We start from the raw sequence: 70,718 nt of genomic DNA, 5'->3' as shown, positions 1-70,718 counted from the left end.
GCCGCTATAAACGATGGTGTGCGGATATCTCTTCAAGATCCTACTTTCAATTCTCCTGAGTGTGTGTTCAGAAGTGGAATCACAGGGCCCATGGCAATTCTATTTTTAATGTTGTGGGAACCGCCAGACTGCGCTCCACAGCAGTCACACCATTTTGCATCGCATTCAGTACTGCACAAGGTACCAATGCCCCACGTCCTTCCCAGTACTCTTTTTTGGCCGTAGTCATCCAAATTAGTGTCTGGTGGCATCTCTCAGTGGTTCTTGATTTCCCTATTAGTGACTCTGAGCATCTTTCCATGTATTTGACTGTTGACTATCTTCTTTAGAGGAATAGCTGTTCAAATTCTTTACCCACTTAAATCAGATATGTGCTTTCTCTGTGCCACTGGAACCACTGTGTGCTACGGATATAAACCTCATGAGGTCCATGCTCTGCCAATATTCTCACCCCGTCTATGGGCTTTTTTACTTTTTGATGCATGGAAGCATTTGCCCCAGTCCAATTTGTCTTATTTTCTCTGCTTTAATGTCAGAGAAATAATCACTAACTCTAAATGTCATGAGGCTTTTGTCCTGCATTATCTTCTAAGCCAGTGGTTCTCAACCTTCCTCATGCTGCGACCCTTTAATATAATTCTTCATGTTGTAGTGACCCCCAACCATAAAATTATTTTCATTGCTACTTCATAACTGTAATTTTGCTACTGTTATGAATCATAATGTAAATATCTGTGTTTTCCAATGGTCTTATGGCAACCCCTGTGAGAGGGTCATTTGACCCCAAAGGGGTCACGACCCACAGGTTGAGAACTGTTGGCCTAAGAGTTTTGCGGTTTTATCCTGAATACTAATCTGCTTTAAGTTAGTTGTTGTATGTGATGGAGGCCAGGGTCCAGCCAGCTGTGCCGTTATACAGATGGGTCTGCAATTTCCTCAGTACCGTGAGTGGGAAAGGCTGCCCAGTCTCCCCTGAGTAGGTGCTCTTGTTAAAATGCTTTACTTACATGCAGCCTGCAGAGAAGCTAGCGCACACTCAGTGTCTGTGTATAAGCCCGCATACTGGAGGGTTTCCTTCTAGGTTTCATTCTGTTGCATGCATATTTAGCCTTATACCACTCAGTTCTTTTTTAAAAAGATTGTGTGTGTGTGTGTGTGTGTGTGTGTGTGTGTGTGTGTTTGTGTGTGTGTGTGTGTGTGTACCCATGTGTGGAAGCTGAAGGACAACTTTTTTTGGGGGGTGGGGGTCCGTTCTACCCTTCTACTTTGTTTTGAAGCATGGACTCTCTAGTCTCTGCTGCTGTGCAGCGCACTCCAGATTCTCCTGTCCCATGATCCCTGCCTCTGTCTCCCATCTTCCTCCTGGGATTAGAAACGCATGCACTGCATCCAGACTTTTTCATGAGTTCTGGGGATCAAGCGGGTTGTTGGGCTTGGATAACTAGCATGTTTACCATTCTTACTAGCCCTGCCACTCAGCTCTTATTCCAAGGCTTGGTGATAGGTTTGCAGGCCCTCCTCCTTTGCTCTGTGTGACTGAGAGGTACGTGCTGGTACTTGGTTTAAGGTCACCTCCTCAAGGCCAGCCAGTCCTTCTTACATCCATCTGCCTGACCCTGTGTGGAAGGTGCTTGCTCTTTAGGACTCATATGGTTAGATAGAGCCACCTGACATCCAGGTCCTTAGTCGTGTGTAGTACTGCTGTGTGATACAACACGATCACAGCCCTCTCCAGAGCGGTGGACAATATTGGGACATCATTATTCTGCCCCAAACACATAGTGTCCTCAGGATGTTTTCTGGGTGTTCAAACCTAGCCATTCACTCTCTGCCCTAAACTAGTGGAGTTTCTCGTGCTGTGAGAACTGTGTTCCTGGGAAATCTAACATTAAAGAAAAGTGCTTTATCTAAATGGGTGTATTGTCAATTTTCTCATAGCTGCGATAAAGTACCTGGCTCAGATACTGTAAGGGAAGGATCTATTTTGGCTTACAATTTGAGGAAATGCAGTTTCATGGCAGAGATGTGACAGAGGGAATTTGCTCATATATGACTGATAGGACTGTCATGTAGCTTGCTCCCATCTGGGCTGCTGAGCAGGAAAAGCAGAGACCTCAGGTCACAACAAGGCACCTATAACCCTCTAGTTCTGCCCATATGATTGCCTTAAATCCACCAGCTAGACTCATTATATAAAATATTCCACAGCCACCCAAACAGCGCCACCAGCTGGAAACAAAGTGTTCAAACACATGAGCTTGTGTGGGATATTTCACATTCAAATCTACTTACTGGGCATGTGGGTGCATGCCTGGAATCCCAGCGTTCGGGAGACTGAGGCAGGCAGATTGCAAGTTCAAAACCAGCCTAGACAGCACATTGAGTTCCAGGTCAGCCAGGGGTATATAACAGAACCCTGTCTCAAGCAAAACAGGACTAAACATATCTAAAATAAATTGTTCCCATAGATAAAAATGCAGGGAACTATGGGAATTGTTCCTATAGATAAAAAGGCAGAGAACTATGGGAATTTTCCCACAGATAAAAAGGCAGTGATTTTGATTGATAATAACAATGATAATTTTATAAAAAAACTCACTAAAAAAGCATTTTATAACTCTAAGTATATTTTTATTGATAACTAAATGACATGTACTAGTTAATAAAACATAGGCAAAATCAAACTTGAGTGGTATGCAGTAAGCTTTGCAAGCACAAGCCCACACCAATGAAGGAAATACAGAGACTTCAAGGGAATTATGGGACATTTTATTCCTGCCAGAGGTCCATGGCAGCAGAGCTTCTGGGCCCATTGACCCATCTCTGAAGCAGCCATTCCTTTTGGACTGTGCATACCAGGAATTAGTCTCTGATGTGGGATGCTAGTTATTAGTTAGTTGTCAGAACCAGTGGCAGCCTGAATGGTGTCTACACCCATACTTCCTCAACCAGACAGACACACTGCTGCACAGGTTCAAGGACTCCCGCGTGGGAGGAAGTATCCTCAGTTGGGTGTTTAGAGGCACTCTAAGCAAGGCTCTTGTTTCCTAGAGAGCAATTTCTTTTTTTTTTTTTTTTTTTTTTTTTTTTTTTTTTGTATTTCAAGACAGGATTTTTCTGTATAACAGTCCTGGCTGTCCTGGAGCTCACTATGTAGACCAGGCTGGCCTTGAACTCACAGAGATCCACCTGCCTCTGCTTCCTGAATGGCTGGGATTAAAGATGTGCACCACCATGCCCGGCTGTGCTAGAGAGCAATTTCAAGAGTAAAAGTTTGAGATTCAAGGGCTAGAGAGATGACTCAGTGGTTAAGAGGACCCCAGTTTGGTTCCTAGCTCTCATGTCAGGTGTCCCCAACCACCTGTAACTCTAACTCCAAAGGATGTAGTACCCTCTTTTTGCCTCAGTGGGTACCTGCACACACATGGCAGGCACATACACACTTAAAAGTGTATATATACATACATATATATATATATGTATGTATATATATATATATTTGAGGTTCAGGGTCACACTATCCTCAGCTCTCTTGTATCAGCAGGGAGCAGCCCAAAGGCTATATGTTCCTGGCTTTCTCATTTCCAAGCTCCCATCACAACTCTGCTTTATAAACTAACATTATTCTTTTTTTTTTTTTTTTAAGTTTTTCGAGACAGGGTTTCTGTGTGTAGTTTTGGTGCCTGTCCTGGATCTCACTCTGTAGACCAGGCTGGCCTCGAACTCACAGAGATCTGTCTGGCTCTGCCTCCTGAGTGCTGGGATTAAAGGTGTGCGCCACTGTCACCGGGAATAAACTAACATTATTCTTAAAAGAATACATATTTCTTTTCTAGCTACTTTTGTCCAAGAATAATACACCGAGATAATCACGGTAGTATTTTCTCCTAAATTATATTTGCAAAATACTAATCATGCAAGGGTATCGTGAAAAGAGGCTTGCCTGGATTTTTCTTGTGGTTGTGATAAAGCAACTGTTCTGAGCCTCGCTCAAGACTTTCAAACTGGTCGCCACAGTGACACCGTACCCACTGTCCTGTGCCATTAGTCCTGGATGGTGCAGAGCTCTGCAGCTGGGACAGGAGACCCAGGCTGTGAGTCCAGCTGGCACCTGGCCTTTGACTGCAGCTGGTTGCCACAACGCACACTGAGCCAGACTGCAGGACTGAAGGAGATCTGGAGATGAGAGTATGCACAAGGGGAGGCTTGATGTGACCTGAATGGAGGTGGATCTACCAGGCCTCTCAGAGCTGGCCTGACACAGGGCAGGCTCTGACCTCCATCCCTAATTTGGGCGGCACCATGGCCCTCCCTACCCATCATGAGGAGCTTTTTCTGTGTCCCACTGCTCTGCTCCTGACATCCCCCAGACCCATTCTGTGCTCATGGCATACACATGCTCTCTGGGAAGTGCCTGTCCATGTCTTTTGCTGTTTTTCTACTGAGTTGTCTGGCTTTTCCTTATTGACTGTAAGAGGTCATATATATATATGTGTGTGTGTGTGTGTGTGTGTGTGTGTGTGTGTGTGTGTGTGTGTGTTCAGAGGCTACAGGGCACAGGGCATCACATGAATCCTAAGCAAAGGTGAAACTGTGCAGAGTGATGCATGCCAGATGCTTGATTTTTGGTAATAAACTAGAAAATCTCTCTTGAATGGATAGATCCTCATCTAGATCCAGTAAAACTTCAGGAGAGGTAGGAAGAATTGATGTGACTCCAGATGGAGGTGTTCAGGAAGGAGGAAGTGTGGCTTGCCTCTATCCTTCCATTTGCCCATCCCTGTCTACCTGCCAGCCCAGCTGTCTACCTGCCAGCCAAGCTGTCTACCTGCCAACCCAGCTGTCCACCTCATCTTAGGTTCTCCCTTCACTTGCTCAGACTGGCTGCTATTTGTTCAGCACAGCTGGGACATGATAAGAAAGGCCCTGAGCATCCCAGCTTTCCCAGCCGTCTCCCTAAGTTAGGGCCATGATGTTCTAGTTCATGAGGCTGTGACCTTCAGTCTGGATGGTGGACTCTGGGGCTGGAGTTATTACCCAAGACTTTCTGAAGGTCCTGAGCTGAGGGGAAGCCTTGTTTGTTATTCTAAAACATTTCATATGTCTGAGTTTGTAGCAGGCTTTCTTTTGGGCCACCAACTAGCCCCCAAATCATGACACAGAAACTTATTATTAATTATAAATGCTCAACCTTAGCTTATGCTTGTCCCACTAGCTCTTATAACTTAAATTAACCTGTCTCTCTTCATCTACATTTTGCCTTGGGGCTTTTTACTGTTCTTTCACTCTGTATGTCCTACTCCATGGCTGCCTGGCTGGCTGGCCCCGGGTATCTCCCTCTCTTTCTCTTTTATTCTCTCTCTTTTCTTCCATCCCTCCCTCCCTCCCTCCCTCCCTCCCTCCCTCCCTCCCTCCCTCCCTCCCCCTCACATTCTCTCCTGCCTAGATTCTTCCTCCTACTTATTCTCTCTGCCTGCCAGCCCCATCTATCCCTCTCCTGCCTAGCTATTGGCTGTTCAGCTTTTTATTAGACCAATCAGGTGCCTTAGGCAGGCAAAGCAATACATCTTTACATCATTAAACAAATGCAGCATAAACAAATGCAACACACCTTTATATAGTTAAAGAAATATTCTGTAACATAAATAGATGTAACACATCTTTACATAGTTAAAGTAATATTCCACAACATGTGTTCATTTCATAAAATAATTGTAGCTGCCCATTTTTTCTTTTATTTATTTTGTCTGTGTGCATGCATCCATGTGCCATGGCACATATGTGGATGTCATAGGACAACTTGAGAGAGTCAGTTCTCTCCTTCTGCCAACTGAGTCTCCAGGATCAAACTTGTATCATTAGGCTTGGTGGTAATAATCTTTACCTGCTGAAAAAATGTTTTACATTTTTTATCTATCTATCTATCTATCTATCTATCTATCTATCTATCTATCTATCTATTTATCTATCTATCTGTTTGTTTATTGTGTAGTGTGTGTGTGTACACATGTAGGCCCACACATGTCATGATGTACATGTGGCAGTCAGAGGACAACTTACAGGAGTCAGTTCTCTCCTTCCACCATGTGGATCCAGGGGATTAAGCTCAAGTTGTCAGGCTCAGCAACGAGCGTCTATCTGCTGGATTTTTGGTTTTTGTTTTTTTAAAACATCAATTTTGCTGCTTTCTATGGCATAGTGGTTAAGACATTTGTCTTACATTTAATTTCTTTGTGTGCACGTGAAGGTCAGAAGACAGCTTGCAGAGTTGGGATTTTTCTTCTGCCAGATGAGTTCTGCCTCTCAGCTTGTGAGGTTCGGCAGCAAATAACCTTATGTGCCATCTTGCCAGCTCAGCTGCTGCTCATTCTTGTGTCTCAAATCAACTAACCAGGCCCACTAGACCTGCACAGCACAAGGCCTTGCAACACACCTTGAAGATAGCTAGTGGGAGCCAAGAGGTACTCGGTTTCTTCACACTGGGTGGTGGGCTCTGTTAACAGAACATCTGCCTTCCATCTTGGGTAGAGCACTGGAGAGTATTAAATTACACCTACTGTGTAAACGAAATAATGGTAAGTGCAAGCCCAAGACTCCATCCTTTGATTAAAAAGCTACCACAAGACCGTGTATCTAGGAAGATGAGGCCAACAGATGTCTTTTCCCTTCTTCTCTTTGGACTGTAAAATCAATACAAGAAAACACTGAGAAGGGACAGGGTGGCCAGCTGGGGCCTGGTGACCCCAGGAACTCATGGTAGGGAACTTCAGCTTTTCCTTTTATCTCAAATATTGCAGGGGGTGGGGGGAGTTGAAGAAGCCATCAATGGACAGACAGTACAGCCGAGGGGACAACTTGAGGCCTCTACCAAGGGACCAGGGAATGGCAGCCTACAGCAGATGCTTTACTGGGTATGCTGGTGGCAAGTAAGCTGTGCAAACACACCCGAGTTGTTAGAGAAACTCAAATTACAACTGTAATGCCCCATTACCCACTGAAATGGCTAAAAAAGAAAGATGACAATATCAGTTTTTCAGCTGAGGTTCCCTCTTCTCAGATGACTCCACTTTGTGTCAAGTTGACAAAAAAATAACCAGCACAAACTAAAAATTTAACCCGGCTCCTGTCAATCATAACCTCATAGTGGGCGTGGCTTGTCTGGCTGGGTTGTGAGTACCTCACAGAGACCCCAGACAGAAGCTAAAGCTTTTTCTTATTGGAAGGATTCTTTTCTTCTCTCCTCCCATTCCCACCACCTTGTTTCCTATCAACTTCATTTCTCCTGGGGGGGGGGGTCTATAAATGATCAATATAAGTGATTCTTTTGAAATGCGGTTGGAAGTGTGGCCACAACCCAAATCTTGGATAACTCCATCTTTCAGCCAGCACACTGACAGCTGCTATGCCTGTTTCCAAGGGCTGCTGTCAGCTCATCACGATGAGCGCTTTTTCACACGTTCCATCGCACCTGCAGCAAGCTGTCCCATTGATTGTCATAACTGAAGGACAACATGTCAAGAGAAGTCCACCTGCCTCCCGATGACTTTGACAGTACTCAAATAGAGTATTTTGTTTTTCTTGTCAAGTTGGTAATATGCTACTTCCTGTAAATTTGTGGAAGGACAACATAGCACAATAGATGTTCAAGAAGTTGAATGCAGGACAGACAGGACGAAGGATGTTCCTTCCAAGAATAGCAACTTGGTGCCCAGTCTTAAAGGCCAAAGAGGAAATGTCTTCAGCCACCCATAGGCCTGCCTGGTGGCAGCTTCAGCAGGTGCCTAGCCGTGTTCCTCTCTGTCCTAGGAGGCCGAAGGAAGTTAAACCATAGTGCTTTGAGTCCATGGCTTTGGAGAAAAGCCTCACTTTGGTGGCTGGCTTATATGTTGCCACTTCCCTGGGCCTTTGGATGCCCACGAGGGCCATCTGCTAGGCAGCTGTACACACAGAGGTCAGGCTGCCCAGCTGGGCTCCCCCAGTGCCAGAAGCCAATGCTGAATTCCTAAGAGAAAGAGAGGTCTTCCTAGTTACTCAGAGCTGTGAACTATTCTTATTCCAAACATGGGATAAAAGACAGGTAGGAGTATTTAGAGGCTTCAGCTGGAGCCTGGTGCTAGGTCTGGCCCTGGGGGAACTGTCCTCTTGGACACACAGCGGCTGACATGCTGCCCTGGAGCCACTCCTGTATCTGGCCAGCCTAGGGGGCTGCCGCAGAGTGACCACATGGCTCTGCTTCCACTTAGGGTCTCTGCCTCTAGCTGCTAGGAAACATATGTGGTCAGACTTGCCTGGATGTCCTTCCATGTACTGCCTGCTCCTCATGTGATAGTGTACCCCACATAGGACCCCCAGGCACTGAACTTTTAGTCCAAGGCTCTCTCTGGGATTGGCAATGGCTGCAGCCAGCAGATTTGGGGGAAACTCTGGACACTGAGATTCAGCACGTCTAATCAGACCTCAGCTTTGCTCTAAGTTGCTGTTTACCCTCCTATGACTTCCACCCAAAGCCTCCTCCCACAGCACCCAGCTTCCCATCAGCATTCAGAGCCAGTCAGCATTCTAGAGGCCCACTGTAGTTGGAAGTTTTCCTGTGTCCCGCATGGTCCCACAGCTGCTCAGACCCAATTAAACACACAGAGGCTTATATTAAAAACTGTATGGTCTATGGCAGGCCTCTTGCTAGCTAGCTCTTACATCTTAAATTAACCCATTTCTATTAATCTACATTTTGCCACATGTTCCATGGCTTTACTGATCTGTTGGCATGTTGCTTCTCCTTCAGTGGCGGCTGGTGTCTCTCCCTACCTTCTTCCTGTCTCTCTGTTTGGACTTCCCACCTGCCTCTAAGGTGCCTTGCCAAGGCCAAATGGCTTTATTTATCAACCAATCATAGTAGCACATATTCACAACGTACAGAAAGATATCCCCCATCAGCCCATCTCTTCCAGCAGTCCACCTTGCTAGCCTCTACTCCAGAAACTCCCTATTCCACCTGAGGAAAGTTCTTCTTCCTCTGGCTTCCAGGTTGAATCCTGATCTCTGGTCACCAGCATTTGCAACTAGACACCAATGGCCAATTAATTTGCCCCTCTGAGTGGCGGTTCTGTTTACAGGCATTTAGCTGCAGCAGAGGTGGCTCTATTTGACTACCATGGGCCTCACCTGGTCTGCATCCCTGGAAGAAACTCAGGTGTGGACTCTGCTGCCCTCGCCATGGCCCTCTATGAGTACCAGGGCCCCTGGATCACTGTGAGGATCCTGCTCAACAAGGAAGTGCTGGCCCCATGGCCTGTGGCTCCTATCTATCTCCTCCTACTTGTTCTTTCAGACTCCAAATTTGGTGGACATGTGTCACCTGCCTCCCTCAACATCACTTTATGTTTCCATGGAAATGAATTGTCAGAGTCATAATCTCTTCCCTATAAACAAGTTAACCAGAAAGAACCTGAGTCTTTTTTTAAAAAAAAAAAAATCTTATAACTTTTATTGATTCTTTGTGGATTTTGAATCATGCATTCTGACCCCACTTACCTCCCTGTCTCCTCGAATCTGTCATCTGCCCTTGCAGTCTCCCCCTGAAAAACAAAACAAAATTTAAAAGAAAAACCAAAACAAACAAAACAAAACAACAAAACAAAAAAAAGAGAGAAAGAGAGAGAGAAGAATCTCACTGTAGAAGCTGTATTGTGGCTGGTTGAGTCACACAGTTTATTTACCATTTGGCACATTCATCTTTCCTTACAAGTGTGCATTGCCATGAGTCATTGGTCTGGCTTAAGGCCTCTGACCAAGCCTGCTTTAAAGACTGCAAGACTATGTGTGACAACCCAGACAGGACAGGAATTATGGAGCAGACCAGGGAGGAACAGTGCTCCAAAGAGTGCTGGGTGTTGAAGGCTTACTCTGACCTCTCCATGTCCTTTAGGTCACACGGTGACATCAAAACACATATCATAGCTAAACATTAAATAAACCCAAGGGCAAGCAGGGACAGAGAGGGGAGGGCAGTCTTCCCCAGATAGGCCCCCAGTGAGCATGCTGAGGTTTACAGAGGTGATTAACCCACGCCAGGGTGCATCCATCAACCGTAAAGCTCTGCTGCCTGCAGTATCTCTTATCACAGAGAGACTGGCGGAGGTCAGCCCAACCCTTCTACCGTGGTCTTGGAAAGAAAATTTATTACTTCCTTGGAGACCCCAAAACAAAAGATGGTAGATGGAGCTATTAATTTAATGACTTCACCAAAAGAAAGCATGAAAAATTCAGTTCTGCTCAGCACTAACAGTGAAGCAGTACGTGCCTGGGAGCTGAGAAGGCCTGGGATGGAGCCCAGGCTTTCCCTCAGACTCGGAGGAGAATGTCTAGGACTCTTTATTTCACTAATCATCAAACACACTTTAACAAACATTTGAGATACTCAGCATATTCTTTTAAAGACTTGTTTTTATTATACGTGCGTGGGTATTTTGTCTGCATATATGTCTGTGTGCCACGCTTGTGTATGGCGCCTGCAGAAGCCAGATGAGGGCATTGGATCCCCTGAAACTGGAGTTGCAGATGAGTATGAGCTGTGATATCAGAGCTGGGGCTTGAACCTGGTTCCTCTTGAAAAGCTGCCAGCACTCTTAACCCCCAGTCACCTCCCTAGCGCCACAGTCAATATTTTTATGCTAATTCCAATACAGAGCAAGTTACAGATGCTTAGCCAGAGCCACTCCAAGTGACTGTCTCTTGGCTGTCCCTGCCCTGTGCCCTCCTGTGTTGAATATAGTTCAGGACTGCCTAGCTCCCTTCCTGTGACTCCCCTCTTCACCCTCTCTGCATCTGCGGCTGGGGCTGAGCTGACACGAAGCCAAGGACGTCCTTAGTCCCAGGTCTCTGCATCTCTGGGTTGCATCCCTTGGGAGCCCTTGCTCCATCGCAGCCTGCTGCTGACTTCTGCCTCCAGTGCTACTTCAGGCAGGCAGAGCTCCCCCAGTGGTGGCTCAAGATGGCCCTTCTCAGACCACATGGGCCTGCACAGACCACATGGGCCTGCACTGTCTCATCAGCATAGCAACTTGGGCTGTGAGCACCAGGCTTCTGGAAACGAGACACACACACACACACACACACACACACACACACACACACACACACACAGAGTATCTTCCTTGCTCCCTCTTGAAGTTGGTTACCTCTGTGTGTAGCTAATAACATGGCTTTATCGAGGCAAGACCTATAGATTCTTTTTCTTTTTCTGTTTTTGTTTTTGTTTGAGACAGGGTCTCATTAGGTAGTCTTGGCTGCCTAGGGTTTGATTTGTAAACCAGGATGGTCTTGAACTCACGTAGCTCCACCTGCCTCTGCCTCCTGAGTTCTGGTATTAAAGGCATATACCACTTTTTTTTTAAAAAGAGTTTTATCTTATAATAAGTAAAATAAGCTACTGAAGACACTGGGTAAATGTTGGTGCCTTGGCATGGTCATGGTGGGCCCTACAGGGGCCCTGAACCTTGCTGGCAGCTGCTGAGGCAATGGGAGGAGTCAGGGGGATAAATTAAAGCAGGAATCTTATGTAGATGGTTCTGGGCTGTGTCTGATACTCTTAACTGGAGGCTGGTACAGAATTGCTCCAATGGGATGTGGGCAGGATGGGCAGCAGGCTTTGCTGGGCAGGGTATGGCGATCCAGAAGCTGGAGAAAAGTCTATACCTTGATCACAGGTGACTGAAGCAATATCAGGGCCCATGGCTCCTTCCATCTGACCAACAGTTCTCAACCTGTGGGTGGCGATTTCTTTGAGAGTGAAACAGCCCTTTCACAGGGGACACATACCAGATACCTTGCATGTCAGAATTTACATTACAATTCGTAACAGTAGCGAAATTACAGTTATGCGGTAGCAAGGAAATAATTTTATGGTTGGGAGTCACCACAACATGAGGAACTGTATTAAAGGGTCAGTGCATTAGAAAGGTTGAGAACCACTGCTCTAGACCAAGGCCTGAGGAATCCTTGCCAGGTGGCGAGTCCACCATTCAAGATAGCTCCCTAACCCAAGACCATCTGGGTACTTGAATGCCGTCAGCCATTTTGCTCAGCTGCTTTTGTAAAATGCTGGTGTTTCTAGCCAACGGTATAAACAGAATAAATTTGAACCCATTTAAAGGACCAGCCTAGGTGGCTCCTAGACCCTAGGCATGGGTGTTGGACAGACAACTGGGAGGAGTTACAGCTAGTTGCGTAGCAACAGAGAGCTCACACTCAAGGCTTCCATTCCCGGAGGGAAGGGCAGCAGGCAACTGCCCAGGGCTAAGCTGGGTTCTAGTGCTCCAGGGAGCCCAACCAGGGTTTGTGGGTTCTTCCTTGGTGAGCTGGTACCCTACCTCCGTGTGAAAGGACAAATACCTCACTGAGACCTGTATGTTCTCTTTCCTTCCCCACCCCTCTCCTCCCCTCACGTCTCCTTCCCTCTCCCTCCTCTCCCCTCCTCTTGATTCCTCCTCCTCCCCGAACCCCTGCGTTTCCTGGATGAAGTTTGTGGATCCCTGGGATGACTCTGGGTTGTGGCCTCTGCTCCACCATCTATTCTTAGCTCATGGTTTGCACTTACTGTTGCCATCATGGGTCTCACACGCACATATGAAACTCTAGGTTTAGAGTTACACGCCAATCTCTTCTTAAAGGAGCAAAGGAATAGCATGTCCAACGCATGGAGTCCCTGTCCGAGGACACTGAGCAATGGCAGATGCCCCTGTGACCAGTGCTGGTCCTCAGCAAGCATGGTCAGGACCACATCCTCAGCTCTGGGATGAGAGTAGAGAGAGTAGATGTGCCCCCCACCCCATCACCAAGGCCCTGAGCTCTAGGCTTGAAGGCCCCTGGCTGAGGGGCTACTGTAGCAGCTGGCCACATACAATCTGCTCACTGGGGGTGTGCTTTTCCTCTAGGTGAGTGAGAAAATGTAGCGGAGTGGCACCTGCCAAGAGCTTGGCGTGGATACCCTGGCCCAGACGGAGCAGCTGCCCCTGGGTGTCTTTCTGGCCATCCAGCCTCACCATGTCAAAGAAGGGCGCGGGCAGCCGGGCCAAGGGGGACAAAGCAGAGGCACTCGCCGCATTGCAGGCTGCCAACGAGGAGCTGCGAGCCAAGCTCACGGATATCCAGATTGAGCTGCAGCAGGAGAAGAGCAAGGTGGGCGCTAGCCTCTGCCCCAGGTCCCCTGCCCTGAGCTCCTGCCCCAAGCTCCTGCCCCAGGTCCCCTGCCCTGAGCTCCTGCCCCAAGCTCCTGCCCCAGGTCCCCTGCCCTGAGCTCCTGCCCCAGGTCCCCTGCCCTGAGCTCCTGCCCCAGGTCCCCTGCCCTGAGCTCCTGCCCCAGGTCCCCTGCCCCGAGCTCCTACCCCAGGTCCCCTGCCCTGAGCTCCTATCCCAGGTCCCCTACCCCGAGCTCCTATCCCAGGTCCCCTGCCCCGAGCTCCTGCCCCAGGTCCCCTGCCCCGAGCTCCTGCCCCAGGTCTCCTGCCCCGAGCTCCTGCCCCAGGTCCCCTGCCCTGAGCTCCTGCCCCAGGTCCCCTGCCCCGAGCTCCTGCCCCAGGTCCCCTGCCCCGAGCTCCTGCCCCAGGTCTCCTGCCCCGAGCTCCTGCCCCAGGTCTCCTGCCCCGAGCTCCTGCCCCAGGTCTCCTGCCCCGAGCTCCTGCCCCAGGTCCCCTGCCCCGAGCTCCTGCCCCAGGTCTCCTGCCCTGAGCTCCTGCCCCAGGTCCCCTGCCCTGAGCTCCTGCCCCTTGGAACCAAATGGTCTTATATAAAGGAGGATGTGGCCAGGTCTCTACAGAAGTACCCACTCCTTTATCCTGGTGGATATCTTTGGGGAAGAGAATGGCAAGAGGAGAGAGCTGGGAGTCCAAAATCCAGTGGGAGTGCATGCAGGGACCCCTAACCAATGGGACATCCCTCCCACAGAGGGCGTATGCTGTGGGTCCCGAGGGCCTTGTCAAATGGCATAGTCCTGGGGCCAACACTGAGTTTCCCCTGAAGTATTTGTAGTGGACTTGAACTAAACAGAATAAGTTGGTATGAGTACACATAAACTCGGGATTCGACAACTGCTTTGTGAAGCCAGCCATGAACCAACACTGGCTGTGCAATGAAAAATAAACTACCCTCTGTGTGCATGCAGGAAAAGATGGGCCAGAAACCGAGAGCCTCTTACTATGGCTGAACCACACTTGTGACCACACTTGTAGCCCCAAGCATTTCGCTTGCCCTCCTCCAAAGCATTTTGCAGCTAGGAGAAATGTTAGGGACCCAGCAGTTGCAGCCTTCTGTTCTCCTGTGACAATAAGGGTCTTTTCATATAAAGAATTGGGGGCCATGGAGATCACCAAGCAGAGCATTTCTGTCACATCCTCAGCTACTCTGTCACCAACCCCACTGCAGCAGCAGCACGTGTGTTTTATGTGCAGCTTGTCAAAACACATCCATCTCATGACATCCTGAGGATACCTTCACCTGCTCATATCATTTCCGCTGCTTCCAAGTTCCAGCAGCCCTGTCACTCATCTGGAACCATGTGCGCAAGGCATCTAGCAGGACAGGTATTTGCAAGAGTGACAGCAGCAACAAGGTACCCCTGGGCCTGTGTGGACTCAGAGCCCACTGCAAGGACAGGAAGCTGCAGGAAGAGACCCTAGAAGCCAGACGTGCTTAGAGCTCCCAAGTGCTGTTTAGTGGGAAGACATGGGCACAGCACACCACAGGGTGTGCATCGCTGGCACCTCACCTGAGACCTCCTTCCCCAGGAGTCATCTGCGCTTTGTCCTTTCCCTTTCCAACCCAGTCAGTAAATGAAGACACACGTCAGAAGCAGCCTTCAAGTCTCCCACGAACTGTTGCTTCTCTCAACAACTAGAAATCAGACTGAAGGAAACTATCGGGCATGCCCGTGGCTCGCATGGCCCCACCCATTTACCACTCACCAGAGGAATATTTGCTCAATGAAGTCATTGTATGAGTTATTTTCCTTGTGGCTGTCACAAAATAGCTGACAAAATCAGCTTATTTTTGGCTCCCCGTTTGAAGGTACCGTCCATCACGGTGGCGAAGGCGGCATGGCAGGAATTCAGACAGCTGTCTCCACTGCATCCACAGTCAGGAAGCAGAGAGATCAATGCTGGTTCACAACTTGCCAGGACCCCAGCACACAAAATGGTGCCACCCAATTTTAGGATGGATCTTCTGACCCTAACTAATTCAATGTAGAAACTCCTTCCCAGACATGCACGAAGGTTGATCTCTTAGGTGAGTTTAGATCCTGCCAAGTTGACAATATTAATATCAGAGTCAGGGCCAGCTAGGAAGTAAAGGATAAAGTTGAACATCACAGTCACTAGCAATGTTAGTTCTCTGGAGTTGGTCCTCCATAGGCATTAAAACTAAGATCTTAATTCCCACTAGCTGTAGAACTGGTATCTCTGTCTAGTTTTCAAGAGATTCCAGATTCTTCTGAAGCTTCTGGTGGATAAGGAGCACCAACAGATGGCCAGAGAGACCCTTCCTAGGTAGGTAAGCTCTCCCTAGACCTCCAAACATGTCTGGAAGAGACCTATAGCCCCTTGAGGCACCTGGAATGCCATTGGGCTTGGTGGTCCCCATACTTCAGGGCAGCTAGCTAGACCTGTGCTGTAGGTGGGGACATAGGCAGGACACTCCAAGGAGTACCACTGCCCCAGCAGAGCCTGAACTGTCACAACCCCAAGGGAAGACCCAGATTCAGGCCCACGGAAAAAAAGGGCACAGATATAGATTCTATGAAGTCGCTTCCACTGGGTAATGTGATCTCAGTTTGGATCTAGCTACCCAAATGTCTCAGCTGTGACCCTGGCCTAATGCCCACTGCAGGCTCATTTCTCTGTCTGAGAATTCTTTGTGCACTGATGCTCCAAAGCAGCAATTTCTTACTCTGCAAGGTCCAGGGTCAGGTGTGGAAGGAAGCCAACAACTGCAGCCGCTAAAAGCTAAGTACCTCAGACTTCACCGACAGCTGACTTCTTGAAGAGCATTGAGTGTATTAAGGCTTGTCAGTGAAGAACAGGAGGGCACCAAATCCAACAGGACTTTCCCCAGGCTCACAGAGCAGAGGCTGGGTAGTTCAATGATGGCTGTCGGCTGTCTACTGTCTGCACACTGGGAAAGTTGAGAACCTGTAAGGGCTATGAAGCCAGGTCCCTCTCTCAGCGGTCCTAATGCTGGGCTGAAGGCCTGGAAGTTCCTCGGGTGTCACTGGCATTCAGTCTATGTAGGAAGGTTGAAGAAGCTGGACACCGAGCCCAGTAAAGAATGGCAGCAGCAGGGTAGACACACTCACTCAGAAGTGAAGGCAGGCGGGCAACACTGCTTTGCCTTAGACCTCTTTATATTCGGATTGTGTGGTGGTTTGAGTAAGAATCACCCCCATAGGCTCATAGATTTGAATGCTTGGTCACCGGGGGGGTGGCAGGACTGGACAGGAGGTGTGGATTAGGAGGTATGGCCTTGTTGGAGGAAGTGTGTCACTGAGGGTGGGCTTTGAGGTTTCAGAGCCCAAGCCAGGCTCAGTGGCTCTGCTCTTCCTGCTACTCATGGACATGGTTGTAGAACCCTCAGCTACTTCTCCAGCACCATGTCTGCCCATGTGCCGCCGTGTTCCCTGCCATGAAGACAATGAACTAAACCTCTGAAACTGTAATCAAGCCCCGGTCAAATGCTTTCTCTTTTGTGAGAGTTGCCATGATCATGGTGTCTCTTCACAGCAACAGAACACTGACTAAGACAGACTGCCTGTTGGGATGTGCCACTTTGTTTTTTTAAAGACATAATCTCATTATGTAGTCCTGGTTGGCCTGGAACTCATTATGTAGACCATGCTGGTAGTCTGGAACTCATGATGATTCACCTGCCTCTGCTTCTCAAGTTCTGGGGTGAGCCACCATACCAGGCCACCATTCATTTTTGGTTTTTTGAGACAGGGTTTCTCTGTGTAACAGCCCTGGCTGTCCTGGAACTCACTCTGTAAACCAGGCCGGCCTCAAAATTACAGAGATCCACCTGCCTCTGCCTCCCAAGTGCTGGGATTAAAGGTGTGTGCCACCACCACCTGGCTCAAATGGTAGTTTTTAAAAATGAACATCCTAACACACTACCATTCACAATTATACTAATTTGATACTTACATGCTGAGAGATAATCGCAGGGATATATTAAAAATCTTTTCCCCCATAATTAAGTCATTATGTGTCTATATTATGAGCAAAAAATACATACAATAAAAATTCTGTAACTCACAATATCTATGCCTTACATCTAAGCCCCAGTGTTTCAGGCAGTATTTTCTGGTTCTGAGAATGGCTGATATACTGTTTTGCTTAGGAAAAATCTCTTGTTCAGGAAAGATGCAATTTTCAGTTTTGAATATTTTCTATAACCTCAGATCCAAGGGGCTGAATGCACATTGACAGATAGTTCAAAACACCGGCAGGCTATTGGGGGAGGGGCTGGGGAGGCAGCATGAGAAGTTGGGAGGGTGGAGGGGAGGGCAGCTGGTACCCTGTGCCCTGGTTGGGCCCAGGCAGAGATGAGGATGAGGGTGAGCATGCATACAGGATGGTCCTCGGGTTTTGGCCTAAGGCACTAAGAGAAGTCTGGATCAGGAGTTTGTAAGGAGATCCAGAGCTGTGGTTTGGCAGGTGCCTGGGAGACCCGCCAAAACAGCCAAGTGGAGACCGTCAGCTGGGCAGCTGAGTGTCTGTCTGTCTGCCATTCCTTGGAGAACACGGGGCCTAGGTGAGTGTGGAAGTTACCAGGTGTTGGGCGATGTCAATTTGAGAGTATATAGGAAGAAGGGGACGCAGTGCCAAGTGCGGAGCCTTCAGGTGGTTGGCAGTGAAGGAAGACCAGCGCCAAGGAAGCCACATGGTGCTGGCCTGTGCTGGAACTCTCTTTGGGTCTTCATTTCTTTTTATTATTAAGAAATTTTCTATTCACTTTATATACCAACCACAGATTCCCCCTCTTCCCACCCCCAGCCTTCCCCCCAAGCCTACCCCCACATCCCCACATTTCTCAAGTCAAGGTCTCCCATGGGGAGTCAGCAGAGCCTGGCACACTCAGCTGAGTCAGGTCCAAGCCCCTGCCCCCTCTGGGTCTTGAGCCTTTCTTCTGCTTATTGTGCCCAGTCATGGCTGATTTTGTGTTTTTGTCTGCACAGTCCCAGGTGACTGTATTTCCACAGCACTTGATGCCAAAGTCTTGAACTTAAAAAGAACTCGCTAGTGTTTCCCTAGAGAAACATGTGCATATTATTCTGGGTAGTAGTGTTTCTGTGTTCATGGAGTGGGAAAAATATTCCCACAAGGAGCTTTGGAGGTAGCCGGGGCTCAAAGAATAGGATTCTCCTTATTGCACAGAGCCATGGCTCTTTCTGCGTGGAGCAGACAACCTGGTTTCCCTGACTCTGCCAGAGGCCAGCCTTGTTCTGTACATATATCAGACAAAACCATGCTCTCAGCTATCTGGGTATATAATCCCCTCTATTCCTTATCCCACATCTCTCTGCAGCCCTGTCTGGTTTTCCTATTTCCCTGTCCTCCTAATGAAACAGACAAAAGCCTTTGGGCCACTAGATCCGATACTGCAGTGTGGCTAGGTTTTCCCTTTAATTAAGTATTTTATGTGTATGGGTGTTTTGTCTGCATGAATGTCTGTGCATCACATGCATGACTGGTGCCCTTGGAATGGAGCTAGAGTTAAAGATGATTGTGAGCCACCATGTGGGTGCTGGGAATGAACTCCAGCCCTCTGGGAGAACAGCCAGTGTTCTTAACTGCTAAGCCATCTCTCCAGCCCCATGGCTAGGTTCTGAGACTGCGACCTTCACACCTTTTCGTAGATGTTAGCATGACCTACAGTAAGAAATGTGCTTGTAAGTAAATGTGCTTGCCTCGTGATTGCAACACTGCACACACCTAGTCTCAAAGCATTTGGCACCTAAATTCATGGCCCACTAATGGTCTTGACCCGATTTTAGCAAATCAAGCTTCTCGTTTCCAGAAGTCCCTAATCCAGCTCAGAGAACCATAAGCAGTGACCAGAAGTTCCAGGGAGGTTTCCCCAAGGAACACAAATAAAAGCAAGTGTCTATCTGCCACATTGTTTTAACCTGTCACTAGTTCTCAAGTTGCCCGGGTGGCTGGTTGGGTTAACACCCTTAGAAGCTGCTGAAGACTGTGGGGCAGGTCCCCTGCTCTGCAGGTGACTCCTCAGCAGGTACCAGGACATGGAAGATGCTGCTGGGTTTTCATTACAGTGAATCCTGAGAATATCTGTAGGAGGACATTCAGGGATGTGCACAGATGTGTCGGGTACTAATCTCAGTTCTGCTAACAAGAGTGAGACCATACACAGTCACCTCATTATCCAGGCTTGGGAAGTGGCTAAGGAGATCAGGGTGTGCATAGTACATAGTGTGCCGATTTGGGGCTTTGGGACCTCACAGGGAATGAATGTTTGATGATGGGGAAACCGTTGCTGTGTGGTTGAGGAGGCCTAGGAAGCACAGGCAGGATGTCCGAGCAGATTTCTCTTGAGCTTCTTTGTTCAGAACCTTTCCTTGTGCCGAAGGCGAGAGACGCTTTCCTATGCTTTCTACTAGACGTTCTCCCCCGCCTCTTTTTTTGAGTGTGTATGTGGTGTATATGCATGTATGCACATGTGGGTGTGGGTATGTATGTATGTATGCATGTGTGTTCACCTTATATGTAGGACCAAAGTTGACACAAGTATTGTTCTCAGTTGCTCTCTGTCTTAGATATTGAGGCAGGGTTTCTCATTTGACCCAGAGTTCACTGATGAGGTTAGGCTAGCTACCCAGCTTGCTCCTTGCTCCAGGGGTCCTCTGTAATCCAAGCAGTAGGATTATGAGTGGATTGCCATGCTTACCCCACATTCACGTGCAACCTCTGGTCCTCCGGCTTTTCTAGCAGTGCTGAACTTCCTGAGTCATTTCCCCAGCCTGTCTCCTAGAAAGCCGACATTTTGCCTTCCACATATCCAAAACCCTCCTAGAGTTGACTTTTGTGCCTCATGCAAATAGTGATTGAGTCTTCCCTATGAACGTGGAATAGCCCTGGCACCACATATTTACTTATTTTTTTAAAAATATTTGTTTTATTTTGGGAATGTTATAACATAATTACATAATTCTCCTTCCTTTTCTTCCATCCACATATTTATTTTTTAATAAACACAGAGCATGGAGGACACCCATATATGATCTCAGCACTTGGGATGGGGAGGCAGGAAGATGGCAAGTTCCAGGCCAGCCTACAACGCCTAGCAAGATCCTAATGATAAAGAAAGAAATGGCCTTCCACTCTGCACTACAGCACATGTTTATGACCAGCAGAAGACACTTGTGTGTGAGTCCATGCAGGGGCAGCACTGTGGATGGCATCCTTTGCCCTCCCGAGTTAATGCCCCAGGTCGTGTGACTTTGCAGTCCTACTTTGCTTTGACAGCACAGTAGTGACCTAGGCTTGAGCCTGGTCCTCTGTTTTTCTCTGTTTAACTTCTTGCCTCTGGCATTACTGCAAGGAAGATGCATCTAGATTAGCTGCCATTCCCAAGAGACGTGCGGTTTAGTCACCAGCTGCACCGGCCCCGTCATCGTGAGCCGGGGGTCTGTTTTCCCCGTGTCTGTCTGAGGCTAGCTCAGTTCCTAATTCTTCCAAGGCAGGACTTGATTCTGTAATGAGCATGTTCTTGTTCTGCTCTTTTTCTTAAAAGCTGCTTTAGGGAGTCTCGAGTCTTTGTATTTCCATACAAATCTTAGAATATGCTTGTTAATTTCTGCTTTCTTAGCACCCCTGTGGATCGAGTTGCACTGAATTTACAGGTCATTTGGGGGAAAGCTGACTTCTTTATAATACTGAGCATTTGGATTTATGAACAGAGCTGATTCTGTCTATTTAGCCCTTTTGAATTTCTAACAGGCTGTAGCACAGAGGTCCTGACTGTGTTTCTTAGCACGTGTTCACAGCTATTTGATCACCTAATATATGGTACATCCTAACATTTTCATTCCTAACGACACAGAAATCTAGTTGATTTGTTCACAGTTGAACTTCTTGTCTCTCTTCACATTCATTCAACCAATCTGTAAAAACACACATTTTGTCAGGATGTGGGAGAGCCACAAGCCAGTGAGGGGGCATGCCCCTGGTGAGAGGACATGCCCCTGGCAAGCTGCTGTGAAAAAACATTAACAGTGGTGCTCCAACCCAACAGATAGTTCTTAGACATACCACATGCCAATCTGTTCAAATTAGAACCATTAGCTAATCACAGAACACAGCTCTGAATCATCCTACAGCCTAGTTGGGGATGCTCTGGGACTATTCTGATGAGCAGAGGTCACCTAATCACACACACACACACACACACACACACACACACACACACACACACACACACACGGGTTACCAGAGAGACAGCTGAACTCCTCCCCAGCTAATGGCCAGATGAAGGCATCAGCAAAAGCAGCCACCTGTCGTTCCTATTGCTCATTTGGGTCTTCCCAGGGCAAAGCTTTGCGTGGCAGTTCTTTTTATTATCTTCCAACCATCTCTGGTGAGGTTAACACTGACAGACCATGGGCACAGACGTGGCAGATGGGTTCAGGTATATGTGTTCTGTTTGGTGTCTGTTCCTATAAAGGAATCAGTCATCAGAGAGCTGATTGATAAAGATGACCTTGGATTCCAGAGCACTCATAATTGAAGGCTTGCCGACTTTTATTTTCATAAAAATACTCAGAGAGCATGTCCTTTCCAGCAAAAATGTGGCCAATTAAGCATCACTTTTGAGCTAAAGGGTAGGCTCATACCCTGTCATCTGTCTGATTTAAAACCTCAAAACCTTCAAGCTGTCTGCAGGTCCCAGCAGTATTGTTAACTATTATTTGAGAGCTGTAAATACTCTTGTAGCATGAATACAGACGGCTGTTGCATCTATAGACAACTGGGCTAGAAGCCCCTGCAGGATGAGATGTGGATTCCTGGGGGTATGGCACCCAAGTGGGTCCCAGCACCCTGTCTGACACAGGACCCCTGCAGCTTGCACCGCACTTCTGGCTCAGATATCCTCTGTTCTGAACAGCATCTTGCCAAGCCTTCCTGTGTGCTGCCTGTCAAGTCCATGTAGAAGTTTGCTGCTTGAACTACGCACTGCTTAGGAGACGTTTTATTTTTAGATTTATTTTTATGTGTCTGAGTCTTTACCTGCATACACATATGTGCGCCATGTACATGTAGTTCCCACAGAGGTCAAAATAGGGTGTCAGATACCCTGCAGCTAAAGTCATAGATGGTTATGAGCTATCATGTGGGTACTGGGAATTGAACCTGGGTCCTCTGGAAGAGTAGCTAGTTCTTTTAACCACTGAACCATCTCTCTAGCCCCTTAAGGAGACCTTTCTAAAGCGAGCGAGCTTCAGGCTCCCCTTCCATCTAAAAGGGAGCCTGGTGTGAATTAGTCCACAGCACAAGGCAGAGGCAGTGTGCTGACAGCTGATGAAGCCAAAGGTCATGGGCCGTGCTTGTGTTCTGAGAAGTGCTTGGCTATTTCCTTACCTTTGGCGGGGAGGCATTTTCTCCCAAAGCTGTAAGTCTCAGGAAGTCAAACTGAACCACTGACCTGCAGTCCCTGAATTCTAATCTGGGAGGATCAATGGGCAAGAATTGGTAGGAAATGGCTAAACTGGACAGTAGGTGAGAGGAGAATTGTTCTAAGCAGATAGGAGTACACACTATGAAGCTACCATTTAATTTTTTTTCCATACAAGGCAGGTAATCAGATTAGAAAGTCCAGAAACTGACCTGAGTTGCATCTAGTGGCTGCTTTTGTAAACAGAGAGACAGGAGAGCCTAGGAGAGATGTAGTGTAGTGGCCATGTCTGGTGCATAATTTCACGGTCTCAACGAGGGTTTGGCTTCTGTAATTGGCTGAGGCTCAGTCCCTTGGCTACAAGAGACAACTCATGTTACATTGCAGTCCTGCTGGAACATTCAGCCAGGCCAAAGTTCACTATATACAGAGGTCCCTTTGGACCAAATTCTCTGTTTAAGGGTTCTGTGGTGATTGTGTGACCGTGTGTTTGTAGTGTCCCAGCCTTCAGCATCTCTAAGCAGAAGAAAACCCTATGGATGGAGCTGGAGACACGCTCAGTGGTTAAGAGTACTTACTGCTCTTGCATGGTTCCCAGCACCCATGTCACATGGCTCATAACGGCTTGTAACTCCAGCTCCAGGAATCTAGTGCCCTCTTTTGGCATTTGCAAGTACTCACACACAGGCACATATGTACATGCACACATACACAAATCCAAATAAAATATGTTTTAAAACATGGAAACATGAGAGATGGTGTTCAAGTTCAACAGTAAGAGAACGGGCTCGAAAACATGATGGAATGTTAAGAAGCTCTTTCAGCTTCTAAAATGAAGATGATTTTCAAGATTTTTGTTTTGGTTTGATTTTTTTTGTTGTTGTTTTGTTTGGGTTTTTTTGTTTTGTTTTGTTTTGTTTTCGAGACAGGGTTTCTCTGTGTAACCCTGGCTGTCCTGGAACTCACTCTGTAGACCAGGCTGGCCTCGAACTCACAGAGATCTGCCTGCCTCTGCCTCCCGAGTGCTGGGATTAAAGGCGTGAGCCACCACTGCCTGGCTCATGTGATTTTTCTACAGCTGGTTACAGTGAACATTTTGAACCTTTAGGGAAGAGGGAAAGGAAAGTACACAGTGAAGCATCACTGGTGCTTACGTTTGAGAAATGTAATTTAGGAACGTTTAGTATCAGATAGGGTGGGGCTGTGACCCTCATGACAAACCGTGTTCCTAGCCTTCCTACCACCCCGTCAGCTGCCACCCAGCCGCTGGGGCCTTGCAGACTTCGTGTCCCCGTGTCCTCCGTGGTTTACTCCCAGGAGAGAAGAGGTAAGGCACATGGTGGTTGTCTCCCTGGAGATGAGCTGATTTCCCAAGCAGTCGTGCTGGGATGCTGAGCTGACCTGAGGCGGGTGATGATGGGGTGAGAAAATGAGCAGCATCAGGCACATGGAGAAGGTGGTTACATGTATAAAGCACCAAGGGAACCTAGCAGGCCCCACTGCCACGGAAGGGACTCTACTGTGGGAGCCAAGCATCTTTCAAACGGGATTTTTTTTTAAAAAAGTAGATATGGTAGTAACTGCCTGTAGTACTGATACCCAGGAAGCTGAGGCAGGAGGCCAGCCTAGGCTACCTGGGTGAGATTCTACCTTGAAACTATATGTATGTGTGTATGTATATGCATAATGTATGTATGAATACAAATTATATATATATATATATATATATACACACATACATACACACATATATAAAATATAAAAAACAAAAGGGCTGTCTGGGCAATGGTAAATACTGAACATGAGCAAAGTCACTCTAATGTAAGGACAGTAGGGGTCCCTGAAGATGATGGGGACATAAAAACAGAATATAGAAACCTGACACTTAAGAAAAACGTGGCTGTGTCTTAAAAGGAGGCAAGGGGGGCTAGAGAGATGGCTCAGCGGTTAAGAGCACTGACTGCTCTTCCAGAGGTCCTGAGTTCAATTCCTAGCAACCACATGGTGGCTCACAACCATCTGTAATGAGATCTGGTGCCCTCTTCTGGCCTACAGTCACATATGCTGTATACATAATAAATAAATAATAAAATTTAAAAAAAAAAAAAAAAGGAGGCAAGGGGCTCCTGAGAAGTCTCAGAGAGTAGGAGCACTTGCCACCGAGACTGGCAACCTGAGTTTGGTCTCCAGAACCCACATGGTGGAAAGATAGAACCAGTTTCCACGAATTGCCATTGACCTTCACACTTGCAATGTAGCCTGTGCCTCCTGCCCACATGTAAAAGTAAGTAAATAAACGTAATTTTAAATTTTACTTAATTTTTTGTATGTGCATGTGTTTGTATGAATTTATATGTACCACATACAAACAAGAGCCAGTGGAGACCAGAAGAAGGTCCTGGATTCTCCTGGAATTGGAGTTATAGGCAGTTGTGAGCCTCAGTATGGGTCCTAGGACTCCAACATGGGTCTTCTGCAAGGGTAGTGAGTTTTCAAGGAAATTTCTTTTCTTTTTTTTTTCTTTCTTTTTTTTTTTTTGTTTTTTTGTTTGTTTGGTTTTGGTTTTTGTTTTTCGAGACAGGGTTTCTCTGTGCAGTTTTGGTGCCTGTCCTGGATCTCGCTCTGTAGACCAGGCCGGCCTCGAACTCACAGAGATCCGCCTGTTTCTGCCATCCGAATGCTGGGATTAAAGGCGTTCGCCACCACCACATGGCTAAAAGGAAACTTCTTTTTGAAAGAGCATACATGAAACCAAGACCCAGACCAGTAATCCCAGAGTGTGCTCTAGTAACATGAAAGAAACCACAGGTGCCAGTGTACACTGTACATGAAGCAGAGGAGACTCCACGGTGACTGGGGGACAGCAGAGAGCGGCTACAAATGGAGAGAAGGGTGAACAGCAAGCAGACGCTGAGGGGTCTGTGTCTGGTAAAGCCTGCATCCAGTCGCATTCACACAAGAATCCAGGTGACATCGTTCCTATGGCTGCTCCCAAGGACTCTTCAGACTCTGAAGTGGACAGGGACACCAACCGGGCTATGAACATGGAACCCAGAGCCCCTCTATGAGTTAGACCCCAGTGAAGGCATAGACGCCACCTGTGACTTGTGCTTAAGGCAGCCTGCCAGGCTTGACATGTCTAAATCCATTGGGAATTATGAACTATTTTGAGATTTATAGAGGACTTTGAGATTCCTCAGGGAGAATGTAAGTATGAAGAGAGAGTGTAGAATGGATGTGGAGCCGGCCATGCAGTTGGGGGTGGGGGGCGGTATAGAAAGGGCAAGAACACCAGCCATTCATGGTTATCACACCCAGGGGTGTCAGTATCAAAACTACCGAGACCTGAAACAATTGTCTATATAACGTGGGTTTGGGGAATGAGTGATTGCATCCCCTCCTGATTCCTTGAGAACAAAAGTGCTCAGTGTGGAAGAACAGAGATTCAGCTGTGGGTGAGGGGGGGGGGGGCTAGGCAGAATCTCTGTGGTCCTGACTTTGAACTGAATGTTGATGTGAACTCGAAAGATGTATGTGCATGTGATATTAATACGTACATATATACATCCATCAGTAACCTATCCAGGAGGAATGAGCAGTCCTAGGACCATGGCTGAGACCTTGAAATATCACTTTCTATGAAAATGAGAAGCAGTCAGAGCAACTAGAGATAAGCAAAGCAAACCTGGACTGCGCCACATCCCACAGTTTGGGAAATGACTTGGGTCTCAACAAGAGGATTCAAGAGCCTCCTGAAGAGGCATTCACTGGCCCCAAAGGGGACCAACACTCCAAGCCTCACTGAAGATGAGATTTGCAAAGAACTGAGGCCCATCAAGTATGCTTGAATCCATACGCTCCTCGGGAAACAGTTAGTACTCCGTGGTTGGCAGGGAGCCAGTTTATTATCTCACAACTGAGTAATTAGAGGGAAGAATCAATTATTTATCTTGCTTTTCCACCACAACCAAACAGCAGCTGAAGGAAGCCCCCCGCCCCTCCCTCCCATTGCATGGTTTGGAAATGCTGTCAGGCCAGAAGCAACAGGAGGAAATGAAAAGGCATGCATGAGAATCCAGGGGCAGGCCCTGCCCCTCTAGCCCTGGCAGGCATCGGTGGCTGCCCTATGTCTGAGAAGGCTGTAGTGTTTCTCACAGCAGCCAACACCCCGGTGCCAGTCTCTGCCAGCTGCAGGCTTTTGTGAGTGTCAAGTGGCTGTGATGATTAATCTTGATTTGTGGACCTGGCTAGATGGAGAGACATGTGCATCGGTAAAGCACACCTCTGGGCGTGTCTGTGAGGGTGTCCAGAGCCAGGTGTCATGAGGAACAGCAGCTAAGAAGACAAGAACCACTCTAAATGTGGATGGCATTTCCCAGCAGTCTTTGGGGTGGGGAGCAGAGAAATGAAAGCAGAAGGCAGAAGTTGGCCAGCATTGGCTTCTGTCCACCATGAGGCCATTGACTTTGCTTCCCCACCTGTCCCTCCCCAGCTATGATGCTCTTCCTTCACACACACAGGCCTAGAAGCAGGGGAGCCAAGTGACCATGGACTGAAACCCCCTGACACTGTGAGCCAAGGTCATCTGTCCTCCCCCAGCATGTCTGTCTTTACCCAGCTTCCCAGAATTCCAGGAGAGCTAGTTACCTTCCGTGTTGAGCCTTGAAGTTGGCTAGTGGCATTTCTCTAGGTGACTCCCAAGATTCTCCAGGGCCTAACTTCTGCCCAGCTTTCATGGCTGTCCTGGGATGGGGATCTCACTCTGTCACATGCTTTGTTGGAAGCTAGTGGCCCAGCCTGGGCACTGTGAGTGCTTTGGGAGGGGCAGGAGAGGAGAGGGCTTTTGGTGGTTGGCTGGATGTTAGCCAAGCCTTCCACACATGGAGCAAAGTCTCAGGCCCTGGACAGAAGTAACCTCCTTATCTCCAAGAGCTTCAAGGTGGGGTAGAGCTTCACCCCATCTTGGGCTGTTCGGCTCACACTGTTCTCCGTAATCTACTCTGTGACACAGGATGCATGCATCTTCTCTTTGCTCATTCCCACTGGGACGTTTTCACAAGGTCTGAATATGTGTCTGCTGAGAGAACAGAGCCAGGCTCTGGGCCATAGATACTGGTGTTGGTTCTGGCCCTCCAAGTCCCACTCAGGACTCACTGCACCCTCAGGGCCCAGCCCTCAGAAGAAACTAGCTATCCCTGCCCCACTCAGCCATTCATTCTTCCTTCCTTTAAACACATAGAACGTTATGGAATCATCCAAAGGATCCATGGAAGAAGAGAAGGACTTTCTTCAAATAATTCAGAAGCGCTGTGTGGTTGCCCATGCCTGTAATCTGTAGGCTGAAGCAGGAAGATTTCTGTGAGTTCAAGGCTAGCTTGGACCGCATAGTGTTAGCTCGGGGCCAACCTCAGCTACAATGTGAGACCCTGTCTCAAAAAACTGAAAGCAAACAAACCCTGGCTTTTTCTTTTCTCATCTCTGGGGTTCAGTTGAAACTGGCAAAGGAGGAGATGCACATTAAATGGGGGTACGGGTGCCTGCTTGCTCTTGCTTCCAGTAATGGTCTGTTCGGCAAAGCAGACATCCACACTGCTGGATGGCTGCCTACTGTCCAGTGTGCAGGAGGGACAGGCAGGGGCGTGCTGGGCCATAAGAGGACAATAGGGCCACCAGCCCTGGTGCCAGCTGTGTGAGTCAGTGTCACACGCCTGTCCTGTGGGGAAGCAGCCACAAACAGCCCCTGAAAAGTTGCCTCTGGTGGGGGAGGGAGGAAGGCCAGCCTCAGAAGCAAATAAATCAAGAACAGTTTGGACCTTAACTGTCCCCAAAGACCCCTGTGTTAAAGGTTTTGTCCAGAGATCATGGCACTGGTGTAAGTTGGAGGAGCCTTTTAAGTAGGCTAGGGCTGGGGAGTGAGCTCAGTAGGGAAATGTTTGCTGTGCAAGCATGGGGACCTTAGGTGTACTTGGAGCTGGAGTGGACAGCTTGGCTGCTGTTCGGGGGTGGTGGGTAAGGAAAGTGGGAACCTAGAAGATGGATGGCTCCAGCAAGATTCCCCCCAAAGAAGACAAGGAGAAGAACTAGAAGATGGGGTGGCATGCAAGGATTAAATAGACGCCAGCACAGGAAGGACTCACTCACTATGGACTCCCAGTTGGCTGCTGGGGAAAAGAGCTATGTGGGAAATATCAGTCATTTCAGAACTGATAGCGCCCACTACAGGACGAGAGAGTTGAAGGCCATCAATACCTGGGGAGGCCAGTTTGAACAAATTCAGCATAGAGTGACTGTTTTAGGGTCTGTTTCAGGATGCAGGTGGCTCCCCAGGTGTGTCTTTGAGATTCATAGTGGCACTGTTTTCCAGGAGTGGGTATGAGGACTCCGCACACCTACTATGAGCAGGAAATTGATCAGAACAGTAGCAGCCTAAGAGGGGGATGTTTTTCCAACAGAAGCAGGCTGCTCCTTCCCCTAGCAGTGGGATGCAAGGGGCTGTGACACCCATAGCCTACTGGGTCACTATTGGCTGATCCCCTAGAGGGCCTTAGAAAGCCAGGATAGCCTTTGGGCACAAAGCAGGCTTCAGGTCCTTCTGGGTGCAGGTGATGGGGTGTAGCCCTCAGTGTCACCAAGTAAATTGGCCCTTGGAGACCTGAGAGTCAGGACCAGAGAGAAAAAGAGTGTTTGGGGACCTGTGTATGTGAGTGCATGGAGCCTTGGGAAGCAACAGGAAAGGAAAAGTGTTGGTTGGGCTGTGGGTCCCCTCCAAATGAGTGGCCAGAGAGGCATAGGCTGCAGAGCTAGGGCAGATCCTGATGTGGGAGCAGCCAAGAGGGGCCTGTAGGTCTCATGGAGGGACACAAAGTCAAATGCTGCCAGGAGGACAGACCACTGTGGACTCCACACTGTGGAGCTTTGTGGCTTCATCTGCTCATCAGGGAGAACTGGAGCCCTGCATGGGTGAAGGCAAAAGGTGAGCTCCGTGGATCACAGGGGAGCTCTTGGGTTCTCCAGCCATGGGACAGACAAAGCACATGAGAATTTTAGCCACTATCCATTATATATCCGTTATATAGTACTTGCTATAGTCAGGTGACCACCCAATCAGAGCCCCAAAACATCTGGATGAATAGGAAGCACATGATCACATTGTTTCCAAAACCTAGACATGAGGTGTCATCTAGAAAGACAGCCTGGCTGCTAAGAGGCTTCCCCATTTGCCACAGAAGGTAAGCACAGCAGGTTCATTGTTTGTGTGAAGAAATAGGATCTGCAGAGAGTTAATAGAAACTGGCTTGAAGGCTCTGCCCAGGCACAGACCTGCCAGTGCCCCTCCACTGCTTCTGTGAGGCAGTGTCTATTGAGAAGCTCTCCTCCTTCTCCTGCTCAGCTTCCTCCTAGAAGGACCTGGAGCAGATTTCCATGGACAGAGAGTGTCCATGACCACCTTTCCTGCGACGGTGCAGGGCCATGTATGCTGCCGGCCACCCGGCACATCCATTCCCTCCACCGAGCAGGGTGACTCTTGTTTTAATTGCCAGCTACAAGCACATTTGGAAGCCAGGTAACTCCTAAGTTTGCAGGAAAGCGACCTTTTAACTATGCAGGCCTGCCTCGGCCGTTGCAGGTGCTCAGGGCTGGGGGCTCCAACAACCTCCGTCTCACCTGTTTTCCAGGTCAGCAAAGTGGAGCGGGAGAAGAGCCAGGAGCTGAAGCAGGTGCGTGAACACGAGCAGCGCAAACACGCGGTCCTGGTCACCGAGCTCAAGACCAAGCTGCACGAGGAGAAGATGAAGGAGCTGCAGGCGGTGCGGGAGGCGCTGTTGCGGCAGCACGAAGCGGAGCTGCTGAGAGTCATCAAGATTAAGGACAATGAGAACCAGCGGCTGCAGGCGCTGCTCAACACCCTGCGGGATGGCGCGCCCGACAAGGTGAAGACCGTGCTCCTGTGCGAGGCTAAGGAGGAGGCCAAGAAGGGGTTTGAGGTGGAGAAGGTCAAGATGCAGCAAGAGATCTCAGAGCTCAAGGGGGCCAAAAAGCAGGTGGAGGAGGCCCTGACGATGGTCATCCAGGCCGACAAGATCAAGGCCGCCGAGATCAGGAGCGTCTACCACCTGCACCAAGAAGAAATCGTCCGCATCAAGAAGGAGTGTGAGCGTGAGATCCGCAGGCTGGTACGTGGCTGGTGGGCAGGTGGGAAGGTGGGCAGCAGGGCACAGCTCTGATCCCTCCCCAGCCCATTTTCTCTACTCACTTACCTCACACCCTCCCTGTTAGTTCTGAGGACTTCAGAGGTGCAGGAGTGCAGAGCCAGGTACCCACATGTAGTCAGGACCCCATCTGCCCCTCCATCATGGACAGAAGTGCTCCCTGATCGCCACTCAGAATAGGAAATTTTCAAATCAGAATTCCTGTCCTCCCCTGAGGGACCGTGGAGGAGTCCCAGGTTAAGCTAGAAGCCAGGTGAGGCTCACACAGATGGCAGGAGGATTCTGAGTTGCTGGACAGATCAAGAGGGGAGAGACAAGGTCTCTGTGCTGGTGAGGTGCCTGGAGCAGCTTTGAGATTCCTGTGCCATGTGTACCTCTAGGAAGACATTGTCCTAGGCCTGACACTGTGAGATGCTCAGGTATACTCAATGTCTGGAAGTGTCTGTGTATTCTAGGAAGCCCACAGACCGGGCATCCTGTGGCAAGGACTGGTCCAGCCAGTGTTCTCAGGCCCGGTACCAACAAGCAGAAGAGAACATCCAGGAGTTGTGAGGAATGGGTTAGGTGTGACTCCTCTATTGGAAAGTGTACTTCTCAGGGATCTGGGGAAAATGGAGTTCTACCTTAGAGGCACACACACTTAACCTCATCTTGTACTGGTTACTTTTCTATTGATGTGATAAGACACCATGACCAAGAGAACTTCTAAAAGAAAGGGTTTATTTGAGCTTAAGTTGCAGGGGGATAATAATCCATGGTGGCAGAGTGGAGGTAGCCGGTGATAGGCCTGCAGCAGCAGCTGGAAGCTTGCATTTCAAGCCACAAGCAGGAAACAGAAAGAATGTACTGGAGATGGTGGGAGGCTTTCGAAATTTCAAGCCTGCCTCCAGTGACACACCTCCTCCAACCAGGCCACACCTCCTAATCCTTCCCAAACAGCCACTAACTGGGGATCAACCATTCAAATGCCAGAGACTTATGCAGGGCATCTCATTCAAATCACCGTAAGTGTCCAGGTATCCTAGGTATTGAGGCACTCTGTAGTGGGATGTAGCCATCTTTCTAGTTAGGATACCCAGGGAGTCATCCTTCCTCCACTTTCCCGGCTTTCTGGTGTTCAGAGACATGCTTTAGGCCACACCACTTCATGGAATTTCAGGAGAAAGTAGCAATTTTCTGGACACCACCAGAAAGAAGAATTTGGGCATTTGTGTAGGAGACATGACTTTATCATGATGAACACAGAGTGTCTGCCCTAATCCTAACCTGGAAGCCCTGCCCCTTTCCAGAATGTTCCCTGCTCTAATACCCCTACCCCCTCTCTATCTGTCCAGAACCATATGCTGTCATTGCTTTTAGTAACCCCAAGATGTGGCCTGAGATCTCACATAATGTGATGTCACATAGTGTGACTCTGCCCTAGCCTGTCTATCTGGGGAAGTGAGGAAGCTGCCCTCAGGCCTCTGGGAAAGCTCACTCTGCCTGCTCCATCGGTCCTTTCCTTTGTCCTGCTTGGAGACCGTGTCCCAGTGTCCGCAGCAGAGGAAGGCAACCTTACTTCTCCACAAAGCTTGTAGGAAAATAACTGTGTTCCATAGTCCCCCTCCCACTCTGGTTTGGGTCCCTAGAGGCCCCCAGCTGGTGGCCCTAGACTTTACCCCAGACGGTCACAGTATGTTTGAGCTGTTTCTCCACTTCGGTCTATGCTGCCTTCTCCCTCCTGCATGCCACGCCTCCCTCCCAAAGTGCTGCCCCAGTGTTGCTTCTAGCCCTGCTTCACCATAGCGTACATCTCAGCAGACAGATGGTGCATCCTCTGAGAAGCCCCCAGGAGGATGAAAAAGGGTGATGAGAAGAGTCCAGGGTAGGATGAGTCATCACTGGGTCTGGCCACCACCGGGGCTCCAGATCCAGAGGGAAGGGCAGCGCTCAGCACAGGAGAACATCAGGGGCAAGACTCAGTCAGCTACTGTCAACTCCCAACCCAACAGGGAGCAGGGAGCACGTGTCCAGACCACTCACCTCCCACTGACCCATAGACCAGACCCGAGCATGGAGGAACAGGAGGCACCATTGCAGGGGCCAGCTCCCCCATCCAGGGTAGGGGTTGAGTCAAAGGCCTCACACGTGCTAGGCAAACAAACACTTACTGAGCCACATCCCCAGCCCTCCACCTTTTGGGTTACAGAGCCTGACAGGAAGGTCGAGAGAAGATCCAGGGGGCAGAGAGAGCTTCCGGGGTGCAGCTCTATGTTGGGTGAGGGAAGGCTATACAGTTCCATTCCTGCTGCTGAGGGTTACACACCTGTGGTTCACACGGTGACTCAGGGTCCATCCCATTGTATCATACAGCTCACACATCTGTATGTACTCCTTTGAGTTATTTCTTCATTTGCTTAGTCTCCTAAGTGTCTGTCACTAACGCAGGCCACTTTTCCAGTAGAATGGTGAACCTCTCAATGCTGTCAAAACAGAATTTCAACCATTCGCCTTTGAGGTAAAGTCGTTAAGCACCGCCTCTCCTCCTGTCTCTATACCCAGCTAAACAGAGCACAACCCAACAATTCTGGACCTTTCTTCATTGCTCGAATACCCCGTCCTTTCTTCTGCCCTGTTCCCCACCAGCCCTGCCTTCTCCTTGAGCTTAGGACATCTCTGAAATGGCACTGAGCTGCATGGATAACACGGGCACCTGCTCATCTACAGCAGGCAGGGGGATGCTCTCTCCAACTACCCTCCAGCTGGGGAAAAGACACTGTCAGGGTTCAAATCCCTTCTTGCCTCTCATCTTCCCTCCATATCTGCTCAGCAGAAGTTGGGCCTTTGAGTTCACACTGAATTTATTATTTTTCTCCCAACCTTGGCTTTCTGTTCTATTTTCTAGGAAACATCCTCAACTTCCTTGTTTATTTCAATTATTCTAAGTGTCAAAGATACTTGCTCTCTGAAGTAAATCCTTTGGCTCCCTCTCCCCCAGTCACCGATGTACCAGCAGCTCTCATTTACTGAGAACGGTCTAGTCTCGAAGGTTCAGCTCCTTCATTGTCTGTGCTGACGCAGAGCCCCTCTCCACCTGTCTTTCCCATTGAACAATTCTCTTAGCCTCCCCTTTACACCCCAACTGGGGAAACACATGGTATGCATGTGCGTGTGCGTGTGCGTGTGCGTGTGTGTGTGTGTGTGTGTGTGTGTGTGTGTGTGTGTGTGTAATGTGTAAGGGGTCTGATACCAAGGGCTCTAAAGTGAACTTTCAAAAATTACACAAGTGGGTGAGAGTGGTTTCTTCTTTTTTCTTTCCAAAGAATTCCTGCCACTTTAGTTGGGGAAAGAAAAACTAAAGACCTCAGGCAGGAAAGGAAAAATTAAACCTTTAATTGTAGGGGAAGTGACTTTGTATGTAGAATATCCTAACACATACAGAAAAATAGGACAGAAGATCTAGCTCAGTGGTGGACTCCTTGCTTCACATGCTCCAGGTCCTGGGTTCGGTTTTATTCTCAGAACTGAATAGGAAACAAGATCCTGTGCAACCAAGAGACGGCTCTCAGATGTGCACCATACACAGGAAATGGCAGCAGTGTTCTCCATGATTATCATTCTCTCCGCCGGGCCATGAAATATCCAAGTTGAAGACACACACATGGTGTACCTCTCTACAATACTACACAGTCCCCAGGGGTCCTGGCATTCTAATGAAAGGACAGTCGGGAAATACTTTCACCTGTTTCAAAGTCTCTCCGGGTTTTTCCCTATAGAATCCATATTTAATCTAGAGAATATCCTTTACCTGTCAGTTTAAAGCTTGGAGATATGCACATCCTATTGACAAGGTCAGTACTTCCCTCTTGAGACCATGCCTAGCAGTCTAAGAGCGCTGTTTCTCGTCCAATACAGTCCAACACTGAAGGGCCTTGGTTTCTTTCTATCTGCTGCATTACTCACCATCCCCACCAGGTGTCACTGTTGGAGACTCTTCATATTTTCATGCTGGGCTAGGAGTTTTCTTCTGACCCTTGACCTCAGATGTCCACACATAAGCCATTGGAGGTGCAGCTGGCCTCTCCCCTACTCCTGAATCCATCTTCAGCCACTGCTTCCAGACACCAGCCATGGATAAATTGTACAATTTGATGACGTAATGAAAAACACAAAGAACAGGCTTGATCCTGTGCCCAGGAGGCAGGAGATGCTAGAACAAGCCAGTGTCGCCCTGGGTCAAAGGCCCATGTCACTGTTCCCTATGGGTCCAGAAACTAGGCCCAAGGCTCTGGGTGCAGGGCCACCTCTTCATGTGACACTGGCCAATGGGGGCTCCTTACTGATGATCTCAGGACTGCCTGCATCACCTCACTCGGCCCCTAGTTTATAAGAGGACACCCTGTTTTCTGAATCCTAATTGTGAATTTGGGCTGACTCTCTAGACTCCACAGTTCGGATGCACCTGATGTGGGTGTCAGGCTTATAAACTAGATGCTGGGTACTTTGAATGTCTCCCTAGAAGGGCGGGGCCCAGGTGCTGTAGCCTGGGGAGAGAGGGGAAGAGCTCAGTATGGACAAAGAGCCTGAGGTATTTCTGAGGACACCAGAGACAGAAGCTGTCTGGAGCAGAAGCTGAAGCAGGGCAAAGGGGGTGGGGACATCGCCCATAGGCGGGCTAACCCCATGGGCTGAGGACAGGGCCGAGAGTGGCTCTGGATCAGAGACATTTAAGAACCCTTGAGTCCCAGTTCAATGCCAGTCTGTCTGGGTACACAGATGTTGGCCGGGCCTTTGACCTAGAGATGGAGCCATGGTCTCCCTCAGCCCAGCAGGCCAGAGAAATCTTGTTCCTAAGTCCCTAGGGAGCAGACCAGCTCAGCTCACTCACATAGGGAGATATCATGAGCCCCACAAGGCAAGATAAGCTTGGGATTCTAGGGGCCTTCCCCATGGAGAAACCTTGGCTGCAGTTACATTTGCAAACATTTAACTGTCTATGTTCTTGCACTGCCTGGCCGAGACGCTGCCATTTCTTCACTGGGCACACTGCTAGCATGGAGCCTTAGGCCAGTGTGGTGTGATAAAGGCCAAGAACCCCAGGTCAGGAGGGATGATGGGGCTGAAGGAAGAAGCAGTGGGCCTTGGGAGCTCTTCCCAGACTGATGTCATCCCTTCACATGCCATCTAAGCTAGAGTATTTGAACAGGGGCCGTGGCCCTGAAGAGGGATGGCCCATTAATCAGTGGACAGGGCTACAGCTGGGGCTGCTGTGGGGATCACAAGCCTGGGAATCCTGCTGAAGTCTAGGCCCTGGAGACAGAACACAGTGGATCCATCCCCAGGTGTTCTGGGCTGGGGAAGGGAACTGAGAAGGTCCTGGGTTCATCTTAGAGCCACCAAAGCAGATGCTATAATTTGAAGTTCGGCCTCTGCCCGGCCAGTGGCATTGTCTGACTACAATTCAAATCTGTTTGAGGGAGTGCTTATAGTAGGTACCCAGCTGATCATTACACTCTGACCTGCAGTCAGGCTAAGCCACCCCTGCTATCAGAGCCAGCAGAGTGCTGAGCCCAGGGCCCTAAATGATGGGCTAGGATGTGGCCTAGTAGAACTCAGGAGCCTCAGAGAAAGACTGGTTGGAGAGAAGGAAGCATGGCCAAGATGTCGTCACCTATAGACACTCGAGACACATCTGGCCAAGGCAGGGCAAGACTTGGGACAGCCAGGGCTTTGAGACTCCTATCTGAGTCCAACAGTCTTCTCACTTTTGCCCAGAAAGTCACAGCACGGGGAGGGAAGAGTCAGAACTGTCTGTCCACCTCTGCCCTGCATGGGAGTTCAAGACAGACAGACCCTCTCTGGTAATAGGTCCTGTATGGCCCCCTTGGTTTCACCTATGCAAACCCTACTCCGTGCTCCTGGGTAAGCCAGGCCCTGGGGGCTTTCTTGGCCAAACTTCCAGTAAGTGGAAGGGATGGGGAAATCTCATGCTCGAAGGTTCTGGAACATTCTGCACAGGCTCACTGTGATCTCAGATGGGGATGACTATCCACCTCATAGTTCTGCCTGCCTCAGAGTCTCCAGCCCATGATACTCCAAGGGCAGGACTGTGCTGAACACTGGAGCATTTGTGCAGGGTTGCCATTGAGTCCGGGAGGGTTCTGCTGTGCAAGCACACAGCAGTTGCCCACAGAGTGTATTTTATAAAATACAACCTCGGACTATTATTCAAAACTCTATAAAATAGAGGAATTACAGACAAAAAGCAATTTCCTCTCCCTCATAAAAGTCTGTGGCTTACAGTATTAGCCCCTCCTGCCCAGCTATTAGAGCAGTTAGCTAATGTGATGTGCTAATATACAGCACTAATGAAAACCCTATAAAGAAAGCTATAAAAGTGAGGCCAATCCCCAAAGCGCCAAGCGCCTGGTGGAGGGTTGGGCCTGGCCTTGAGTTTCCATGATTTTGTTTCACCGAGGACATGTGTCTCAGGGAGGTGGTCAGAAAGGCATGGAGGCCCTCTTCTCAGATGGAGCAGACAGAGTCACTAGTTCTTTTGAAAACAATGCCACCAGATGCGACAGTAGCTTTCCCTAGTCCCTGAGCACTCTCCAGCAATGCTTCAGGTTTTGCCAAAAGTCCACAAAATCAATTTAAGCCGCCCCAGCCCATCTGCCAATCTCACAGCTGATTTGTCTAACTTCTGGGGAACATGTCCCAGTGGCCACTGCTGTGCAAGATGAGGCAAGATCCCGGGGGGCGAGGTCTTGGCCACAGATGTCCACCGAAGATGCTTATTTGGAATATGCTTAGGCAAATCAAGAGCCTTTGAAAATGTCAGTGCACAGACAGACTGTACCCAGACATAGCTGGAGTTGAACGCTGGACACCCACACTTGCTTTTCCACCCATCTTGCTTAGACTGCGGGATAACTGCTATGCAGGAAAGGCACAAGTGCAGAGGACAGTGCAGGGGCTGCAGCTTGCAGCTGGGTGTAGCCATCATTGAATTAAGAGACCTAGTACCTGCAAACGCTTCCCAGAGATGTCCTTCCCACATACTGTTCTTGCTTCTCCCAACTTTGTGGAAACCACACCAGTATGTTCCCTGGCAACCCGGCAGTGTGTTATCCATTCTTCTCTAAAGGAGTTCATGCTGTTTCAGGTTTGGGCTGTTGCAAATATCCCGTTCATGTCCTTGGGTGGCCTCATGTACTGGCTGCTCCTGCTATCTGTGTGGCCAAGGGAAGTGCTGGGCCATAGGACGAGCCAGTGCCAACCTCAGAGCACTCAGTTGACCAGAGCAGGTGAACCCACTTCCTCCCTGCCCTGGGGGGGGCAGGGCCCCCTTCATTCCACATTGAGACCACAGCCAGCACTGCAGCTCTGTCACAGTAGAGAGAACAACCTCCCCACCCTTGTGCCATTGACACACTGTCTTTTGTAAAGCACCTGTTCACACACATTGGCTCTTTTAATCTGGAGAATGTTTTTCCTGCTTGATTTCCATAACTTCTCTCTATATTCTGGCTAGCACAGCAGTCTTCTCAATGTGGCTGCCCCAGACTCCCCAGCAGCATCTCTGGATGAACGTGGCTCCTGATATCATGGAGGTGCAATCTGTCCATTCTTGTAATGTGCAGTTTGTGTCCTGCTTAAAAAACCCTTCATGCAAACATGCCTGTGCTGTCACCAGACAGGATACTGTTTCACTCTGTGGTCCATGTGATATCTGCTCTTGTAAATGGTATGAAGTGGTTTCTTGCTTGCTCTGTGAACGTCTGCCATTGTGGAACTAATTCTGGGAAGTCTGCTTCCTCCCGTTAACGGTAGTCTCATTCTAGCTCATATCACGTCACGTGTCCTTGCACTGTGGGTTGTTTTTGACCCTATGGAAATCTGTCTGCTTTTCTACCCTGTGTCTTCACAGTATCTTTTTTTTTTTTTTTTGGTTTTTCGAGACAGGGTTTCTCTGTGTAGCTTTGCGCCTTTCCTGGGACTCACTTGGTAGTCCAGGCTGGCCTCGAACTCACAGAGATCCGCCTGGCTCTGCCTCCCGAGTGCTGGGATTAAAGGCGTGCGCCACCACCGCCCGGCAGCAGTCTTCACAGTATCTTAATCCTGTCACCGTGAAGCAAGTCTTGGCATCTCACCAAGTGTAAATTCTCCAGCTTTGCTCTTTATCTCCTATGATATCATCTTCATGTCCCTGTACCATTTAGAGCAATCAGTGCATCAGCTTCCACAGAAAAGCATTTCTCCTTGCCTTTAGGAAGAGGTGGAGTCTGCTGTCCTGCTTTTTCTCTGATTTCTCTCAGCCTCATTTCATGTAGCTCTCTCTAGGTCTGGCCTTCTTTTGCTGGGTTTCTTTGTGTTTAATATTTGTTATTATTTGACTTGGCGTTGGTTTTTTACATTTAAAAATCTCTTTTCTAATTTTTGCTGCTGATGCATAGAAATATCATTGGCAGTTTAACTGATTTTGAACCGGGCAGTCTTCACTTGGTAATTCTGATAGCCTGTGTGTAGATTAGCTTTGGATTTGCGATGCAGAGCCAGGCCTAATGGCACAGGCCTATCATTCCAGCTACTCTGGAAACTGAGAGAGGAAGGTTGTGACTTTAAGTCCTGCCTGGACAAGTTAGTGAGAGCCTGACTCAAAATGAAGAGTGAGAGAGGGTCAAGGTTATATCTAGGTGGCAGGACATTTACCTGTATGTGCAAGGCCCTGGGTTTAACCCTCACTACCAAAGAAACCCCATGATTTTTATGCATGTATTCATATTACCATGGATAAAGACAGCTTGATCCTTTCCACTCTCATACCTCTGATGTCTATTCCTGTCTTAGTGCACTGGTTCAGATCACAAGTACAATTTTGCAGATTATTTCTGACTCCATCCTCTCCCTAATCTCAGGGTAAAGGCACCAGCCTGCATCAGCTATCAGCTATCAGCCTGAATGCTATCAGCTGCAGGGGGGTTAGTTAAGCCCTTGATGAGAGTAGGAAACTCCCCGAGACTTACCATGAGTGGCTGTGGAACCTCATCAAGTGCTTGCTCTGCATAAACTCAGATGACGGTATGGGCTTTTTGCTTCTCTCATTGAGGGGAGAAATTGCATTCATTGCTTTGTAAATGCAAACTCAACATGACATTCTTAAATCTTACTTGGCCATGATACATTGTTTTGTTTTTCATCACTGCATTGAGGATTTCCTCCCACTTTATTATAGGATTCTTGCCAAGTTGTGCAATCTAAATTTGGCTGGCATTATAAAACAATTTTTAGAAACATCTCCTTTTTTCTATTCTCCTTATGAGCTTTTGAAGGGGTGGGCAGAATCTGGCTCTGTAGCCCAGGCTGGCCTTGAACTGTAAGAGTGCATAGCCTCCTAAGTGCTGGAATTACAGGGGTGCACCACCATCCATCTCTGCTTTGAGTTTCTTTTAGTAGTAGTAGTAGTAGTAGTAGTAGTAGTAGTATATTTCTTCTTCCAGTGTTTGGACAAATTCACTAGTGAAGATCAATGGGACTAGAATTTTCTTTGTGGAATATTTTCAAATTATGAATACAATTTATTTAATAAATAGAAACCTTTTCATATTTTCTACTTCTTGTGTCAAGTTGAGTAAAAATGTATTTCTAAAGGCATGTGTTCAATTTATATAAACCTTTAAATGTACTGCTATAAAAATTGCTCTTAATGTTCTCTGATTGTACTTTTAATGTCTGAGGAGTCTGTCATGACATGAGTTTTCCTCCCCCCCCCATGCCTTCTTTCCCCTCCCTTCCTCCCTCCCTTCCTCCCTCTCTCTCTCTCTCCTTCCCTCCCTCCCTCTCTCCTTCCCTTCCTCCCCTATCCCTGCTCCACTATCCAGGCCAATAGAACTTCTTAAATCTGAAATGATGTCTCTCAGTGGGTTTGAGAAATTCATGACCATTACATAGGCAAATATTTCTTCTCCCTTCCTCTCTGTCCACTCACATGTGTATTAGACATCTTAATTATACCTGCTCCTTCCTTTCTTTATGTAATTTATTTTTATTTTATGTTCATTGGTGTTTTGCCTGCATGTACGTCTGTGTGAAGGTGTCAGAAGCCCTAGAACTGGAGTTACAGACAGGTGGGAGGCTGCCATGTGGGTGCTGGGAATTGAACCTGAGTCCTCTGCAAGAGCAGCCAGTGCTCTTTACCACTGAGTCATCTCTCCAACCCGCCACCCCCACCTCACTCCTTCTCAAGAAATTCTTTTTGTATTTCTTTTCCCTTTTTACCTCCTGGATATTTTCTAGGATTTTTATTCTGGGTTTATGATTCTATTGCATCCAGTTATGCTAATAAAATTCCTAATTTAGATATTGAATGTTTTCATAGATTATAATTCTCAACTGAATTGCATTCTAACCATTTTCCATCTCTATGAGAAAATACTTGTATGTGACTTAAATTTGTATTTGTGTGTGCATGTTTGTACTGTGTGTGCTGCATGTGTGTACTGTGTGTGCTGCATGTACACACGTGTGCATGGGTGCATGTGCCCTTGAATGAATACAGAGGCAACAGGAGGATGGATGTCAGGTACCTAGTTGTACTACATTCCACACTGTTTCCTTGAGACATGGTCTCTCACTGACCCTGGAGAAGGCCAGCAAGCCCCAACAATCCTGTCTGTTCTCCACACAACACTGAGGTTGCAGGTATTGGGATCAAAATACAGGTTCTCATGCATCTGCAACACATCTTCTTACCCACAAACCATCTCTCTAGACCCTCCCCCTTTTTTGAGACAGGGTCTCACATTGTCCAGGCTCCCCATAGCCTTGTTATGCAGTTGAGGATGACTTTGAACTTCTAATTGTTCTACTTTCCAACTAATAGAATTACCAATGTGTGCCCTCACACCTGGCAAGAAAAACATTTTTTTAGAAACTTTATTTTTATCTTATGTGCATTGGTATTTTGCCTGTATATATGTGTGAGGATGCCACATCCCCTGGAACTGAAGTTGAAGACAGTTGTGAGTTGCCATGTAAGTGCTAGGAATTGAACCCAGGTCCTCTGGAAGAGCAGTCAGTGTTCTTAACCACTAAGCAACCTCACCAGCCCCAAGAAAAACATTTTAAGGTCCTAACCCTATTGATTATTTTCAGTGTGTTGATCACAATTATTTTTTTTAGGTTCTGTTCTGCACCAAACTCCAATATTACATTCATCTCCAGGTCTGCTTTTACATCTGGTTTACCTCTGTGGTTGTTACTTTTCCAAGTTTTCCAACAAGTGTTGCCATTGTGGCACATCCCTGACACTGTGGGGGAAGTATTGTTATAGCTCTGCAGAATGAGTTTCCTTCTGGGTCTGGCTGGGTTTTAGAGCAGATCTGTTTCACCCTCATTACCCTGAAGTTCTTGCTTATAGTGCGTTGTGTGGATTCTGCAGCAGCCTTTTCAGTGTCTGGCCAAATGCCCACCCCACTCACCAAGGTTAGCTGTTCCTGGGGAGGAGACCCCCAGGGAAAGTCTGGGCCAAGGCTCCCATATGCCTTCCTGTCTCCAGCCTCCCACTCCTGCACTGTGCGCTTGTTCAGCACACAGAGTTGCTGACTACACAAGGCTAAGAGCAGGGCCAACTTCCCCTTCATGTCTGGAACTAGCATTTCAAAGGATTTTTCTAGAAGATTCCAGTGACAATCCACCATTGTCATTCTGTTGACAGACTGCCACAAGATTGTGGATACCTGAGCATTCTGTCTGCAGTTCAAGTTCACAGTAGCCATGCCACAAATCCTCCTGTGTTTCCGAACACTGAGGGTGGGGAATGTGCAAAGCCTAGAATGTCTTGTTTGCCCTCTCCATAACAACACTCAGACTGCCTCTGAGGATGACTGGAGGCTGGAGTAGCTGTTACTCTGATATCTCCAGCTCCAACTCAGTTAGTCCCTCCGTACCCTCTGCTGTCTAGGCTGCACCTGGGCCGCCTCCATGCTTTCCATCTGGTCAGCATTTTCTTTCCCATCTCTCTTTTCACCCCCACCCCTCGAGGACTCTTCCCTACTCTTACCACTTGACTAACCCTTTCCAGGACCAGCTTTTAGGGAAATGAGTCCCACTACAAAGTACTGTGTCCTTCTTTACCTCTCACATACCCTGCTGAACAGCAGCATTCGCTGGTGCAGAAGGCATGTTTATCTGTTTGGGGTCATCTGCAGAACCTGGAGAGCCCCTGGAAGAAGCCAAGTGGTGTGAGCGCCCTCTGTCGTCAGTGAGAAGCACTGGGTAGCAGGTGCCTGTCCTAGGAACAGCTGTGGGGGGCCCACCATGGTGAGAAGTGTGCCCTGAGTGGCAGACATGCCTGGTGGCCATTTGGGGTATAAATGGATGAATGATTCTCAGTACGGCAGGATGGGGATAGATCACGTCTACTATCAGCTGTGACAGGGGAGGTGCCCCTAAGCTCTACCTCTGTGCCTGAGAGTGTGTCTCTGCCTGTTGATGGGGTTGACAGGGCCCCAAGAAGTTTTGATGCAGAGTTCAGGCCACCTGTAGGGAAACGTTGTAATGAGCATGCTCTTTGAGTCAGGATATGAGGTATTGTAAGTCCTGGACAAGCATCCTCCTAAACACCCCTTCCTGGAAACTCAGAGTCCCCGGAACCCCTCTGTGGTTTCCAAACAAGGTCTATAACTGAGAATTAGAGGCAGCAGTAAGGGAGTGGCAAAGAGCAGGAGGAACCCTGGTGGTAACCAGCAGGCTCCAGCATGATTCTAAATCTCCACCTGGAAAGGGTATTCCCATCACAGCAGCAAGGACACACGGTTTCATTTGTCCATGCTGGTTCTGGTGCAGAGCGGATGGGTACAGGAGGGAACATGTGCCAGCATGTGGTATCAGGAAGCTGTCACAGTCATCTAGGAGAGACAGTAGCTTAGATGACCTGTTCCTCCAGATTTAGTGGGGCTTCCCAGGTTTAGTGGTGGGGACATGCTCTAGAGACCCCTCAGTCCAGACTCACAGGAAGGTTACTTGCCAGATGTGGGGATGGGTGTGGACCCAAAAGAAGGTAGTCTGCCCTGTGGACTCAAAAGCTACATGGGAGAAGGGGAGAGAGGGAAGAAGGGAGGGGTGGAGGGAGGGGCAGCATCGGCCTAGGACCCCCAGCCTCCACCCTGTAATGACACAAGTCATACTTGGTTAGCACCCCCTCACAGAAAGGGGGTGACATTTATGGGCACCAGTACACATGTGGGCAGGAACCCTGTGCTGTTTGCTATGGTGACCTGGGCCATCTTACTCTTTGTGGTTCAGTACATACAGTAGTGTCTGCCATGAGTGAGGGGCCATTCTGCTAAGCAGAGTACCCTAACCTGGGCGGGGCCTGGCATACTGCAGATACTCGCTCTCTTCCCATGAAGGCTTGTAGATAAATCCCAGCATGATTAGGAGACAAAAGGTTCAGACAGGTTCAGCTTAAAACACTGAGTGAGTGCTGGGTGTGGTGGCACGTGCCTTTAATCCCACCATGTGGAAGGCAGAGGCGGGTGTGAGTTCGAGGCCCGCCTGGTTTACAAAGCAAGTTCCAGGACAGCCAGGGCTGTTACATAGAGAAACCCTGTCTTGAAAAGACAACAAACAAACAGACAAACACCACTGAGTTAGAAAACCATAGACTTGGGAGACACGGTCACCAATCTCTACATGAGCGTCCTGTACCTATTGACCTCAAAGACAGGGCTGCCTTCACTCAAACCAGATGCTCAGGCAGCCATCTCCTGCTTGCACAGGGACTCTCCTGTTCAGCTCCCCAGAGGAGACTATTAATGAACGGCTGGATGAGAACCTAGCCTCAGAACCTAGCTGCTTTCATAAGGTTTTATTTTTTATCGACCTAGCTGTTCCGCCTCCCTGAATGACCATGTTGCCCTTTCAACACCATGGTGTGCACCACTGAACAGCAATTGAGCCAGTAAGGGTTTCTTTTATCTTGTTCTGCCCATGGCTTGCCTGGAATTTGTAGCCTAGGTTAATTATACATCTGTCTGTGTTTCCAGCTAACGTCAGCAAAGACTGGCTTATGGGTGTTTTTAAACCTTAGCCAGCAAGCAAAGAAGTCGTCTTTGGAAATCTGTTTTGAATTGAGTCTCTCCCCTCAGTGCTGTCCTGTTCCAAACCTAGTGCTGGTTGTGATACTTACAGCACCCAGGTCTCTCCTTCCCCTCCCCATGTAGGGTCAGCCTCAGGCAGAGCACGCACCTGCTTGGGCAACCCCAATAAGAGGCCCAGGATACAGGTAGCATCCACGTCCAAAAGGGCTTCTTGCTGCCATAACTAGGTTGAGCACAAAGCACACTGCCCTTTGGGGAAGGTGGGAGGGCCGCCACTAGCCCAGCAGTGTCAGGGGCTGTGGCAGGTTAGATATGGTGGGTGTTGCCTTCTGGAGCCTGCTTGGCCAACTGCCCCTACCCTACCCTGAAAGCCTTAGCCTTCAACAAGATTCACAGGGAGTCTATGTGACCTGGAGATGCATGGCTGTGCAGTGTTCAGCTTTTGGCTGTACTTCAGAGCCAGCTCCACCTCTTACCTATTCCAAAGAAGAATCTTGTCCACCATGCCCTTAGTGGCAGGAGTGGATATGTCAGGGTGAGTCTTTGCTTTGCCCATTATACTGCCGGAGGCAAGAACTGCAGGGCTTTCAACCCTGCCCAGTGATGCCCATTGCCATGGACATGCACAGCAAGGGATGGGGGTTTCTTGATGGGCCACTCTGACTGGCAGACACATGTTGCCTGGGGCCTCTAGAAGGGACCAGCCCAGGGTGAGCCAGTTGGATTTGGGTGGCCCAGGGCTGGGGTATTGGATAGCATGGGTGCCCAGCTCTCATCCAGAATATCTGCTTTTGCTTCCGATCCCAGAGCCCAAGACACTCGCTGGTGAGGCCGCCATCACAGGGACTTTCTCTCCTATTGCCACTCTGCCTGTTTCTATAGTAACTGCAGATCTGTACCCTGCCCGCGCGTGTGATTGTGTTCTGTTCTCCTTGTAGATGGAGGAGATAAGATTTAAAGACAGAGCAGTCTTCGTGCTGGAAAGAGAGTTAGGGGTTCAAGCCGGGCATGCCCAGAGACTGCAGCTCCAGAAAGAGGCTCTAGATGAGCAGCTTTCCCAGGCCAAAGAGGCTGAGCGGCACCCAGGCAGCCCCAGACGGGAACTTCCTTATGCAAGCGGTGCAGGAGACGCCTCAGACCACTCAGGAAGCCCTGTAAGCAACCCCAGGTCTCGTCTCAACCAGCCCCGAGTTGTAGACACATAGTGCCATGGAGCTGTATGCCCCAATGCAGCAGCTCCATGGGGGGGTCCAGAACCTGGATCCAGCCAGACCCTCCTGCCCCAGACACTGTACTTACCAGCCCCTACTTACCTGGCTCTGACTAGGAGGGCTGATACACTGTCTCCCTCCCTCATCAGCCCAGTAGAAGCACTGATCTCGTCGCCTCCTGGGCCCCAGGTTGCTAAAGGTCACTTGCCGATCATGTCCTACCCTTGGTTGGTGGGGAGAGCCCACTCCAAGCATGAATTGCTTCCCTTCCCTTCCATCTCCCTGTGCACGGGCTCCACCTCTCCTTCACCCATGTCTCTGGCTTGGGCCCTCTTGTGGTTGTTGCTAGCACTGGCATTACCAGTCACTGCCCACCTGCTTTTCATGTGACCATGACACTTTCTGCTCCTTCTCAGGCTGCTAGCGACCTTGTGGGGCAGCCAGCAACTGTGTAGCTGTGAGCATATTCATTTCATCACCTCTCCTCATTCAGATTCTCTGTGGTGGTCTGCAGTACCCTGGGAGACCCTCAGTGCTAGCCCTCTAAGACTTTGGTCCCCAGCCTCTCCTGCACCTGTTGAATGAGGAATTTGAGCCATGTCCAGGACCTTCCTGGACATCCTTTTCTTTGATTCAGGGACAAAAGTTTGAGCTGATCCAGCCTTGGGCCATTGACTTGGGAGAATCTCATTTATGATCATATTACAAATGGCTTACTTGAGTTCGAACCAACTCCCTGCATGCCCTGGGTCTCTACAGACCACTGCAATAACTCTAGATTCCAGACGTGCATTAGAATGTTCTCATTGGTTTTTTTTTTTTTTTTTTAACATTCCTGTAGTTCCAAAAGTGAGTTTTAGAAACTCAATTTGAGGGAGCACACTTCTTGGGAAAACTACTTTAGAAAGTCTACAAGGAATGTCTTTTCCTGTGCTCATCCTTTGAGAATGACTTGCTGCTTGGCAGGGCAGGCCCGTCTGGAAGGCTCAGCTGGGCAGCGGCCGAGAGGAAGCATGGGGCTGATACTCACCCACAATCAGGCTCCCGCACTTCACGCCCTCACCCGCCACATTTGCATATTGCAGACATCTTTGCTTTCCCATCTTGCTGTGTGCAGCGCATGAGCTCCAGGCCAAGTGCCTCTGCCAGGAGGGTCCTGCCAGCAGCCACGGGGAAGCAAAGGCAGTCACAATGCAGAAGTGTGTTGGTCTCCAGCTGGGTTGGGGTTTACAAAGGTTTGCATCTAGGAACAGTTATTTGCAGTTGATTTTTGTTTTAGGAACAGCAGTTGGATGAAAAGGATGCCAGGCGCTTCCAACTTAAAATCGCGGAGTTAAGTGCCATCATCCGTAAACTAGAGGACCGCAACGCCTTGCTGTCTGAAGAAAGGAATGAGCTGGTGAGTGGGCTTTGTACTCCATAGGTTAGGACTGCAGTTTGGGGAGAGGTGGAGGTATCGGTACATGAATTCCTTATGAAAATGAGGAGTGGTGATGTCAAGGGATAGCCTTTCCTCAAGGCTTCTTGGTCATGCTACAAGAAAACTTCATAACAAAAATGTGGTGGGCCATATCACACCCCCACTTACTTCCTGGTGAGCAGAGCACTGGCCCCACCCTGCTGGTCTTCCCCTTTCTCTCCATCTGCAGGTGAGCTGAGACACATCTCTTGAGATACCTCTGGTTCAGCTGGGTGTGAAGTGGGCGGAAGCAGTGGGACTCTCCCTGCAGCTTGAGCCAAACTTTCCACCTTGCACTCCATACCTATAAATTCTGCACCTACAGGGTCTGAATCTGTAGGCCTCACATCTACAGATCCTGTACCTATAGATTCTGTATCTTAGACTCCCTCACCTACATATTCTGCATCTACGGTTATTTATTGACAGGCTCCACACCTATAGGTTTCATATGTGTCTATGAAGCCAGCCATGGGTCAAAAATATTTTTCAAAAATTTCATCCATCCTGCACAGTAAGTCTCTCTGTCTCTCTGTCTCTTTTGTCTTTCTGTCTCTCTGTCTCTCTCTTTCTTTCTCTGCTTTGTTTCCTAAACAATATTATCCATCAACTCCTATATTTACTCTGTAAGTAGATTATTATAAACAACCCTACAATGTACAGCACACCGGGAATGTGGTAGTCTCCATGCAAATACAATGCCACTTCATACAACGGACTTGAGCGTCTGTGGGTTGGGGATCCTTCCTCAACATATCCACATGCTCGCCTAACACCCCAAGACACAGAGCTCCAACTGGTCAGCTTGCTGTCTTTGTGTAAAGACCTGTCAGTTCTATGTCCTGTAGAGGCTCCCATGATGTAATAAATACTGTTTCAGCTGAAGCGCTTGCGAGAAGCTGAAAGTCAGTACAAGCCGTTGCTGGACAAAAACAAGCGGCTCACTCGGAAAAACGAAGACTTGTCTCACACTCTGCGGCGCATAGAAAGCAAGCTGAAGTTCGTTACGCAGGAGAACATTGAAATGGTAAGCACCTGCTAGGGGTCTACAGAAACAGCTGCCTGGGCAGAGCTAGGCAGCATCTCCTCTCCTCTGTCCTCCTGGAACACCAGGGGCTCGGGCAAGTTGCTTAGAGCCTCGACAGTCCTGGGCACAAGGTAGCAACAGGTCCTGTGTATGGAGGGATGGGACTTCCAGGCCTGCTGTGGAGCACCGGCAGGTGTCAGGGTAAACTCCACTCTTGCCCCTGCCACTAAGCCAAACTACAGAGTGGTTAGCGCTGCCTGCCTGTTCCTTCATGCCATGAAAGTCCCAGACACCATGAGACAAGTTAGATTAAGTGACTCAATAGGATGTCACAGGAGGCATGTCGTTTGCCCTTCCAGCCAATAGCCCATCTCCTCAGACCCTGACCTGAAGGAAGAGCACAGATCGTTCAGGTGGTTTGTCTGGTCTGCCTGATGTATGACCAAGATTTAGGCCTTGGTTTCCCCGGTGCCCTGCCGCGGGCTGCTCCAAGCCTAAGCAGAACAGTCCTTGGCCACACTGAGGAAACCTGATCTGTCACTCAGCCTGGTAGGGAGGTCCTCCGCTCTTACACTCCAGGTCAGTCACTCTACCACTATGCTTGGTGTTTCAGAGGCAGAGAGCCGGAATCATCCGGAGACCCAGCTCCTTAAATGACCTTGATCAAAGTCAAGATGAGAGAGAGATCGACTTCCTAAAGCTCCAGATTGTGGAGCAACAGAACCTCATTGATGAGCTTTCCAAGGTGAGCATTGCTACACTCCCCTGCTGCCCTGTGCCCTCTGAAGACATACCCCATGCTTTCCTGTGCCCTCTGAAGGCATACTCCATGCTTTCCTGTGCCCTCTGAAGGCATACCCCATGCTTTCCTGTGCCCTCTGAAGGCATACCCCATGCTTTCCTGTGCCCTCTGAAGCCATACCCACTGCTGCCCTGTGCCCCCTGGAGCCATGTCCCTCTACTACCTTGTGCACGCACTGGAGAAAGCTGTATTCTCCTGATACCGTGTGCCCCTCTGGAGCTGTAACCCTGCTCACTGCATATCCTCTGCTTCCATGCCCTCTATCTGCACCCACATGTCTTCTGTTGCCACACCCCACGCCCCTATCTGCTGCTCACCCTCTACTCTCTACTGATGTGCTCCCTGACTCGTCTCTCTAGGGTAGAAATGAGGGGAAGGAAGAGCAGGGATGCACTGGTGGTGTCTCCTCAGCTGCCCTCCCCCATCACAGTCACTACTTAAAATGACCTTCTTTAAACAGCTCTCTGCCTCCGAGTCTCCTAACACTGCGGACCTCAGAGCCTAAGGCCCACCAATGTTGATAAAACCCCTGTAGCCAGAAGGCTTAAGAACATGCCATCTATTTACTCTAAGTTTTGGAAGCCAAGGACACAAGTCCAAAGTCAAAGAGTAGGTGGCTACACTCCATACACACACTCTGTCTGGGACCACTTGTTCCCCTGAGCAGCCCTGTGGACTCCAGGGTTCCCTGCTGTGGCCCTATCTTTCCACTTAATACCACCATGGCTTCCCCCTCTTCTGTTCAAATAGTCTCCTCTTCTGTTTCTTGTGGGAATCTTGTTACTGTGTTTGGGATCCATCCTAGTCTAGCATGGTCTCATCACAGCATCTTTACATAATTACATCTTCAAAGACCCTATTTGGAAATCAGGTTCCATTCACAGATTTGGTGGATAGAGCTGTGGACACCTTTGGGGGCTACCATGTTAGTGGTTCCATTTCTCTGTCCTTGTGTGCTGACAAGGGTTTGTAAGTGGTGCTTCGTGGAACTCTCCACTCTATCTTAAGAGTACCTACTGCCTCCTGCTGGAACCCTGGTTGAGTCCACGATGAGGCTATTTCAAAATGAGCTGCCTCTAGTCACTCTGTGTCCTCTGCAAGGCGGCAGCAGAATAGTGGCATAGATGGCCTGTCTTGTAATGACCAAACCTGTCCCCATGAAACTACACAGGACGATCCTTCCCCCGACTCCCCAGACTGCGGGTGGCCTCACTGAGGTCTCACTTTGGTGGCCCTGCTGGGGACCTGAGTTCTTTTCTCATTCAGTCACAACAATGATGATTGATGAGAGAAATAGAAAAGGTTGAAATCCTGGTTGCTTACAGGTAGGTATCATGGCAGTTTCTGAAAGGCCTCTTTCTCCTGCTCTGAGGGAGTAACAGGATGCCCACTGTGAACAGAGACTCCTAGTATTCTGGAAGGTTCCTGGAGTCCTCAGAAGAGAGGAAGGAGTCTTAAGGCCCAAACCTCCTTCTGGGGAGTGAGTACATGGCCCTTAGGCCTCTACCAGCCATGTAACCCTGAGGTTAGAGTCCATGGATGCTGGGGGCCATTCTCTCGGGCCCCTGTAGAGCAAGGTCTGCCCTGTCCACTGCGTCACATGGCTTTTTCTTCCCCTAGACCCTGGAGACGGCAGGCTATGTGAAGAGCGTGTTGGTAAGTACTGACTGGCACTGCCTTGCTTGCTGCATGTAGCTGCGTGGAGCCATTCTGTGCCCAAGGCCCTTTATAGTCTTGAGTGGGACGTATCGCAGTACTCCCTGACCAAAGCACTAGGAACCAGTTCTTGGGTCATATAGGAACAGCTGCCCCAGGTGACACAGCACCAGCTCTGGTGATTTTTCTGTTTACTCCCTAAAGGCCAGAACCAAGAGGCCACCTTTGCCACCCCTACCGGTTTCTCTAACTAACATGAAAGGCTATCCTGGCTGGTCCTCCTCACCCTCACGACAGTGAAATCACAAAGGCTCAGGGTAACTTCCCAACAGTGAAGCAGGCACTGGTCTGTACAGTGTCTCAGGAACAACTTCTCCATAAGCAAGGGCCCCTTACTGTGGAGCAAAGGGGCCTGGACCAGCAGTCCTCCGTGAGGGTCCAGTTTTCCACAAGCCCAGGGGCCCACCTACATGGGGGCTTGCTTGCCTCAGGCCGACAGAGGGTTGCTACTGTGTGTGTGTGTGTGTGTGTCTGATCTCCGTAAGAAGCCTTCATGCCCAAGGCCACCTTCTACAAGATTCAGAGCAAACCTAGGCCGGTGAACTTTGCCAGACAGCTGTTCAGCTACTTAAACAGACCCCTCCAACTGCCTCTTGCAGGAGCGTGATAAGCTGTTGAGGTACCGGAAACAAAGAAAGAAAATGGCGAAACTCCCCAAGGTAAAAGAAGGGAGGGCTTGGGCATAAGAGGCAAGCTTCTAAAACCTGTACAGGAGGGGTGAAGCTCTTCCTCTGCACATGAAAAGAAAATTTTATTAAAAAGCATCACTCTGAAATAACCCATGTAGGACTCAAAGCAAGTCCTCTGTTTATCATTTAAAATTTTTTCAACTGAGATCAGGCCAACCTGAGTTGGAGAGAAGGACCCTGTTTATCTGAGGGTTGCAGGGTCACAGTTGGGAGCATCAAGTTCAAGTGGCCTTGGAAGTGTGTTCCAGGGTTTTTGTGTTTTGTTTTGTTTGTGGCCGTGGCTACTTTTAGAATTTTAGAATTCATTCATTATTTGAGAATTTCATACACTGTATTTTGGTCATATCAACCCCCTACTCCCCTCTCCAGCTTCTCCCCAATCCCTCTCCCCATCCACAGGCAGCACTGAGAGACTCAGTTATAAAGAGGCCCTGGCTGTCTTTACAGCTCAAACCCCAAAGGTGTCAGAAATGCCGATTATTCGGGTAAAACGTGAGGAAGAACCTCGGGCTCTGACTGGCGGGTAGACAGGTGGACTCACAGTCGCATAGACGGGCAGTGAGACTGTTTCCCTGAGTTGACGTTTGGCAAGTTCACCAGGTTGGTAGTCAGTGTGCACCCAGTGGTGTGTGCAGCCAGCTGAGTTCCACAGTCAGGGCATCGGACATACCTGGGACCTGTTCCACCAAGACATCCCCCACTCTAGGCTCAGTGTTCAAGAGGAGGGAAGTCAGAATCAAAAGGCCTGGAGGATAGGAGACGTGTGGCTGCAGAGTAAATGCCCAGCCCAGTGGAATTCCCTGGCCACCCTGTATGAGTTCAGCAGGCATGAAGGTCAAGTTCAGGAACCTTTTGTCCAGGGACCATGGGTCACTTCCCCATCTACCCTCCAACATCCTTCCTCTAGGATAACCAAGCTGGTTAATAATGCCCAGGCCTCCATCTTGGCCCGTGGGAGACCAACCCCAGCCCTTCTTGAAGGATAGCAGCAAACAGAGAAGAGGGTGAATTGTATTAGAGCTGCCCAGTGGGGGGACAGCTACTCAGCTGTAACCCCACACCTGGGCAACAGGAAGTGGAGGCCAAAGGAGGCCGAGGGCTGCCAGCCACACCTGGCCGGGGTTTGCACTAATACATTGCCTTTGGGTCAGAAGCCAGTTGTTGTGGAGACCTTCTTTGGATATGATGAAGAAGCTTCCCTGGAATCCGATGGCTCTTCCATTTCTTACCAAACTGACAGGACAGACCAGACCCCATGCACCCCTGAAGATGACCTGGAAGAGGTAATTTGGGTCTCCCACAGAGTTCTTTGACTAGCCAGCCCTTGGGGGTGGGTGAGGCACTGAGTCAGGTGGGGCAAGGGGTAGGGCGGAGGTTTCGTGTGAACGCTGTTCCCTTTGGATCTTCTGGCCTACCCCTGGCAGTCCTCCTGTTTGCACAGTGAGGAACGCCGTTCACGTTGCTTGGGTATGTGGCTGCTGAGGGCTGCTCCTTGCCTCCAGTGTCTGGCCATGCTTCCTCCTTCCATGCAGCTTGAGCCCCTTATAGGGCCCTCCACTCCTTTCAAAGGCTTCCCAGGAAGGTCTTAACCTCCAGGCAAGAGGCCAGCACCATTTCAGGCACAACAGAGCCTCCATGCATTGAGCAGAACCTTTTAGTGCAGAAAAAAAACAGCAAGTATCCTGGCTGGCTAAACCCCTCCTGCCAGAATGATGGCCACCTCAAGTCCAGCAACCATCTCAGCTCCCAGGCCTGAAAATCAGGATTTGTCCTTGTAGGGACTGCTCTCACTTGGCCAGCCCCTGTGGACAGGAAGTGGTGGTTCACAACCTTGACCAGATCCAGTGGCAAGGCTATTAGACATGGTCTTTCCTGGTAGATGCTGGAGCGTGGCCCAAAGGCTTTGGACTTGCTTAGAAATCTAAGCTATCATAACACATCCATTACCATCAGCCTTAGGGAACAGGTGGGGACAGGGAGGGAAGATGGACTCGGTCACTCCTAGATACATCCTACTCTCCAAACTGAGGGACACCAGGACTCCAAGGTGACAGCAGACCCACTTGCATCTGCTCTGTAGCTGTGGCAGCAGGTGACAGTGTAGCTTAGAAGCATATATCCGGGGTGATTCTGCTGGGGTGAGCCTGAGGTGAACGACCTTGGCACAGGCCTGTGGGGAGCTGCACTACCTGGGACCCTATATTCCTTTTGCAAACCTCGGCGTACTTCTCCTGACACATTTCTGCCAGCAGAGCTGTGGGGGAGCCTCATCTGTCCTAAAGAGCCCTCTGGGTCAGAGCAAATAGGAGTTCCAACTGAGCCCTTGGTCACTGGCTACCAACCAATGAGGCTTGTCCTAGCTTCATCATGGCCAGTTCAACCACCCATCCCAGGAGCCAAGGGTCACCTCCCAGGAAAACCTCCCTCTGTACATCGCTGGGTCCCAAGTAGTACCCCTCCCCACAGGCTTCAGAGTCCCTCTGGCGTGCTTCTTAGAATGACTATTCACTCTACCTCACTGGGAAGAGTGGAGTCTGGCTGTTTGGGGGTGCTGCTGTGTGGGGCCCAGGTTAATGCTACATCTCTCTTTGCACGTGTGGTGCCTGCGTGGCGCCCATGCGCTTCTCTAGGGTATGGCCAAGGAAGAGACGGAGCTGAGGTTCCGGCAGCTGACCATGGAGTACCAGGCGTTGCAGCGAGCCTATGCCTTGCTGCAGGAACAAGTCGGAGGGACCCTGGATGCAGAGCGAGAAGTTAAGGTCTAAATGACTTCTACTCTGCGATGACATTCCAGCTCCCACTCAGCTCCTCCCCGCTTGTCCCCAAGGCTCTACAGGGACACTCCACTTGCTTAAACTTTTGAGCTACGCTCCTTCTATCCTGCAGTTCCTGGGTCCTGGGTGTTAGCACTGAAGCCATTAAAAGCCAGGGTTCTGGAACCTGAGGTTGGATCAGTTTGAGCTAGGGGTGGAAATGGCATGGGTGGTGGCAGAGTAGATGTGGGTGAGGATCCTTGTCTCTGCTAATGGCTGTCGTCAGGGTACACAGGGCCTTCATCCTGTAAGATGGCACGTCACCTTTGCAGCCTCTGAAGGCACACAGAGAGAGAGAGGTTCAGAACAGTGTGGGAGTCAGGGTTTGTAGGCAGGGGCTGCAAAGCTCCTGTCTTTTTCATCAGTCAGCAGCACCCAGGTAACCCTGACCAGCAAGGCTGGTGGGTGGGGGAGGCGCTATCTGCCAGCTATTGGAGGCAGTGAGGGCACCAAGTCTCAGGGAGGGACACAGGAAAAAGGGGATCCTCCTCACTCTCTCCAGGGGCAGCTGCCTTAGATGTGGCTGGTGCAGTACGTGGGGAGGCAGGCTGCTTCCTGGGGAGGTAGGGCTCTCCTGAGCAGACAGCTGTGAGGTCTGGGTCCTGGTTGGCCACACTCTCTCTATTTACCCTACAGGACAAAAGGCAATTCTACCACTTAGGGTTTTGGAAACACAGCATGACTACTTATCAATTAACTGGACTGAGGCAGAGTGCTGTGCAGCCTGCATCTCTAAGTATGTCTGTCTGACTGTCCAGGCTGTTAGAGAAAATTTGATGTATTCTTCCTCCTTTCTTACAGACCCGTGAGCAGCTGCAAGCAGAGATCCAGAGAGCACAGACACGCGTGGAGGACCTGGAGAAGGCGCTGGCTGAACAGGGGCAGGTGAGTTCCTCTGGTTGCTTGTGGGGTTAGTATCCTCTCTCTGTACTTGGAGGTCCTGGGAGAGGTGTGGCCCTCAGTGGTTTCCAAGTTTCCTGTTCAAGAAGGATGGAGGGGGATGAGCACAAACCTACAAAGGAATTATTCACTGCATGCTGCAGAGCTGAGCAGGTATAGTATGTTTCACAGTTTCTAATATTCAGGAGGGATGTCCTAGCAAGCTGCGAGTGAAGCGAGAATCTGCCTACCCATGGAACAAGGCATCTTCCTTGGCTTGTCCACCATTGCTCTGAGCCAGGGCAGAACTTCAGGTCCCATGTTCCCTCACCATAAACATCAGATGCAAAAGTCGAAAGCTACTCCTGACCTGGGTTTCTGGGGACCCATCATCCGCCTGGAATCAAATGGCTCAAGGTGTTTGTTATCACTTCCTCATACCAGAACACCACTTCCAGAATCTCTGATCCCATGGGTGGCCATGCTTCCTTGGTCCTGTCCAACCCCAATGCCAGGTGGCTTTCAATGTATTAACTGCTAATTGGACAGGGAGGAAAACACTCCATGATCAGTGTCCCAGAATTCAGTGCGATTGAACCTGTTGTTTCTTGACACACAGAACCCACTTGCCTCCATTCCCTGGCCACCATGCATGTAAGCCTGAACTGATGGTGTTCAAACCACACCATGCACAGCCTTCACAGACCAAGGCATGGCCCTGGCCCAGTGATCACAGCTGGGTCTTGTACCAGGTGGTTGCTGTTCTGTTGTTTGTATTAAAAAGAAAAGAAAAGAAAAGAAAAATGACCAGGGAAGAGGGATACGAACAACATGTCTTAAGCCCCCATCCCTAACCCAGAAGCTATCTCCAGTTGATAAGCACTTGCAAAGAAAAATTAGTTTTCTCCAACAGAGTCTCACTGGGTCTACAGACCACTCTCAAGGGTAGGCTGAATGCCCAGCAGTTGATGGTCAACACAAAACAAACTCAGTGGTATTGGAGAGGTTTTGTCTTAAAGCTTTGTCTGGGCTTTTTTTTTTTTTTTTCCTTTAAAATTTTTTTTAACCTTGCAGGTCCTTTGATTGTATATTATGGTTTCTGGTTTTGTGTTTTTATAGGATTTCTGTGTGTGCAAGTGTGCGTGTGTGTGTGTGTGTGTGTGTGTGTGTGTGTGTGTGTGTGTGTCGTGTAGCTCTGTGATATTCTCCTGCAGGGTATTCATGTCTGCATTTCAATTCCATTTTCAAGGATATGAAGTGGATCGAGGAGAAGCAAGCGCTATATCGAAGGAATCAAGAGCTTGTAGAAAAGGTATGCCCCGCCTCCCAGGTGTGCATGCATCTGGCAAGATGCCTTTGCGCTCATGGAGTATGTGGTCGACTTCGTGGGCTAGTGGTAGACTTGGGCACGAGTTCGAGGCCTTTCTGTGGTTCACCATGTGGTTCGAGGCCTTTCTGTGGTTCACCGTGTAGCAGCCCAAGGCAGCCCACTTCCTGGAAGAGGAAACCAGGACTGCTTTCAGGTCCAACGGAGCTGTGTCTGCAGCCATTGTGGTGATTCTGTTGTGCTGATGGGTAAGGACGGCTGGAGAAATCACTGGAACCATCCTGGTCAGAAACCATGTGGCTCAGGGAACTTCTAGCAATGTCCACCATGAGACTGAATGTCCTCAAAGTAGAGTCCCCAGGTGAAGCTGGACTTTAGTTCCTGACTGTGCAACTCCAGTCGGGCTGTTTCTGGTCCTACCTTCAGCTATGGGCTCTCTCAGTCGTCTCTGCTAACTAAAAAAAAAAAGTCAACTCCATTTCCCTGGCTGTGGCTTAATTGGCTGTAATATTTTATCTAATTAGAACAGGTCAGAAAACATGTAATAAGAGCCATTATTAGAGCCTTAGCAGCTGCCTAGTGCCAACATACCTTCCCCAAGGTGGGCCTAGACAGGAGAGGTGTGACTTCCACTTGTGGTACACACTAACACTCACGCACACCCACACTTAAACACCTGTGGGCATACCCAAGTGCTCAGGTCCATTTAAAATTCTGTGCTCTTCAGGGAGCTGAAGAGATGACTGTCAGGAAAGAGCTTGCTGAGCAGGCAGGAGGACCCGAGTTCGGATCCAGCAATCATGTAAACCTGGGTGGAACGGCATATGTCTATATTCTCAGCACTGGGAGGGCCTCTGGGGCTCGTTGGCCAGGTGAATCAGTGTATTCTGAATTTAAAGCTCTGTCTTAAAAAACAAAGCGGAGAGAGGTTGAAGAAGATGCTCTGTGTCGACGTCTGGCATCCACATCTACATGTGCATATCAAACACAGGTATGAGGACATATGTGCACACACACCTACGCCTGTGCTCTCCTCTGAATTTGATGAGCACAGAGTCGCAACATGGGCCTGAAGGTGCTTTAAAGCTGCCGAATGCTCAGTATGAGAACTAGCACTGTGGAAGGATCTAGTGCAGACTGAATCAGCTCACTTACAGGATGTCCTCGTTGCTGGCCTCCTGAATATTAGAACAAGCTTACGGGTCTCCAAGTTCAGTGCTGGGAGAGATGTCTATAGCTGCCTCCTCCACAATGGACATCCTGTCTTCATGGAGCTGCTGAGGATGTGAATCATGGATGGCAGACACGGTGTACCTGTGACTTTGGTTTTGTTTGTAATGACAGTGATCAAACCCAGAGCCTTGTGCATGCCAGGCATGTGCCCTGCCACTTAACATTGAGCTCCATATCAGCCCTTGTGTGTTCACTCTCAGGAAGACAGTACCCCACATCAAGTTCACTCATCACTAGTGCTGTCTAAACACACCTGAATTATCCGCATCAAATCTAGAATGTGGCCAGGCAACCACACACCCATCCATTCCTCCCCTGGGCCGTGGACCAACCTGAGCTCCAGGAATGGCACAGGGGACAACTTGTCCTCAATAGCTTCCTGCCTTCTCCATCTGTGTGGAGCAGTTCTCTGGGCAGCCCTGTGGTACTGCGCAAGTGCCCTGTTCTCACAGAAGCAAGCAGCTGTCCAGAGAGCAGGTCTATGCATTCTCTGAAAGAATCAGATGCCTACTCCTCTCCCCCACTTCCTATTCTTCAGATAAAACAAATGGAGACGGAGGAGGCCCGGCTAAAACACGAGGTCCAGGATGCAAAGGACCAGAATGAGCTGCTGGAATTCAGGATCCTGGAGCTTGAGGTAGGGTAGGCTATGGGGGTGAGGGGCACACGAGCTGGTGGGGCCACAGGGCGTGAGCTGGGATCCTCTTCTCAAACCTCTCAGCTCTTGGGATGAATAAAAACCCAAAGGCCATATGGGAAAGAAAAGAGACCAGGTGGGGTCCACTGTATACCGCCCAGGAGGGTGGGGCAGATGTGTAGAGTGCGGTCACTTGGGGTAGGGATGAGGGGTGGCAAGCAAGAAACCAGCATTGTAAAGGAAAGGAAAGTAAACTAAGACCTAGGGCTGCTTCCAGACCTGTGACCTCAGCAAAGCACCGTGGCTGCAGCTGTACTGAGATGACCAGAGGCAGGGACAGTGCCCAGGCCCTGGTGCAGCCCAGCAGACATTCATTCTTGTTTGGAGAAGCCTCTTGGTGGGGAGAGGTACCATACAGCAGTCAGGTGCCCTTCAACTTGGCCCTGCTGTCCCTGGCCTGTGCCCTCTGTTATGACCTACTGAGGAGGAGAGGAAAAGATTCCTGGGTTCAAGGGGATGAGTCATGTCACTGTGCCACCTTTCACTATGAGGACAGATGGGCAATGTTGCTCACTAAGACTAGAGGAAGTTACTACACAAGTGTGTCCTTAATGGACATTCCCACACAGCCCTGAGTCTTCCATCTCAGTCCAGGGGCCAGAAAGCCTGTTGGACACTGAGTCCAGATGGACCCCCTGCTCAGAGTCCTCCCATCCACCTCCCTGGGCACTGGAGGGCTATGAAGCTGACTGGCTGTCCTCCTTGAGTCCTGGGCTCCTGTGTGCATCCTCTTTGTAAGGGCTATGAACCCCATCCATGGTCATTTTGCCAGTCCCATGCATGACTCTACCTGAGCTCTATCCTCTAAGCCTCTTCACAGCCCCTGGGACTTAGGGATGAATGAGCGAGTGAACCCTGGGATGAGTCCCAGTAGGGCACATGGCCAGGGCTCCATAGAGACAGCATCCTACCATCTGGGACAGCAAGCACACAGGGACAATCTTCTGGACAGTCCATAAAGGTTTCTCCACTAGAGCCAAGTTTGGGAAACATCACCTTGACTCCCCAGTGGGTGGTCTTGGTCAGTGTTCTCCTTGCACCAGCTCAGCACCTGGAAGGGAGGAGATAGGGTGAGAACAGCTCTGCTCCTGCCCCACCCAGCCTCCTTCTGTTTGTCTCAGGAGAGGGAGAGGAAGTCACCCGCCATCAACTTCCACCATACTCCTTTTGTGGATGGGAAGAGCCCCCTGCAGGTGTATTGTGAGGCCGAGGGTGTAACGGTAAGACTCCCCTCCCTTCACCTTGCATGGCCCACCAAGCTGCCGCTCACATGTCACCCTGTCCCTCTGTCTGCCTCCTAGGACATCCTGGTCACGGAGCTGATGAAGAAGCTAGATATCCTGGGGGATAACGCCGTAAGTGTATGTTGCTCTCCTGACTTGTGCATGCCTCTCCACGCTGACCACCCCAGCCCAGCCCTCAGTCCAGGGGCCCCTGAAGCTCACCCCAGGCCCATCATAGGCTACCCTGAAAAAAAAAAAACCCTTCCTGAGGGGAAGCGCCTGCTTAAAATGGCCCCTTGCATTGGGAAAAGTCTGATCTTGGCTCATTGTGACTATACCCCTGGGGCCCAGTCTCCGGTTCTTGTCACTTCTGGTCTCGGTCCCTTAGTGCCTGAACCCTCTTTGGATCATAGCTTTTCTGTGAGCATGGGGTATTGGTCCAAGGGAGTGTTGCTCATAGGCAACCCAGGATCATTGGGGTTCTCAGTTCTTTGATTTGAAGGTGGAAGCAGAGTCCATAGGTAATCTCCAAATCTCATTGGGAGAAAAGTTCCAATTGCTGCAACAAACTTCTCAAAAGGCTACTAATTATCAAGTGAACAGAGTAAATGCAAGCCTCCACTGCACCTCCTATCCATCCTTCAATCCTCTGTCATCCTCTGTCCACACTCTACACATGCATACATACATCTTCCACTCCCTCATCTGTCTTCTCTCCAGCCACCCTGTGTAGTCATCTCCCCAACAGTTCCTTGTCCATCAATCTATCCTTTCAACCATTTCTGTCCACCATACCCTGCCCATCCACCTTTTATATATCCCCATCCATCCATCCTTCTATCCATTTATCATCTATCCATCTTCATTCCATTCATCCATCCTCCATCAGTCCTCCTTCTCTACCTCCCTGTACTTCCCTTCATTCATTCATCCTGCATCCACTTACCTATCTATTCTCCATGCATTATCACATATTTGTTGACCCCCACCACCCCCGGCATTGACAGGAGCCTTTCTCTTTATCTTTTCATTTCCTGGGAAGCAGTGAGGAGCAGAGCAGGGAGAAGCACCTCCAGGGAGTTCCCTGATGGCCACGTCCACCCCTTAACCACTCTTGATAGTTCCTTTATAGCAAAAATGGTGAAGTCCCATTCAACAGCAGGGATAGCTGTGGTGCATTGTGCCCTGGGGTCTAGCCTTAGGTGTAGGTTCTGTCATGGATTCTAACTTCTGGTTTACAGCTAGAGTAATTGAAGCCTCAGAGGTTTGCAGAGATGATTTAATGTCAGTTACGATGATGGACCCAGCCAGTTCTGTGTCCGGGTTCTTCTTTAACCCAGTAGCTTCTCACTTAAAAGTACCACTAGCTCGATTGTCCTAGGATCATCATATAGCCTCTGAGGTCACTGTCACAGACCACCAGGGCAGAGAAGGATGACAATTGGAGGGAACCTGGCCAGGTCTGACATGTAGAGACCCTGACAGTTCCTGCCAATGGGCCAAGTTCTAACTGTAATTGTCACAATCCAATAATGTACTATGAGAAGCCTGAGCTTGTGAGTTCTGTATGGAAGCACTCAGTGGCCCTGCTGGTGAGGAACCAAGTGACTGTCACCTTCATAGTTAGAGTACATGAGTGCCATGGCTGCCGTCACCAGACATGCACATTTCCTACCTGCCTCAGGTTCGCCAGGAGCCAAGGTACCAGGGGCAGAGTAGAGAAACCAGCGGGGCCAGGACAGAAGCCCACCCTTCATTGTGGGTGGTGCAGCTCAAGCTTCTGCAGTCATCTTGCTGTCACCTGGACAAGAGAGGGCTGTAGACTGATCAAACAGTGTTCCGACAAAGCAGGGCATTAGGGCATGACCTCCAGGGGTCAGAGGGTCAGACCGCATACCCAAAAATGGCACCAAGAGCACTTCAACCTGCTTTGATCCATCCAAGTAGATCCCTTCAATCACCTTGAAACTACTCTGTTCAACTTCCCCAGCATTCATTGTCCTACCCAGCAGACAAAGCTATGGCTGCACAGCTCTGCTCTTAGGGGGAAGGAGCTGCTAGAAGCCTCTGAGGCTTCTAGAACAGGAGGAATGAAGAGGAGTAAGAGGGATGAGGAGCAGTGAGGAAGAATGAGGAATGGTAGAGATGAGGAGTCATGTGAGGGAGAAGAGTAGGGTAGAGGAATAAAGAGTACTGATGCCCAGCACTGGCAGACAAGGCTCCCACTGTGCCCATCCCAGGCAGTGCAGCCACCTGCCTCCCTGCCTGCCAGAGCAATCACTTGTGAGGAACCCCATCTGACTCGAAGATTGAGGGAAAGAAGGATGTGCCTGCCTTTAGGGAGCTCACCTTCTAGAGGGGAAGACCTAGTTTCTTGTGTGACTCAGTCATGGAAGTTCTAGGGGTGGAGTGGGGCTCCCGTTCCAACCTTAGCTGCCCTTCCCTCCTCCTCCTCTTGGTGCATCTCACATGGGAACTGGGCAGCCAGATTCTGAGTGTGTGGCTGGACACATCCAGACAGGGACCCATTTGTCCCCAAAGTCAGACAAATCCTGCTCAGAAGGACCACCTGGAGGCCCTTTGGGGAAAAACATGAGTGTAGAAAAAGGCAAAACCAAACATACACATACAGAAACTGGGACCATTCACAGCCATGGATACTTGATCTTCACCATGGCTGCATGTGCATGATGCTGACTTCGAGCAAAGATTGGGACAGGGCAGGCCAGAGGAACACTCACCAGCTGGTTAAGCTGCCCCAGCTGGTTCATTGAGACTTTGGATGTTCTGACAGTGAGAAGGTGATGTGGCTAGTACCCCAGAGTGGACGAGGTGGGGGTGAAGGACATCAGAGACGCAGAAGAATGGTTGAGTAAAAGTGCCTTTTAGCTATAGCCCCAGCCCCATGTCCATTCACCCTCCCCACTCACCCCACACCTACCTCTGACACTGACTGTGTTCTGCTTTTGCACACAGAATCTGACCAATGAGGAGCAAGTGGTTGTCATTCAAGCCAGGACAGTCCTGACCTTGGCAGAGAAGGTAACAGAGATTCTGTGGGTGTCCGGGAGGGGCCAGGCTCCTGTAGGTAGATACTCTCCCTGGGTGGAGGGCCTTCAGGGCAGGGGCATGGTCCCCTCGGTCTTGTCTGTCTGGGGAAACTGGCCTACTCAGGTCCAACAGCAATGCCATGTACCTCTGCAAGAGGAAATTCGGCCAAACACTGGCCCAAATAGCTCTGCCTCCACCTCCTCCCACAGACACTGCCCAGTGCTGACTCCTCCCCTCCCTCCTCCCACAGACACTGCCCAATGCTGACTCCTCCCCTTCCTCCTCCCACAGACACTGCCCAATGCTGACTCCATCTCTCCCTCCTCCCACAGACACTGCCCCAGTGTTGACTCCTCCCCTCCCTCCTCCCACAGACACTGCCCAGTGCTGACTCCCCCTCTCCCTTCTCCCACAGACACTGCCCAGTGCTGACTCCCCCTCCCCCCTTCCTCCCACAGACACTGCCCAGTGCTGACTCCTCCCCTCCCTCCTCCCACAGACACTGCCCAGTGCTGACTCCCCCTCCCCCTCCTCCCACAGACACTGCCCAGTGCTGACTCCTCCCCTCCTTCCTCCCACAGACACTGCCCAGTGCTGATTCCTCCCCTCCCTCCTCCCACAGACACTGCCCAGTGCTGACTCCTCCCCTCCTTCCTTCCACAGACACTGCCCCAGTGCTGACTCCCCCTCCCCCTCCTCCCACAGACACTGCCCAGTGCTGATTCCTCCCCTCCCTCCTCCCACAGACACTGCCCAGTGCTGACTCCTCCCCTCCTTCCTCCCACAGACACTGCCCCAGTGCTGACTCCTCCCCTCCCTCCTCCCACAGACACTGCCCAGTGCTGACTCCCCCTCCCCCTCCTCGCACAGACACTGCCCAGTGCTGACTCCTCCCCTCCTTCCTCCCACAGACACTGCCCCAGTGCTGACTCCTCCCCTCCCTCCTCCCACAGACACTGCCCAGTGCTGACTCCCCCTCCCCCTCCTCGCACAGACACTGCCCAGTGCTGACTCCTCCCCTCCCTCCTCCCACAGACACTGCCCTAGTGCTGACTCCTCCCCTCCCTCCTCCCACAGACACTGCCCTAGTGATGGCCTCACCTCCATCTCCTCCCAGAGGTTGGAAGCTCCTTGAGCCTGTAAAACTGACAGTGTTCCTTGGTTCCCTGATCTAATTCTGTTTAGCCTCTCAGCCTCATCCTGGTCCTGCCTCCAGCCTAGACTTGCTTAGCAGGCCACCCTCAGCCCTTCCTCAGACCTCCAGCCATGCAGGAAAAGGGGATCCTGGTAAACAAAGATTTTAGGAAACAGGCCACCAAACTTCTGGCAGAGTTCTAAGATGCACCTGCTCCTGCTGCTCCCCAAACCAACTGTTCCTCCTCTCCCAGGAAAGGCAGGAGTGGCAGACATCCTGAACATCAGGCGGCAAGGGTCCTGGATCTGGGTGGCACCCACAATAGCAGCCCACCCCTAACTCCCTTTCTTAGTCAGGTCTCCCTGATCTTCCAGGCTATCTCCTTGGTGTTGGGTGGGAGGTGGTTGACATTGACGTTCACATGGGAGGTGCTAGGAGTCACTATCACCTGTTCATTGTGTTTGTGTCCAGTGGCTCCAGAGGATTGAAGAGACAGAGTCAGCGCTCCAGCGGAAAATGGTAGACCTGGAGAGCGAGAAGGTCAGTGGAATCTCCCGGAGTGCCCGTGAAACTGATGTCACCAGCTCTGAATGTCTGAGGCCAAGGCCTGGCCCTCTGTGTTTCAGGAGCTGTTCAGTAAGCAGAAAGGCTACCTGGATGAGGAGCTGGACTACAGGAAGCAGGCGTTGGACCAAGCCCACAAGGTGAGCGAGTGGAGGGGCAGACATCTGCCTGCTGATCCACCCAGTGAACATCTCAAAGGCCTGTGTGGCCAGGCTCAAAACTTTTAAGAGGCATCAAGACTCAGTGTGGGGTCTCTCTGCCTTTCTCAGCCTGAGTTCTGAGGACTTCAGCAAATACTTCAAGAGCACAAGCACATAAGGAATCACATAGATACAGGCGTGTAGGCACATTGAGAATTAATATAGATACATTCATTTAGTTGATATGTCAATTAATGAACACATAGTGCATTTAGGAATTAACTGGAGACAAATGAGTGTTCATAGGGAAACATCATTCTACTGGAGACTCCCCTTTTGTTCATCCGAAACTTGAAGAAATGCAAGTTTGTCCCACTCTGTGTATCTGGTCATCCTTTGAGGACTCAGAACCTAAATGGAATATCCCTATTTAAGGATTGCATTGAAAGAGATGCTTCATGGTTACCTATATTACTCTGTATTCTATTGCTATAACAAAAATACTGGAGACCACATAATATATAAAGAAGACAGGTCTATTTAGCTCACTGTTCTGGAGGCTGAAAGTCCAAAATTGGGCAACCACATCTGCTGGGTTCTGGTAAGGAATCTGCCTATATCCCAGCATGGCATCGTGGTGGGGGTATGTGGAAGGGAGAGATCACAGCATGGCAGGCAGCCCAAGGGATTTGGAGGGCAGGATAGCCCCTTTTATAGCAGCCAGAGGGATTTGGAGGCCAGGATAGCCCCTTTTATAGCAACCCACATCTGAAGCCCTGAGAAGCACACCGATTCCTTCTAAGGACAGTCCCCTGGTGACTAAATGGTCTCCATAGGCTCTTGAAGGTTCCACCACCTTAGCACCATTATGCTAGGAGCCACACCTCTAACACACAACCCTCCCAGAGACACGCTCAAGCCACTTCCAGAGCAGGCGGCACTTGTGTCTCTTCTGAGAAGCCAGTCCTTGCTGCCATCGGCTTGGGAGCCTAAGGAGTTCCACAGGAACATTTGTCAACCTTTCTGTTCCAAGGACACTGAACCCAATCAAGTGTTGAATCACAGCTGGTGTAACAGGGACACTTAGTGGCCAGCTGCAGAGACCTCCTAGGGGAACCAAAGGCCACACCTATCCTTTTCCTAGGATTAGTTACACTTGTACAAGATTGCTTACTTGTGGGCTGTGTCTTGTCCAATTGAGTATCCTTAAAGGCACAGAGAGGCTATGGCGGTAATTCAGGAAGAGCACCTAGTGGTCTAATATGTGGCTGAGGGCAGGTGTGGAAGCTGGAACATGGCAGAATGATCCTATGGTGATCTTAAGTGAGCAACAATCTATAGGTCCTTGGGGTTATTCCCACATCATCTGCTTCTTGAGGCTGTATGTCAGATGGTAGTAACATTTACTCTAGGGCCATTGCTAGTTCAAGACACGGTCTACAGACTATAGACTAACTAAAGGCAGGGAAAGTCCCTCCGATGACATAGGTTCATCCCTTAGTTTATCCTGGACTATAAACAAAGTCCATATTAAAGTTCTCACTAGTAGGAGTATGTGAAACTTCTGCAATGTGTACTCTAAACCACACATAACCACGCTTATTTTAAAAGGCTGGTGCTCAGGATCTGGATCTGACCTTGTTGACAGAGTTGTCTCCTGAGGCTCTGGGGGAGGGGGCGGGGTGCGGGGAGAGGTTCCCTCCCCAGCACCAAACAAACAAACAAACAAACATATAAACAGTGAAAGAGTGCAGTTCTGATCTCTCTAAAGTTCCATTTTCTCTGAGCAGCTGCTGAGGCAGAAACATAAGCACACTGTGGTCCCAGGACGTCAGCAGGGAGTCCCAGCTGGTGTTCGGCCCCACCTCTTCTAGGGTGCCTGCTAGATAGGAAGTAGGGGGTTTGTGACACTTCAAGCCCTTCCCCCCAGAGACCGCTGGGCACACTTCCTCCCTATTAGCAACTCTGCTGAGAGGCAAAGCTGTCCTCCCTGGAGAGGGTGAGCCCACCCCTGAAGAAGGGGAGGGCTGATGCCTGTCTCCCGTCCCCAGCACATCCTGGAGCTGGAAGCCATGTTGTATGATGCCCTGCAGCAGGAAGCCGGGGCCAAAGTGGCCGAGCTGCTGTCAGAAGAAGAGCGCGAGAAGCTCAAAGTGGCCGTGGAACAGTGGAAGCGCCAGGTCATGAGCGAGCTGCGAGAGCGCGATGCGCAGATCCTGAGGGAGCGCATGGAGCTGCTGCAGATTGCGCAGCAGGTGCCGATGCCGCCGGCAGGGTGGGCGGAGAGGGTCAGCTGGGCTTCCGAGACCCACGCGTCTGTCCAACAGCTGTGTCCTCCAGTGACCACCCCCCTCCATACTCAGTCCCTGCCCCTCCCTAACTAGCTCCTAGTCTGGCAGTTGTGTTGCTAAAGCCTTTGAGTGGCAGCTCTCCGTGGACTCCTGGCTTCCAGGTCTCCCACGTGACACTGCCCCCTGGTGGTGTGAGTGTGGTCCGTGGACAGCAGCTAACCAACTGTTACCCAGCCCTGTTGTGTATAACAGTCTCAGCTTCTGCCTGTGGGGTTGGCCTGAAAGCAGCTTCTGTAGACACAAGTCACACCAGACCATCCTAAACACAGAAACAAGCTCAGACTGCAGACTTGGATAAGCTGCTAGACTGGATGCTTCTTTCCCGTGATGGTCAGTAGGCCATCGGACAGGGCTTGTCAACCAGTAGGATGTGCCTATAACCCTCTACTCATGGGCCCACCCTGGGCCCCTTTGGGCTCCAGGGTAGTCAGGGTTAGGAAGGTCACCCCTGTCTTTCTTGATATGTCAGTGGACTGTCATCGACGGTCAGCTACTTCCAAGGCCCCAGGCCGCAGCTGCAGAAGGAAGGTTCTTCTAGTTCGTAGTTCTGACTACTGGTTGCTTGTTGCTCTGTATAATGGCCCTGGGGAGGACATAGGCTGACTCCTTGCTCTTCCATTTAAACACTACAGTTTCTGACCTGACCGGGTCAGAGGACATTGGTCCCATCAAAGGAGAATGACTCTCACTCTATCTGAAGAGAAGTGGTGAGCTGGGGGACCAGAAGTCGCTCAAGGCTGGACCAACACAGTAGCTGCTTTGTGGGCTATTGTCCACCAAATAAGTGAGGGAAAACCTTGACCCTTTTATAGCTGGGACCCTAATGCCCTGATTCTTGAATATCTTCCTTCTTTTAATGTTGCAGAGAATAAAAGAGTTAGAAGAAAGGATAGAAACCCAGAAGAGACAAATAAAGGAGCTGGAAGAAAAGGTAAAAAATAAATAAATAAATTAATGAGGGAGGGCACAGCTGGAGGGTGGGGGCTGGGCTTGCCTGACATCTATAGATAAAAGAACGCAAGCTCATGTCTCACCGCTGAGACCTGGCCTGCAAGGTAGCCCATGCAAAGCAGAGTGGAGGTGAACAGAAAACAGCCCATCGGGCAGGAGCTGCGGGTACACTGGGCCAGAGCCAGGAGCCCCTCACACAGCCTAGTCCCGCAGCCTTTGCACTGCCTCAGTTTCCCCTCTGGATCCATATGTTGGACCAGTGATCTAGGGTTCTGTTCCATGCCGGTACCTTGGGTGGTGCAGAAGGGTTTAACCCTCCAGGTTCATCATGCTTGGCTGTCTAAAGATCAAGTTCCTGAAAGATAGGCCACAATCCCCAAGTGCTGCTCTCAGGGCACAGGGATCTTTTGCTCCTGACCCCCAGGTAGTGTCTCCAGGACCAGAGATGCTGGGGTGCCTGCTCAGGTACTTTCTCTGGACTCTGGCTCTGCAGCCTGGGGTGCAGGGCCTCTGTGCACTGGTATCAACAGACTCAGAGCTCCCCAGACCAAGTTGGAAAGCATGTGCCTAGAGACCCCTGCGGGATGCTGTGCTTTCTTTTCTGTAGCCTGTGTGCTTTGGGGCCAGTTCCCAGGTTGCTGGAGTCTTGAGTCTTACGATTGTTCCTCCCTGTGCATAGATCTCATCAAAGTGACAAGACACAGAAGGTGGCCAGTGGGACGCACCTCCTGCCTTGTTCCTTCTAGGGAGAACAGGAAGCAGGGCTTGGGCAGGATGCCCTCTAGACCACCTCCTCACCAGCCTTAGCCATGGCCTGGGGGTGTTCTCTGCCTTCTGCAGACCAGTCCCTAGCAGCTGTCCATTTCAGCCAGCCCAGCCAGCCTTAGCAGCGACAAAAATGGCCATCAGTGAGGCATTCTGTCGCCACTGCCCAGGAGACCTCACATAAATTCCTAGGTCTGCCGTGAAGTAGGACCCCAGAGTCAAGCAGGCATACACTTTGAAACAAGGACTACCTACAAACTCCAGGCCACATGGGCAAACACCCAACATGCACACTGGATGCCCAGCGAAGCCAGGAAGGGACACAGTCTTGTTGTTCACCTGAGTTTCTAACACTACAATTCTGACTTGACAGTCTGAGGATGTTGGTCCCACCAACGGTGGAGCCCTGGGGAAAGACTTCCACTCTTTAGAGAGACGTGGTAAACTGGGGACTGCTAGGTGGCTCAAGGCTAGGCTGACATGCCAGCTACTCGCCCACCAAATAAATGTAAACCCCTGAGGTGGCAAAGTCTTCCCCAGATGGTATGCTTGTTTCATTTTGTGTCTTAACCCAAGAGCACATGTTTGAATTAACACTAAAGCAACATTTAATGGCTGAATGTAATTGCTTGTTTTTTCTCCAAGTTAGTTGGCCCCCACCCCACCCCAACCAATCCTTCAAGTCAAATCTATTCAGGGTATCAGTATACTTGGTTGTTTATAAAGGAGCCACTACCAAAACTAGGGTACTTGTACATGCTGGGTCCTGGGAGCATCTTCCTGTTCTGCTATGGTTCTCGGCTCAGTGACTCTCCATAGACTCCTGGCCCTGGGAAGCTTGGCGTGCTGTGTGGGGGTGTGGAGCCCACAACTGAGCCTTAAATGATACCTAGTCCCCCAACATTATTTGGGGTGGCATTGTCACCCCAAGCTTCAGGTTCTTACAAAGCCCCTTAAGCATGTCCTGTGGTTGCCTGCTTCTCCCAGCTGGCCACGGTCCCTCTCTGTCTATGATCACGGCTCGTTGCTTTACAGACACGCTACAAACTCTGATTTTTCTTTCTCTCTCCTTGTGTTTCTCCATCCTCCCCTTTCCTTTTCAGTTTTTATTTTTGTTCTTGTTTTTCTCCCTAGCTTTCATTCTCTGGTCATAGCTGTTCTTGGCACCCTGAGCTGGTGAGTACTTGAGAGGCTGCCATTTCCCAGTGTCGGCCCTGCTCCTTTTTCTGGGAGACAGCAATGGTCTCTGCCACCCAGCCAGATGCCCACTGGCCCTCACAGAAGCAGAAAGGCCACTCCTGGGTCTTCCAGAAGGCTCCTTGAAAAGCTACCCTCCTTTCAGAAACCAAAAGCCCTTCTCGAGGCACTGGGTCCACAGGAGTATGGTATAAGGCATGCTCCTGACCAGCACCCACTGCAGAAGTCAGTATCCACCAGGCAGCAGAAGGTGGCTTCATGATTTTTCTGTGTCCTCTGTTGCTCAAGTCCCGTGTCCCCAAGTCACTGGGCCACCTACAGTCACAGGAATGGCACTAATGTGTAGAGTCACTGCTCTGCCTGCACATAAAGGCCACACACCACACTAGGTCACCACTTTCTGCTCAGAGGTGAGGACACTTGGGACTTGATGACATAACTCAACTCAGGCCCCTATCTCTGTTATCTGGAGGGTACGGGGAGATCTTTTTCAGGGGACCAGCAGTGATGTTTACTACCC

General features: G+C 49.7%; 1 protein-coding gene across 18 annotated transcripts; it reads left to right on the top strand.

Annotated features, from left to right (window-relative positions):
• The first annotated feature begins 12,953 nt into the window (after window positions 1-12,953).
• Jakmip3 (Janus kinase and microtubule interacting protein 3) lies at window positions 12,954-70,155 on the top strand. 18 transcript variants are annotated; one of them, XM_059250294.1, is made up of 21 exons: window positions 12,954-13,176; window positions 30,354-30,851; window positions 45,907-46,122; window positions 47,468-47,578; window positions 48,519-48,665; window positions 49,279-49,410; window positions 51,088-51,123; window positions 51,783-51,842; window positions 53,027-53,155; window positions 54,503-54,631; window positions 55,487-55,570; window positions 56,814-56,876; window positions 58,663-58,761; window positions 59,943-60,041; window positions 60,123-60,176; window positions 63,021-63,086; window positions 64,702-64,770; window positions 64,857-64,934; window positions 66,986-67,189; window positions 68,151-68,216; window positions 70,105-70,155. In XM_059250294.1, the coding sequence occupies exons 1-21, from the start codon at window positions 13,042-13,044 to the stop codon at window positions 70,153-70,155; spliced, it is 2,526 nt and encodes an 841-aa protein (XP_059106277.1). In that variant the 5' UTR covers window positions 12,954-13,041. The 18 variants fall into 18 exon arrangements, with proteins under 18 accessions (XP_059106277.1, XP_059106269.1, XP_059106293.1 ...); XM_059250286.1 differs by having other exon boundaries at window positions 47,465-47,578; window positions 54,503-54,625; window positions 60,123-60,182; XM_059250310.1 differs by having other exon boundaries at window positions 47,465-47,578; window positions 60,123-60,182; window positions 67,028-67,189.
• Window positions 70,156-70,718: the final 563 nt, after the last annotated feature.

This window comes from Peromyscus eremicus, chromosome 1 (assembly GCF_949786415.1).
Source record: "Peromyscus eremicus chromosome 1, PerEre_H2_v1, whole genome shotgun sequence".
In the NCBI taxonomy this organism is placed as follows: domain Eukaryota; kingdom Metazoa; phylum Chordata; class Mammalia; order Rodentia; family Cricetidae; genus Peromyscus; species Peromyscus eremicus.
This window is presented reverse-complemented; position numbering and strand designations above follow the sequence as displayed.

Coding starts and splice junctions, on each gene's coding strand:
- Jakmip3 (XM_059250255.1), top strand. CDS start 13,042: ATGTCAAAGAAGGGCGCGGGCAGCCGGGCCAAGGGGGACAAAGCAGAG. Junction 30,852..45,906: donor AGCGTGAGATCCGCAGGCTG/GTACGTGGCTGG, acceptor TTCTCCTTGTAG/ATGGAGGAGATAAGATTTAA. Junction 51,124..51,782: donor GCTATGTGAAGAGCGTGTTG/GTAAGTACTGAC, acceptor TGCCTCTTGCAG/GAGCGTGATAAGCTGTTGAG.